General features: G+C 39.8%; 1 protein-coding gene and 1 long non-coding RNA gene across 4 annotated transcripts, besides 1 other annotated feature; one reads left to right on the top strand and one right to left on the bottom strand.

Moving 5' to 3' along the window:
* Positions 14,246–39,060, bottom strand: ICOS (inducible T cell costimulator). Of its 3 annotated transcripts, XR_007073112.1 has the most exons (6): positions 38,951–39,060; positions 19,852–20,187; positions 19,058–19,164; positions 17,940–18,024; positions 17,740–17,852; positions 14,246–16,237 (listed from the first exon to the last, which is right to left on the bottom strand). XR_007073112.1 is itself a non-coding variant. In NM_012092.4 (5 exons), exons 1-5 carry the CDS (start codon positions 39,006–39,008, stop codon positions 16,224–16,226), a joined length of 600 nt encoding a protein of 199 aa, NP_036224.1. In that variant the 5' UTR covers positions 39,009–39,060; the 3' UTR covers positions 14,246–16,223. The 3 variants fall into 3 exon arrangements, 2 of the variants coding, with proteins under 2 accessions (NP_036224.1, XP_047299978.1); NM_012092.4 differs by lacking the exon at positions 17,740–17,852; XM_047444022.1 differs by lacking the exons at positions 17,740–17,852; positions 38,951–39,060 and adding an exon at positions 35,328–38,922.
* Positions 31,301–32,500: an enhancer, noted in NCBI's record as "MED14-independent group 3 enhancer chr2:204808046-204809245 (GRCh37/hg19 assembly coordinates)". NCBI's record gives its function as "activates an origin of replication core promoter dependent on BRD2, BRD4, P300/CBP and CDK7 cofactors, and independent of MED14, by STARR-seq in HCT116 cells {active_cell/tissue: HCT116}" and the evidence as "EXISTENCE:reporter gene assay evidence [ECO:0000049][PMID:35650434]".
* Positions 35,065–43,506, top strand: LOC101927840 (uncharacterized). The gene is made up of 4 exons (XR_427213.4): positions 35,065–35,306; positions 38,435–38,506; positions 39,622–39,715; positions 43,326–43,506. It is a non-coding gene; the product is annotated as an uncharacterized LOC101927840 (long non-coding RNA).

Genomic DNA, 72,089 nt, shown 5'->3' with positions numbered 1-72,089 from the left:
TAACTGTTCTGACAGAGTTGAAGAGCTCCCCTGGCCCAAGGTATTAAAACTTCCCAATCAAGGGTCTCAACCTTCGTGTATTGTTTTGCTATAGAAATGGCCCAATGGCTGTCGCCTGCCATTCTGTCAAAGAAGAGTAAGTAATAATGGGTCAAAGACTGGGAACCTTACTCTAATAGAGTGCCGTACTCATAAAATATGAGGAAAGTGAGATAATTCTTCTTTTTTTTTTTTTTTTTGAGATGGAGTTTCGCTCTTTTTGCCCAGGCTGGAGTGCAATGGTGTGATCTCGGCTCACTGCAACCTCCGCCTCCTGGGTTCAAGCGATTCTCCTGCCTCAGCCTCCCATGTAGCTGGGATTACAGACCACCTGCTACAATGCCCGGCTAATTTTTTGTATTTTTAGTAGAGACAGGGTTTCACCATGTTGGCCAGGGTGGTCTCTATCTCCTGACCTTGTGATCCACCCACCTCAGCCTCCCAAAGAGGAATGTACTGGTCAATCTCAGCTCACTGTAACCTCCACCTCCTGGGTTCAAGCAATTCTCCCGCTTCAGCCTCCAGAAGAGCTGGGATTACAGGAGCCTGCCACCATATCTGACTAATTTTTGTATTTTTAGTAGAGACGGGGTTTCACCATGTTGGCCAGGCTGTTCTCAAACTCCTGACCTCAAGTGATCCACCATCCTCAGCCTCCCACAGTGCTAGGATTACAGGCATGAGCCACTGTGCCCAGCCAATTACCCTTTCTTACTCTCCTCCACCTGGAATATCCCTCCAACATTTGTACATCCTGATAGTGCCCTAGTTCCATCTGTCAAAGTCTTATTCACCCTTTAAGTTTCAATTCACATATAGCTTATTAATTAAAGATTTCTACCTCTCTTGTATCTCCTAGCCTGTCAATACAATATAACAATTTTCACTTGGCTTAGGTTCTTACTATGTTCAATATTGTCTCTTTTATCTCTATGAAATTATAGTTCCTTGAAGGCATTAATCAGGATTTGCACTGATTTTGCCAGACAAAGCAAAAAAAAATATTTATTTCACAGTGATAGGGACCCATTGACACCAAGGGCAGGGCAGGCTTCTGGCTAAGCAAGGCAATTGGGTCTTTTCTTAACATGGGTTTAAACTGTACTGATGCTTTTATTCCCTGTGGCATCTAGTAGAGTGCCTTGCACACAGTAGACTTATTTTTTCCCTAATAAATAAGGAAATGCTAGGTAAAAGTAAGGAAGAAAAGTTTATCATATGGAGGAAAGTTTATTTTGTGTTACTCTACAATGAGAAGTAGAACCAAAGAGCAATATCACAAGGAAAAGAGCTCCAGCTCAACGTAATGAAGAGCTTTCCAACATTTGGAGTTGTTCTAAAGCAGAATGAGTCCCCACGTTAGAGTGAGCTCTGACACTAACTGCACTCAAGCAAAAGATGAAGGGCCCTTTTCCAGGATTTCTACAGAGACAATTCAGAGATTGACTAGGAGGTTATAGACTCAATGACATATACCTTTCCTTGCTCTCTGAATATTTATTAACAGTCACCTGTTGACCACCTAGACTCTTGATTGTCCTAGATTTATGTTGTCCATTTGTGTTTTATATATTTATTGCCTCAAGCCTGGTCTGCCCCGAACTGTGCATTGAAACTGGTCCCTAACTTTCTTCTTCCCGTATATTTTTCAGTTACTCAGACTGCCAAGAATATTTCATCAACAGGTGAACTATAAGCAATCAGACATGAAGCAACAGCCATCAAGAAATAGTAAAACAGAAGTAATTATGCCATGAGAAAACCTCTTATGCATTTTCACCTGGACGAGGAGCCCATCCTAAGCAGGGGCAGGCTCAGAGCTCAAGATGGGCCATACCACAATTGGTGGTTAGGTAAGCAGATTTTACCTGCTGGAGTTGCAGTGTCTGAGTAAAATATAGAGTCTGATAAGATTGAAGTAGGGCTCTGAAACTTTACTGACTAACAAAAAACGCTTCTCTTACTCAGAATGCTAGGTGAAGTTTGGTATAGGCACATTCTTTCTTGAGTGGTGATGATGATAATTGTACAACTCTCAGGTCTTAGCCAAAACCGTGAGTAGTAGAGCTGCAAATAAACTAAAAGGATGTAGCAGGAGTGAAAGGATAGGGTCTGGGTCCCAGAACTCAGGGATCTAGTCCTCATTCCCATGAACGCATTCATTGAAGCAACAGCTGTTGGCCAGAGCTTCTCAGGTATGACAAGAACTTGGAGCATGAAGGGCATTACAGAAGTGTCTCTTGTGTCAGGGGAAGAGTGGGGAGTTGGGAGAACATTGGTCTTGGAGAGCAGACAAGCCTGGAGGTGAAGCAGGTCTTGGAGAAGAGGGAGAAGATTCTTCCACCATTGCCTCTCATCTACTTGCTAACCACCCAGAATCTTTCGCCTGCTTCCCCTTTATCCTCTTCGCAGCCTTCCCCAGTGTGTAGAGGAAGATGGGAGATAAGAGAGGAGAATGAATATTTAGGGATTGAACAAAAGGCATGTGAAGTCAGATTGGGTAGAATAAAGCAAGTGGAGAAAGAGATAAGCAAGAGTTTCTGTTCTGCTTCTGACACTGACTAGGAGTGTACCCCCAGGTAAATCATTGCCCTTCTAGAAACTATCTATGATGTTGGACTGAGGATCCCTGGAGAGTCTGTGGTTGAGGGGTCTCTGTTCTGCTGAGCCTTATACTTTTCCTTGTGATCAGATTTAATGTCTCAACCCTCGGCTTATTCACATACTGATTATTCCAGACAGTTGAAAATCTGGACAGTTGAATTTCTGTAACATTTTGCTTGAAATCCAGGATTCAACATCATTGTTTCTTTAGGGTGAGAGAGTGGAGTTGGAGAAGAGTGGGAAGGTATTTTGATTATTTTAAATTACTCCTTCAATCCTCATATACTAATAGGATTGACTCTCAAAACCCTGTTTGGGAACTGTTAGGTGGACCCAAGCTTCGACTGGAAGGCAGGCAATGGTTCCCATATTTCTCATGTTCATTCACTTGGGTTTCTTTATGTGAAAAGAGGAGTGCTTCCCAGAAATAGCCATTTTTGTTGACTGTTGCTAGGAAATAAATTCAGACACCACAGCATTTAACATATACCATGGGATGGAAGAAATTAGAAGATAGTCACCCTGATTTCCATTAGAGGGGAAAGTCCGACTCAAAATAATTTAATTTAGGCTAGCCCACTTCACATATAAATAAAGTGAAAAAGCATTAAATGTTAATGCCAACTTCTTTTAGGGTTTTGGAAAGCTTGCCAGATAAAGCAAAAAAAAAAAAAAAAACCCCACAAAACTTCATTTCACAGTGATGGGGACCCAGTCACACCAGGGGTAGGGCAGGCTCCTGGCTGAGTGAGGCAATTGAGTCTTTTCTCAACATGGGTTTAGACTGTACTGATGCTCAAGTATAGTTTGTTCTTCAGGGCCAGAGTGCTTACTTTGATTGACTCACTAGCAAAGAAAGCAATGGGGCTGCAGCTCCTTTTGGTGCAAGTAATGAAAAGGAAACTAGAATTGAAGGAGTTGAGTTAACTATTACCCCCAGGACTAATGCCCACACTCCCTGTTTTCCTCCACCCCAGCACCTGCATTACTAAGAATAATAAGCTTCAGCTGCCCAGTGGGCTGGAGTCTAAAGCTCTGCTCATGACTGTCAGACTCAGACTTGGCATATGGCCCACTAGCCTAATAAAGAACCTAAAAAATCTAGAAATGGGAACTTTCTCAAGAAGGGGTATGGAGTTTCAGAACAGGAGGCTTAGAGAAGAAGGTGGGGAAACCTAAATATAGAAACCCAGGTTGGGAGTGGAAGGAAGGGTGCATAGGGGATTCTCCATCCACACCCCACCCAAAGCCTCCATTTCAATGTGACTTTCTCGTGAAACTCAAGGTGTAATGTAGTAGATAATATTATTTGCTAGAAATCAAATTCAGGGTGAGAAGTGTAATACTTCCCAGGATGGTCTGGTAAAATGATCGTGCACATTGGAAGCGTGAACGTGTGAGGAAGGTGGCAAGAAGACATTTAGAGGACGTCTTGTGGTTAGGAGACTGTGGTAGGCTGAATAAAGCCCCCCAAAATATATGCAGGTCCTGCAAATAATCGTATATGGCCAAAGGGGCTTTGCAGATGTGATTAGTTAAGGATCTTGAAATGGAATGATCTTGGATTCGTTGAAAATGTAATCACAAATGCGCTTAGAAGAGGATAGCAGAGGGAGATTCGACTACAGAAAAGAAGAAAGCAATGTGACCATGGCAGCAAGGATAAGAGCAATGTGGCCAAAACTAAGAAATGTTGGCAGTCACACCAATGTGGAAAAGACGAGAAAATGGATTCTTCCCTGGAGCCTCCAGAAGGACTGGCCCTGCCAACATTCTGACTTTAGCCCAGTGGAACTAATTTTAGACTTCTGGCCTTCGGAACTGTAAGTAAATAAATTTGTACTGTTTTAAGCCACCAACTTTTGGTAATTTGTTATAACAACCCTAGATAAACAATACAGGGATGATGTAAATGAGGAAGGGAGAGAGTATACCGTTTTATCAGCTGCTTCAATTAGGAAAATGTGGAGAAGAGATAAAAGAGATGTTCAGACTGCTAAGATAAAGGCTTTAGGAGAAGTCAAATAAGGAGGCGCTGTTTCAAGGGCTACCTCCAGGTATGTAGAGGTATTGATAATGAGAAGAAAGGTTTTTTAAATGAAAATTTGCAGCTGGGCATAGTGACTTATGCCTGTAATCCCAGCACTCTGGGAGGCTGAGATGGGAGGATCACTTAAGGCCAGGAGTTCAAGACCAGCCTGTGCAACATAGCGAGACTCCATCTCTACAAAAAGATTTCAAAAATTAACCAAGTATGGTGGCATGTGTCTGTGGTCCTAGCTACTCTGGACGCTGAGGTGGGAGGATCACTTGAGCTCAGGAGTTCAAGACTGCAAGTGAGCTATGATCATGCCACTGCACTCCATCCTGTGCAACAGAGCAAGATCCTGTCTCTATTTCAAAAATAAAAGAAAGAAAGAAAAAATTTTTGTTTTTCCGTGCTTCTAAAATGAAACTCATACCCATTCTGGCATGTGCTCAAAAGACTAGGAAAAGATAGGCTTCTCAGTTAAAATGTATTTCTGACGGACCATCATTTCTTTGAATGGAACTCTAAGTAAACTCAGAGGTACCTGGATTTTATACCACGGATTTTGTGCTAATTTATGTGCCATTTTGGAATTCAGCCTCAAGAGGGCATTTTCATCATGACTCCAAATAATTGGAAAAATGATGGAAAAGAATGTCACATTCATTAAGCGTCAACTGTAATTGTTTTGGATTATCACCACAAAACCATAAAGACAGAACAGAAATAGACCATATTAAGGAGAAATCACATTTTAGAACTCAGTATTTTTGTCAAAAAAAAAGCATACTTATATGCTATTATACTATTTATGAACACTGAAGATTAAAACTTCTCCCATATGAAGCTAGAACTTAGTTGTTAACCTGTCTCAATGAAGACTCTTTCTTAAGGAGAAAAGAGGTCAGTGGCACACATCCATGGTTTAGCTGAAGGCTTTGGCCAACTCCATCCCCAGAGACTAGGTTCCCAGTGAACCTGCCTGACCATAACTTCTAGCTTCTTGAAAATGAAAAAATGTATAGCAAGCACTATGAAGGAGCCTAAGGGAGAAACGATGACTTTTAGTCACGATTAGGGCATGTTCCTGAAATGAGACGTAAGAATGGGTAGATTTGGAAAGACTAAAATAGTGAGAGGATTGGTATTAAGAGTTATTGACAGATTTGATGACAGCCTGTCTCACTGCCTTAGAAATATGGCAAGGCAGTAAAGAGTTTAGATTCATACATTGAATTCCTAAGCCCTAATCATCAAGGTGGACGGAAATAAAAAATGGCATAAAGTGAAAAACACCAAAGCATAGCTTGCCTTTTTGTGGTAAAGACTTGGAGAATTCACCATCTTTCTCATTTTACTGAGAACACAGACTCTGGAGGAGGGGATTAAATGTTGATAGTAATACATTCATCCTCATAGAAAATTCCAGATTCCTCAGTTCCTCATTTTCATCAAAGGTTGATTAACAGCTAGGCTGAGTACAGTCTGTCTTCTGTGGCGCCAATAGAAATCTTATCCACCAAGCAAAAAGGAAAACAATGGAGTGAGTTGGAAGTCAGAAGAGGACCTAGAGACACAAAGAAAACATGGTCCTCTCTTGTGACGAATGTGGACTTCATGAAGAAAAAGACATAACAAGGCAGAGAACATTAGTTGTCAGAATTCAAGCTAAGACTCCTACAGAAGGAGGTGAGAACATGGGAAGACTTCAGGTCCCAGGGTCCTGATGTAGAATGGGGATGGAGCAGAAGGAGCCAGCCATATTTTGGTGCAATTCGGTCAGATTCTCCACAGAAATACGTAGTAGTTTAAAAAATTAAGTGAAGAGGGCTAATGAAGGGATTGTTTCAAAACTGTGGAAGGAGTCAAGAGATAAACAAGGAAGGATGAAGCACCAGGGAACTGTGGAAAACCCTTCATTCCCCCAAGGTTTGGAGGGGCAAAGGAGGTGTCTTAGTTTGAGCTCTTCTAGAAATAAGCACTGAGACAAGAATTCCAGGGTGAAAAGTTTACATGGCAGGTGAAGAAAACACCAGCAACATGCATCTAGCCAGTGATCATGGTAGGCAATGGAACTTATCACCAAAGCACACTGTGGGAGGTGGTGCAAAGCATAAGCCATAGGATCATCCACCCTAGCCCAAAGATCTACTGTGGCCCTGAGCAGGCCCAGGCACGGTATGGAGAGCATCCTCAAGGAGGAATGACCCAGCCTGGAGTGTTGGAGCCCAAACAGGGTGAAAAGGGAATCCATGGTATGGGAGAGCCCAGCAAGGGGAGACACAGTGCCACCTGGGCAAAGTGGGTAACAGGAACAGGCAGCCTGGAATGAGAAGTCAGAGCAGAGGCAGAGAGAGGAGGGAACCACGTGGGGAAGGAGTGAGGAAGAAGATGGGAGGTGAGTTTCATACTAGGGGATTGATCAAATAATGAATGTAGTAAGGATCTAAAAGTGAGGTTTCTCACTGTCAGAAGAAGGATAAATAAAAGAAAGGGATAAGACTAGAATGAATCACCATGTAGTGTTGTATCAGAATTAATGGCTTGGGTGTGAACTCATGGATTTCTAGGTAGGATAGACAAATATAGAGGCAGACTAATGTGTATGTGGATGCATATATACACACATTTACATCTGCTTATACATATTATATAAGTATATATTTGTATTCACACATACACATATATGCACACACATTTACATCTACATTTATATTTATACACATATTTATCTATTTATCTGGATAGATATCTATCCCTAGCTCTGTCCACTGATAGGACCTAGGAGCAGTGAGATTCCAATAGCAATGAGCAGAACTAATGCCTAGGTCTTAGCTTCTACAACCATCTCTCAAAGAAACCAGGGCTCTTGGAGAAGCAGCTGATTCCAGCACTGGGACAGTGAAAGCTCAAACTGAGGATGGACTAGCTCATTCTTCCAGGAAGCAAGAGTGCTGAAAGAACATTGAGGACATGGTGGAAGAACACAAGACCCAGTTGGAATGGGCTCCTGCTGGCCAAGGAAGGGGCAATTTCAGTATCAAAACAGAATAATGATAGTAACAAATTTTTATCTATTGAATAAAGTAGGATGCCATGATGCCATACAGATATAAACGAACAAATAAATAAAATTTTTCACAAGGAACAGAAGATTTACAAAGTTTCAAAGTACTTTCCCATAAAATCTTTATTAAAATATAAAGGGGACAAGAATTACTTTGTGGTGGAGAAGGTTGACACACACCACCTTAGTCAAGTGATGACAATGAACATTATCAGTAATGTAACAAATCGAAACTGTGAGCTGCCTGATAGGATGCAATTAAAAGAGTGCAATGTCACTTCTGTGTTATTTCTGCCAAAGATGAAGAACCTGATTTTAATCATGAAGAAACATCAGACTGACCCAAACAAGGGATGTTCTACAAAACACCTGCTTCTAATCTTCAAAAGTGTCAAGGCCGTGAAGTCTAGACTGAGAAACTGTCCAGACTGGACACTACAGAAACATATTGTCAGGCCTCTGAGCCTAAGCTAAGCCATCATATCCCCTGTGACCTGCACATACACATCCAGATGGCCAATTCCTGCCTTAACTGATGACATTGTCTTGTGAAGTTCCTTCTCCTGGCTCATCCTGGCTCAAAAGCTCCCCTACTGAGCACCTTGTGACCCCCACTCTGCCTGCCAGAGAACAACCCCCCTTTGACTGTAATTTTCCTTTACATACCCAAATCCTATAAAACGGCCCCACCCCATCTCCCTTCGCTGACTCTTTTCGGACTCAACCCACCTGCACCCAGGTGAAATAAACAGCTTTATTGCTCACACAAAGCCTGTTTGGTGGTCTCTTCACACAGACGCACATGAAATTTGGTGCTGTGACTCGGATCGGGGGACCTCCCTTGGGAGATCAATCCCCGGTCCTCCTGTTCTTTGCTCCATGAGAAAGATCCACCTGTGACCTCAGGTCCTCAGACCGACCAGCCCAAGAAACATCTCACCAATTTCAAATCCAGTAAGCGGCCTCTTTTTACTCTCTTCTCCAACCTCCCTCACTATCCCTCAACCTCTTTCTCCTTTCAGCCTTGGCACCACACTTCAATCTCTCCCTTCTTTTAATTTCAATTCCTTTCATTTTCTGGTAGAGACAAAGGAGACACATTTTATCCGTGGACCCAAAACTCCGGCACCGGTCACGGACTGGGAAGGCAGCCTTCCCTTGGTGTTTAATCATTGCAGGGACACCTCTCTGATTATTCACCCATGTTTCAGAGGTGTCAGACCACGCAGGGATGCCTGCCTTGGTCCTTCATGCTTAGCGGCAAGTCCCACTTTTCTGGGGGAGGGGCAAGTACCCCAACCCCTTCTGTGTCTCTACCCCTTCTCCGCCTTTCTGGGGGGCAAGAAACCCCCGACCACTTCTCCTTCACCCTTAGCGGCAAGTCCCACTTTTCTAGGGGAGGAGCAAGTACCCCAACCTCGTATCTCTGCGCCCCGATCTCTTATTTCCGCACCCTGACCCCTTATATCTCTGCACCCTGATCCCTTATTTCCATGCCCCAACCTCTTATATCTCTGCACCCGATCCCTTATTTCCACACCCCAACCTCTATATCTCTGTGCCCCAATCCCTTATTTCCACGCCCTGACCTCGTATCTCTGTGCCCCGACCCCTTTCCCGCTTTTCTGGAGGGTAAGAACCCCCAAACCCCTTCCCTCCATGTCTCTACTCTCTTTTCTCTGGGCTTGCCTCCTTCACTATGGGCAAACTTCCACCCTCCATTCCTACTTCTTCTCCCTTAGCCTGTGTTCTTAAGAACTTAAAACCTCTTCAACTCTCACCTGACCTAAAATCTAAGCATCTTATTTTCTTCTGCAATGCCGCTTGACCCCAATACAAACTCGACAGTAGTTCCAAATAGCCAGAAAATGGCACTTTCAATTTTTCCATCCTGCAAGATCTAAATAATTCTTGTCATAAAATAGGCAAACGGTCTGAGGTGGCTGACGTCCAGGCATTCTTTTACACATCAGTCCCTTTCTAGTCTCTGTGCCCAGTGCAACTCGTCCCAAATCCTTCTTTCCCTCCCACTTGTCCCCTCAGTCCCAACCCCAAGCGTCACTGAGTCTTTCTAATCTTCCTTTTCTACAGATCTATCTGACCTCTCCCCTCCTGGCCAGGCTGAGGTAGGTCCCAATTCTTCCTCAGCCTCCGCTCCTCCACCCTATAATCCTTTTATCACCTCCCCTCCTCACACCCAGTCCGGCTTACAGTTTCGTTCCGTGTCTAGTCCTCCCCCACCTGCCCAGCAATTCACTGTTAAAAAGGTGGCTGAAGCTAAAGGCATAGTCAAGGTTAATGCTCCTTTTTATTTATCAGACCTCTCCCAAATCAGTGAGCATTTAGACTCTTTCATCAAATATGAAAAACCCAGCCCAGTTCATGACTCGTTTGGCAGCAACCCTGAGACACTTTACAGCCCTAGACCCTAAAAGGTCAAAAGGCCGTCTTATTCTCAAAATACATTTTATTACCCAATCTGCTCTTGACATTAAATAAAACTCCAAAAATTAAATTCCAGCCCTCAAACCACACAACAGGATTTAATTAACCTAGCCTTCAAGGTGTACAATAATAGAAAAAAGTTGCAATTCCTTGCCTCCACTGTGAGACAAACCCCAGACACATCTCCAGCACACAAGAACTTCCAAACGCTTGAACCGCAGCCACCAGGCGTTCCTCCAGAAGCTCCTCCCCCAGGAGCTTGCTACAAGTGCCAGAAATCTGGCCACCAGGCCAAGGAATGCCTGCAGCCCAGGATTCCTCCTAAGCCGCGTCCCATCTGTGCGGGACCCCACTGGAAATCGGACTGTCCCACTCACCTTGGCAGCCACTCCCAGAGCCCCTGGAACTCTGGCCCAAGGCTCTCTGACTCCTTCCCAGACCTTCTTGGCTTAGCAGCTGAAGACTGAAGCTGCCCGATCGCCTCAGAATCCCCCTAGACCATCACGGACGCCAAGCTTCGGGTAACTCTCACAGTGGAAGGTAAGTCCGTCCCCTTCTTAATCAATACGGAGGCTACCCACTCCACATTACCTTATTTTCAAGGGCCTGTTTCCCTTGCCTCCATAACTGTTGTGGGTATTGATGGCCAGGCTTCTAAACCTCTTAAAACTCCCCAACTCTGGTGCCAACTTAGACAATACTCTTTTAAGCGCTCCTTTTAGTTATCCCCACCTGCCCAGTTCCCTTATTAGGCCGAGACACTTTAACTAAATTATCTGCTTCCCTGACTATTCCTGGACTACAGCTACATCTCATTGCTGCCCTCTTCCCAATCCAAAGCCTCCTTTGCATCCTCCTCTTGTATTCCCCCACCTTAACCCACAAGTATAAGATACCTCTACTCCCTCCTTGGCGACCGATCATGCACCCCTTACCATCCCATTAAAACCTAATCACCCTTACCCGGCTCAATGCCAATATCCCATCCCACAGCATGCTTTGAAAGGATTAAAGCCTGCTATCACTCACCTGCTACAGCATGGCCTTTTAAAGCCTATAAACTCTCCTTATAATTTCCCCATTTTACCGGTCCTAAAACCAGACAAGCCTTACAAGTTAGTTCAGGATCTGCGCCTTATCAACCAAATTGTTTTGCCTATCCACCCCGTGGTGCCAAACCCATATACTCTCCTATCCTCAATACCTCCCTCCACAATCCATTATTCTGTTCTGGATCTCAAACATGCTTTCTTTACTATTCCTTTGCACCCTTAATCCCAGCCTCTCTTCGCTTTCACTTGGACTGACCCTGACACCCATCAAGCTCAGCAAATTACCTAGGCTGTACTGCCGCAAAGCTTCACAGACAGCCCCCATTACTTCAGTCAAGCCCAAATTTCTTCCTTATCTGTTACCTATCTCAGCATAATTCTCATAAAAACACACGCGCTGTCCCTGCTGATCGTGTCCGATTAATCTCCCAAACCTCAATCCCTTACAAAACAACAACTCCTTTCCGTCCTAGGCATGGTTAGTGCGGTCAGAGATCTTACACAAGAGCCAGGAAGGCACCCTGTAGCCTTTCTGTCCAAACAACTTGACCCTACTGTTTTAGGCTGGCCACCATGTCTCCTTGCAGCGGCTGCTGCCGCCCTAATACTTTTAGAGGCCCTCAAAATCACAAACTATGCTCAACTTACTCTCTACATTTCTCATAACTTCCAAAATCTATTTTCTTCCTCATACCTGATGCATATACTTTCTGTACCCCGGCTCCTTCAGCTGTACTTACTCTTTGTTAAGTCCCGCAATTACCATTGTTCCTGGCCCGGACTTCAATCCGGCCTCCCACATTATTCCTGATACCACACCTGACCCTCATGACTGCATCTCTCTGATCCACCTGCGTTCACCCCATTTCCCCACATTTCCTCCTTCCCTGTCTCTCACCCTGATCACACTTAGTTTATTGATGGCGGTTCCACCAGGCCTAATCTCCACACACCAGCAAAGGCAGGCTATGCTACAGTACCAGCCACTAGCCCGCCTCTTAGAACCTCTCATTTCCTTTCCATCGTGGAAATCTATCCTCAAGGAAATAACTTCTCAGTGTTCCATCTGCTATTCTACTACTCCTCAGGGATTATTCAGGCCCCCTCCCTTCCCTACACATCAAGCTCGAGGATTTGCCCCCACCCAGGACTGGCAAATTAGCTTTACTCAACATGCCCCGAGTCAGATAACTAAAATATCTCTTAGTCTAGGTAGACACTTTCACTATATAGGTAGAGTCCTTTCCTACAGGGTCTGAGAAGGCCACCGCAGTCATTTCTTCCCTTCTGTCAGACATAATTCCTCAGTTTAGCCTTCCCACCTCTATACAGTCTGATAACAGACCAGCCTTTATTAGTCAAATCAGCCAAGCAGTTTTTCAAGCTCTTAGTATTCAGTGAAACCTTTATATCCCTTACGGTCCTCAGTCTTCAGGAAAAGTAGAACAGACTAATGGTCTTTTAAAAACACACCTCACCAAGCTCAGCCACCAACTTAAAAAGGACTAGACAATACTTTTACCACTTTCCCTTCTCAGAAGTCAGACCTGTCCTCAGAATGCTACAGCGTACAGCCCATTTGAGCTCCTGTATGGATGCTCCTCTTTATTAGGCCCCAGTCTCATTCCAGACACCAGACTAACTTAGACTGTGCCCCAGAAAAACTTGTCATCCCTACCATCTTCTGTCTAGTCACACTCCTATTCACCGTTCTCAGCTACTCATACATGCCCTGCTCTTGTTTACACTGCCGGTTTACACTGTTTCTCCAAGTCATCACAGCTGATATCCCCTGGTGCTATCCCCAAACTGCCACTCTTAGCTCTTGAAGTAAATAAATAATCTTTACTGGCAAGGCTATGCTGAACCTCCTTAGGCACTCTCTAATTAGATGTCCCGGGTCCTCCCAATTCTTAGACCTTTAATACCTGTTTTTCTCCTTCTCTTATTCCGTTTAGTTTTTCAATTCATACAAAACCGTATCCAGGCCATCACCAATAATTCTAAATGAAAAATGTTTCTTCTAACAACCCCACAATATCACCCCTTACCACAAAATCTTCCTTCAGCTTAATCTCTCCCACTGTAGGTTCCCACGCCGCCCCTAATCCCGCTCAAAGCAGCCCTGAGAAACATCACCCATTATCTCTCCATATCACCCCCAAAAATTTTCGACATCCCAACACTTTACCACTATTTCGTTTTATTTTTCTTATTAATATAAGAAGACAGGAATGTCAGGCCTCTGAGCCCAAGCTAAGCCATCATATCCCCTGTGACCTGCACGTGCACATCCAGATGGCCGGTTCCTGCCTTAACTGATGACATTCCACCATAAAAGAAGTGAAAATGGCCTGTTCCTGCCTTAACTGATGACATCGTCTTGTGAAATTCCTTCTTCTGGCTCATCCTGGCTCAAAAGCTCCCCTACTGAGCACCTTGTGACCCCCACTCTGCCCGCCAGAGAACAACCCCCCTTTGAATGTAATTTTCCTTTACGTACCCAAATTCTATAAAACGGCCCCACCCCATCTCCCTTCGCTGACTCTCTTTTCGGACTCAACTCACCTGCACCCAGGTGAAATAAACAGCTTTATTGCTCACACAAAGCCTGTTTGGTGGTCTCTTCACACAGACGCGCATGAAACATATCAACTAAATGCACAGGGCTAATGTTGAAGGCGCTCTGAGGATTGGATGGTAGCAATGTATCAATGTTAATTTTCTGAAGGCTATACTATGGTTAGGAAGGACAGTGTTCTTGTTTGTAAAAAATACCATTCAAAGGTGATAGGACATTAGATCAGAAACTTACTCAGGAAAAGAACAGTCCTTTTGCTGTGCTTCCAACTGTTTTATAAGTTTGTGGCTATTTCAAAATTTAAAAAAAAAAAAGAAAGAAAGCAACTGTTCCAAGCAATGTAACTATCTTCAAGTACAATGTCAAATTTGTACATGCTAGCTAAGGTAATCAATTCCCTGCTCCCCCCAAGAAAACACAGTGAGGTATTTTCAGTTGCTGAATATCAAATGTTTATTCTTTGCCTTCTTACTACTGTTAAAATCTCTTTGATAAGTGGCTCCTCTTAAAACTGGATTTGATTTCACAGAAATTTTGTGAATTATTATTCATCTTGAGGTGTCCCATGCTGGGGATGAGGATGTGTCGAGGCACAGCTTGGACAACCAGGCCAGGTGGGCCACCATGAAGGTTCTCCTCCCCATACCCCACCCCACACACAGAAACCTGCAAACAACTCAGGGAACACCTGTGCAAAGCCAGTCAGGTTGTCCAAGTCAGCTGAAAACAGAACACCATACTAGATTCAAATTACAAGTTCAGTACTGTACTGTACACATCCAGCATTACACATGCTTAAGATAATATAAGTATGCATAATGACATATCGGGTCTCACTTGTAAACTATAAGCACACAGTTACAAAATGTTAAACTACAACATAATCCCAGTTTACCTAAAGTTACAAATGTTGTTGCATCGACATTGGCTGCTTCAGAAGCCTTGGGCATGCAGACAGGAAGTAGAGAAAATATTCCAGCTAAGAATAATCATATTCCACATATTTAAGAATCTTTCTAGCCAAATCATATTCTAAAGAAGGCTATCTTGAAGGGCCAGGGCCAATTTCCAGGCTGTGTGGTTTTTATGAGAGGGAATTGTGCCCTGACACATATGTGCTCTTCACAGATCCTGGAATTATGAATGCAGGTAGACCACTGTGATTCCCAGGGTGACTTCAGCCTCTGGGAGCAAGAATACCTAGTGGCCTCTGGCTCAGGGGAGTCTCTCAACCCTGGAATTCCACCCAGGTCTGGAGGGCTGCTCCAGGCTGATGGGGACCATTTTGACCTGTCAAGCCCAGAGGCACCATGGGTATAGTCTGACAGCAACCTATAGTAACTGCAGCTTTCAGGCTAAATGAATATTCTGCTCTACCCCATGAGAATGCTGGCCCATTAAAGATGATTTTGTTTGCAATTTTAATATGATCTACAAAAAGAACTAAACTTGTAATTAATAGCACCATGAAAACATAGATAATGGTAGAAAATAGGATAATAAAATAAATTTGCTTTCAATTCCGGGCAATGTTTCCTACCACTAACTTGAACAAAGTAAACCATTTTAACTGAATTTGAGAAAAGAACATGTCTTTCTGGAGCAAAAATATTCTTGTAGGGAGAATATAGGCAAATATATTCATTATGAATTTTATATACATATGTGTGTATATATGTATGCATAGATATATAAAACTATTGAGCAGCAGAGGAAAGAATGTAAGACATAGCTCTCTATTGAGAGTGGCTGTTGGGCTGTCAAGCAGTCATGTAGAAGTATTTTTAAAAAGAAAATTGAGGGCACAAGAAAGCATCTAAAGTCTTGGTAAAATGGTCAACTGGGGTTCAGCAATTGAAGGAGAGTACTGAGTATGTACTAATGTACAGTTCACATCAACATCTCAGAAATAAAATAGCTCCAGCTTTGAAGCATCTCCCTTGACTGATTAAAAGAGGAATTCTCATCCCTACAGAAAGAAGAGGTAGTATGATAGTGAAATGCGGACAGATGCTGGTCCTTGGCTGCTCATTTGCTTTGCAGATTCAGTACCCCTGGCATCTTTAAAACATTTTTCTTGTAAATGTGTTTGTTTTACTGGCTGATGCACTGCTAGGAGCAGATGTGGAGACAGGGATTCCACTCCCAGTGAGCACACAGGAGCTGGGCTTTCTCCAAAGCTGGTTGCAAGAGGGTGTTTGTTTTGAGAGGACTCGGCAGTACCAAGGCAGTCTGTTAAAATCCCCATTGACTGATACAGTCATTCTTCCAGATTGAACAAAACACCAGCAGAAGATGTATGTAGTTAAGTCAGACTCTCCGTGGTCCCGGAAATAAGAGAATCTTGCACTTCAAGTTGAGGAAAACTGGCCAACGTGCTTCATGCCTGGGTGCCAGAGTTCCATATTATAGGGTCACATCTGTAACAAAAATTCAGCATAAATTATCTAAATGCTCTCCATGTGCCAGTTCCCTACAAGAAGCTTTCCCCTCTCCATTGCCTTTCATACACACAAACACACACGTGCACACACACACACACACACACACTCACACACACACCATGCAAACTCATCTTTATGCTTCAACACCCAGCACCAGTTCCCCATTTCCAGAGAAGTTTAGCTCTCGACTCCTATAACAGACATTATCTAAACTCATCACTTTGAAACTGTCCACCTCTGATTGCAGCTGCTGCTGGGGCAGAAAGCGCTGCATGGGCTGACTGTTCTAGCACAACAGCCCCACTGCATTTCACTGCTTTTCTGCCTCCAGACTTTCTCTGAAGACTCATCCCAAGTAGGCTCATCCCAAGTAGAGGCACAGCTCAGAGATGAGGGAAAGCTAATGCCCTCCGCAGGCAACCCCAAATCAGTGAGGATGGAGCCAGTGGTTGCCATCCTTCAAGAGAATGATTCTGGGAGGCATCTGTACACTTCTCAGAGGTCCAATGAAGTCAGGCCTCTGTGGCCTGGAGCTGAGACCTTGATAATAATGCGCCCTTCATTTGCTTCTCCTTGTTGGCTGTCTCACTCTCCCTGCCCCCTCACCCCTTCTTCCTGGGATCACCTCCCAAATAAACTACTTGCACCCAAGTCCTTATGTCAGGTTCTGCTTGTGGGGATCCAAACAGCCAGAACACATTAAGCAAAGAGATTGAGAGATCATATATTTTTTAAACAGCAAAGTAATGAAACATAAGCTCTTTGCAAGTGTCAAAGCTAGGTATTAACTGTCTAGGGAACCAAAAGAGTCACTGAACACTTTGAGCATCAATTTCTGTCATCTAAAACATGAAATGTGAACTCAAGGATCCTTTTTAGCTCCCATCCCATGCTATAATTCCATGACAACGCAAGCTATGTGTGTCCCCTTTAGATAATCTGTAGCCACTGAGGGGTGGAAAAATGCAGTGGCTTCTGTCTCATTACACATCGCACATCATTCGAACCTCAAGGGCATAAGACATGAATTTTCCACAATGGAAGCTTCAAACTTTCTGGGTGCTCCTCAAACTTGGCAACTTTCAGTTTTCTGACTCTTAACAGAAAAGGTCAAATTTCCATGTTACTGAGACTTCTAAAGCCATCCAAGTTCTCTAAACTTGCACACTCTTTACCTCAAAATAACCAGATATCTTCATCAATTTCTCCTTCTTCCCTCTAGCAGTACCAGCACAGATCTCTCTTCCTAATCTCAGTCCAAAATTAGCATATATCTGTCCAAATTCCCCAGAGTGCCTCACTCAGTAACTCACACTTAACTGATGCTCAATAAACGCTCATTGAATGACTGAATGAACCCTTCAACAAAAAACACTTAGAATCATCCCAACTTTTGAAACATCAATGGGAAAATTGCCTTGATACTATGGTGGTTTATGAGCTGTTTGTGTGTTTAGTTTCAATAGTGGCTTACAAACCTATTGCTTGTTTGTTTTCAATATACTGCAGAAAATATAAATCTAGTTAAAAGTGAGAAATCCAGATTTTCACAGAAAATTCTAGAATTAGGCCTTGGAGATGTTTTCCTTTCCTTTAAAATTAAAAAAAAAAAAATTAACATTCCAGGCTTACTGTGAAGAAACCTCTTCCCTTCCCAAACCCCCAAATGGAGTCATACCTGTGAGTCTAGATTTTTTGGCTGTGTTCACTGCTCTCATGAACATGTATTCACCGTTAGGGTCGTGCACACTGGATGAATACTTCTGAAAGAAAAAGCCAGAAACATGCTTGGTCATCTTTTCTTCTCCATCTCTTTGTTTTTTGACTGTTTTCTATTCTTTGTTGAAGTGGTATGTGACAAAAACATGATAATGTGACTTAGGTTCCTGGCTTTAGGCTAAGTAGAAAAACAATATGAAAAGGGCTTTACATAAAAAGAGCTTTCTACTGAACTTTCTTCCTCGTTTTTGCCTTTATTGTTTCTTTCCCAGCAGACTTAGACCATGGGCGCTATCTCATTCTCTTCCTTCTTTATGTCTCTTTCCAAATTCCACTCTCCCACAGATATACACTGGCCAATGACCACACTGTGGATATACTTGAGTACTAGCATACTCGCGTAATATGCAGAGTGGTGTCAGTTCTTTGATTGAGAACCTGTAATGCAAGAGACCAAAAAGAATATCCCCCAGCACAGGGAGATTTTTGTTGTTGTCATTGTTGTTTATCTTTCTAAATAGCTCCTCAGTGGTTTTCTTTAAAAGCAAGGAGTCTAATAACCTACCATGTAAAAAAGTTGTCAATTTCCTTCTCAGCTACAATTGACACCTTAGAAGGCTTTCTTGCTGACTGTTTTTAACTTACCAGCTAAGCAAAACTTATAACTAATTGTTTCATCTCTGCCCTGCCTCTCAGGAACCTTGGATTCAAATTCGCAGCCCATGCATAATAATTTTTTAAAAATCAGAGTCATCTATTTTGATGTTTTAACCTTCCTCCTGACCTTTAGTCTTCTCTTGACCTCAATTTCCTCATCTAGTTTGAACAATAATAATAATAATGTAACTCTCTGTAAGCCATCAAGTCAAGTCCTCTTTGGAATGTGTGGGCTATAAAACAAATACATAAATTTCTGTTCCAAGTGATTAGTTTAATTAGTAGGTATGTCTTGGGGGGAAGGAATTGTCTCCCTGTTGGTCAAATTACTCTGACAAGAGCCATGTGTACTTTTGATGAGGAAATAATCACTGATGTGCATCTGTAAAGCAGATACAAGGAAAGATAGAAATCGCTTACCTTTTTTGTAAGCCAACAAATAAGTATGCATCCCAAAATGCAGACTACAACAAAGGCTGCACATCCTATGGGTAACCAGAACTTCAGCTGGCAACAAAGTTGTGATTCTGGATTGGAAAAAAAGGTATGTTAATGAAAAATTCTGCTGAACCACAAGTTCTCTTACCAAATTTAAAAGAGCTATTTAATCAAATGAAGCTTTTCTTTATTATAGTCATGAAATCCAGTAAGTGGGCAAGTTATTAGACTAACATCATCTCAGTATTATGGCAAGGATCCAGGAACTAAAACTTAAAAGATTATGCATATAATGTATTTACAAATGTGGTTAATAGAAAGGGCTTTTCTGCCTATATTTTTATAAAAGAGGTAATAGTAAAAGTAATGTTATAAAACTATGATTTTCAATCATCATACTTCATTCCACAAACACAGTGCAAAACCAAACCTTAAATCTTAGGTGAATAGAGATAATACCCATTATTAAGCCATAAGTTTAAGTATTTGTCTTAATGTTTTTCCTGATTTTTAATAGCATATGTGTTTAAAAGGCAATATGATCTATTTCTGACTTAGCAGTCTATGGGATTACATTGCATATTGCTGAATAATACTAATTATGATTAATAGTAAATCATCACCTGTATATCTTCATTATAAATGATTACCATCAACTGCATCTAAGTGAACTCCAACACAAAAGATATTTATTTGTCTAATTGATTTTATTAGTGAGAAAAGTTGTCAAAACATATATATACTCTTAAGTTTGGAAGATGAAAGCAATGTCTTACCATAAATATGCAAATATCCTCCTGTAAGAGTTACTTTAAAAGGAGGAGGATCAAAAATTGATAGGTTGCAGAAGTAATAGTTGGCATGAGAATGGTCCAAGTTGTATAGAAAAAAAGAGACACTGTTGTTGGATAACTGAGAATGGCAGAATTTCAGACTCTTAATGGACACTGTGTTTCCACTTCCTTTTGTCTTAGTGAGATCGCAGAGTATTTGCCCCCCTTTCAGCAACTGCATTTTAAATTGCTGGACAATGTCAGGATATTTGCATAAAATTTGTACACCTCCGTTGTGAAATATAAACATCTCATAATTGGCAGAACCATTGATTTCTCCTGCATAAAAAGAAAGAAAACAAAGCAAAAGTGACATTTTATAATGTTGCCCTAATAATTATATTTTAACATAAAAGCAATTTATTCAATGCATAAAGTCATCTCTGTTGCACCAAAATGAAACAGCTTCACATTCTCCCTCCACCCCTCAAGGAAGAACATAAGATAAAACTATGTCCTAGAGAAAAAAAAATCCTAACCAGAAACTTGCTTGTCATATGTGAATATAGAATATACTAAATATTAAATAATATATTTACATAGTGTGTATGAATCAAACTGGTATGGCCTCTGTCCTTTGGTAGCTTTCATATTGGAGGCAGATGGTAAAGGAATAAATATGTAGTAATGCAACATAATTTGTGATAGGAATGGAGTACTATTTAAATGAAGGTGGTAGAGTCAGGTGGGTTATAATTTTGATTATAGAATCAGAAAATGCCGCCTTGAGGAAGTGAGTTTTAAAATTGGAATTAAAGGATTAGTAGCACTTAGCTAAACAGAGAGATATGGGAAAAGTTGAAGTTTAGGAAAAACTTCATTTATTAGTAGGTATATCTTGGGGAGAAGGAATTGTCTACCTGTTGATCAAACTACTCTGACAAGAACCATGTGTACTTCTGATGAGTAAATAATCACTGATGTACATCAGTAAAGCAGATAAAAGGAAAGATAGAAATTGCTCACTTTGTAAAAGTACGAAGTAGTTTAAAAATGAATAATTGTATATATATTTTATATATGTATGTATATTACATATTATATATTAAAATATATGTATTATATGTATATGTATATTACAATATATAGAGACTATGTGTGTGTATATATACAAATAATTGTATACATATACATACATATATACACACATACATTATGTCCTCCTGCTAAAGAGTAAAAGAACAGACTAATCATTTTCAAATGACAGAAATGTATTTTCTCCAAACCTCATCCACTGAGAACTGAATCAAGGCCTGATAATAAAGATAAAGCCCCAGATTTTTGTTTACTTTTTCTCTCTCTTTCTTTTCTTTTCTTTTCTTTTCAGAGAAAAGGGTTTACTCTGTTCCCCAGGCTACAGTGCAGTGGCATGATCCTAGCTCGTTGTAGCCTCCACTTCCTTGACTCAAGGGTCCCTCCTGCCTCAGCCTCCCAAGAAGCTGGGAATACAGGCACACACCACCATATCTGGCTAACTTTGAAAAAGAAATTTTGTAGAGACAGGTCTTGCTATGTTGCCCAGGCTGGTCTTGAACTCCTGGCCTCAAGCAATCCTCCTGCCTCAGCCTCTTAAAGTGCTAGGATTACAGACGTGAACCACCATGCCCAGCCCCACTTTTTCATTTTCTGAAATAAATTTATGCTTATAGGAAGCCAAGGTTGTTTTTGCAAGCTACATGGGAATCACAGAAGGAAAAAACTGAAATCACCTTGGCCTGGTGGTTGCAGATTCTGAGTTATTAGACTATAAATTCAAACTGCTCATTGCCTTCTCTTTCTTTTTGTTTTATTTTCCTTTTTAATATGACAAATTTTCATGCTGAAATTGTTTGGGAAAATTATTAGTATGCTGGTTTTTTCCTAAGTTTTGAAATCTTGGTCTTTGTTTTTGAGAAAACTATGTAAGTGTAAAAAAATTTTAAGGAAAAAAATTACCTAGTTCTACAGTGAAATAGAAATACTATTTGTATATTTTTGCTCTTTATCTTGCAAAAACATACTTATTATTTATAGCAAACATGTTATTTTGTGTTCTGCTATTGTTATTTTATGTCATAAACATTTCATTTTTAGTCATCATAATTATCCTTTTTAATGACTATATTATTGGCCAAAATGTTAATCTATCATAATTTGTTAAAACTAAAATACTAACGTTGGATATTGGGATTATTTTCAGCATTTTGCTTTTATGTAAATATTATGACATTTGGTCAAAATGTTTAAAAGTTATAATACTATGTATTGCCATTTTGCTTTCTGAAATTTGTAACAGGATTAGCATTATGCAGGAGGGGCTATTTGTCACACCTCTACTTACACTAGTTGCCTTAATTTTATTTAAGATACACAATTACTTATTTTCTTAATGACCCTGGGCTTCAATTTATATTTTCCCTATATATCTTCAATTTGGGTGATTTGATTGTGAAAATAAGCACAAGTGTTCTAGTCTTCAGTTATAGCAGTCCCTATTATTCAAACTAATTCTCACGCCAAAACAACCAAAAATGTTGAACAAATGTCCAAAAATATTATTAAAAGCATTAAAGAATGACACAAAGGAGGAGAAATTACCAGGCTAAATTTGAAGAGAGAACCAGAACCCCGAGAGACAGGCAAAGCTTGGAAGCTGCTTTTACTCGGAAAGCATTGCTGTTCTTTCAAATTCAAACTTTTGTTTTTATGTCTCAACTCCCAGAATCTGCAGAGTGAGTGATCTAGCAGAAAACCCTCTCCCCAATAAATTGGGACCCCAAAGAGTTACATTCTTGGAGCACAGGTAAAGAAATAAACCAGACCTCATTCAGATTAGATGGTCCAGAAAAATCTTCTGGACTTCAATGGTTAGAAAACCTCAATCCTTGAATTTTCTTTAAGGAGATTTGCATTATTATTACCCTTCAGCTTTTGAAAGTAAAAATGCAAACTATTACAAGAAGAAAAGGTTTACATCCTAGGCCTCAAAAAATTTCATACAAATAATATTCACATTCAATGGCAAACACATCACAAAAATAATGAGACATACAAGAAAACAAGGGAACAACAGAAACAACAAACTACAAAAACAAACTCATGATTTATATACCTGAATTATCAGGTCCCCAAAATAAAGTAATTAAGCTTATTATGTTTAAGCAAATAAGAGAAAAACTTGTAATAATATCTGTAGTACACAGGAAAATTTAAGTCAACTAATTTGAAAAAGAACCTACAAGAATCGGCCAAAAAAATGCACTGAGATTTAAAACTCAATAGATAAGTTTAATATATATTAGACAGAGTTAAAGAGAAAATTGGTGAACCAGCAGATAGGTTGGAAAAATTAGTTAGAACCCAGTCACACTCCACAGATTCAAGAATCCCAACAATTCACAAGCATATTTTTTAAAAGTATGCACACCTAGATGTATCTTAGTGAAAATCCTAAAAGCAGCCAGAGAAAAGAGACTGATTACCTTCCAAGGAGCAACTATTAGACTGTTTCAACATCAACAATAAAAGCCCTGATACAGTGGAATTATAACATATACCTCCAATGTGCTAAAAGAAACATCTGTCAATATAGAGCACATTGTCTAGAAAGATAGTGAAGGTATATGTAATTTGAAACTTTTCTAAGTGAAGTATACATGTTTTGATTTCTTCCATAATTACTAAAAAATAGAAATAGTTAATATAATCTGAATTAGTATCACAAAATTCAGCCTAATGGTTTTGTCTAAAGAGGGAGAAAGAGTTGGAATCAGAAGGAAATAGGGGTGCTGACAGTCTTGTATTTCTTGACCTGTGGTGATTATGAGGGTAAGATAGTATGCTTTAGCATTATTCATTAAATTATACATTTTTTTCACTTTTCTATATGTATGTTTTGTTTTATAATAACAAGTATGTTTAAAAGCATACAGAAGGAAAATAATACTTGCTTCGTTTTAAAAACTGGAAGGAACAATATTATCCAGAGGCAAAGAAAAAAAAACTGTTGGCATGAGAACAGGTGCAGTCTACATTAGATTAAAACGTAGGGTATTTTGCTTGGGGCTTTATTTGTCTGACAGTAAAATATGTTGCCCCACTGTTGCTTTGATGCGTATGTCTCTACCGTCTGCTGCAGAAGATAAAATCAGTGGACGGGTTCTCAGTTCCTTTAGAAATGTTCACAAAAAATTTCCCAGAGACTTTAGAATGGCAGCAAGTAAACCACAATGATCTTGGAGCCAAAGCGTCTGTGGTCACCATGTATACACAGACATAGACGCATTGTCTTCTACTTCCGAAGATGATTTTCTCAGCAGATTTTTCCCCCATTGTGCCCGCACTGTGGCAAACACAAGAGGACATGAATGGTTGGCGGTGCAGTGTGGTGGAAGTGCATTGCAGTGGATCCCAAGGAAACCAGAGGCAAATTCTGGCTCTGCCACTAGCAAGGCTCTGTGGCTAGGGTACCCCTGTGGAATTCAGCCTCCTCATCCGTGAAATGAAGAAGTGAAACAAAAACATCTTAATGTTATTTCTAACACCTGCTTTCTCTGGATTCAGCATCAGAATATATCCAGATAAGACTGCAAACAACTGAGAGAGCTAATTCTTTGCTGTTGGGTAAGTCTTCCAAAGGGAAAACAATGTTCCTGTTAACCACTTTCTGTCTCAATATCATAATGGGCTATTCCAGAAAGTCAGAATAAATTAAAATAAAGGAGACTGTCTTTCTTGCCCACAAAAGTATTTAGGTAGGACCAGGAATGCCGTGCCTCAATTTTTCTTGAATGGCATGTTGAGAGTGTGTGCCACTGACATCAGCTGAAGATTTCAGAGTGTCATTTCTATTGGACACTCTTTTTTTTTTTTTTGAGATGGAGTCTTGTTCTGTCACCAGCAGGCTAGAGTGCAGTGGTGCAATCTCAGCTCACTGCAACCTCTGCCTCCTAGGTTCAAGCGATTCTGCTGCCTCAGCTTCCCAAGTAGCTGGGACTACAGTCACATGCCACCATGCTCAGCTAATTTTTGTATTTTTAGTAGAGACAGGGTTTCACCGTGTTGGCCAGGATGGTCTCCATCTCTTTACCTCACGATCCGCCCACCTTGGCCTCCCAAAGTGCTGGGATTATAAGCGTGAGCCACCGCACCTGGCCTGGACGCTCTTAATTACTCATTTTTTTATCTTTAACTTAAAAACTACCTGGATCGCCTATTTATTATGAAATGTAGTGATCAGAAGGCTGACTTAGGTTTCCACATATCCAGTGTTTAAACTTTCCATCTGGAAAACCGCTTGACAGCTCTAAGTCTGCAGTTCGAATGTTTTTAACTATAGCATTTAATTAATTATTTCATAACTATTTTGGCAGATATAGAACAGATATGCTTGCTATAGCTTGAATGTTTGTCCCCCTCTGACTGACACTCATATTGAAAATTAATCCCCAGTGTAATAGAATTGGGAGGTGGGGCCTTTAAGAGATGATTGGCAGAACCCCCATGAATAGCTTAATCCAATTCATGGGTTAATGGGTTAACAGATTAATAGGTTATCACAGGAGTGGGTTAATTATCATGAGAGTTAGTATGTTATAAACAGCCAGATTGGCTGTCTCTCAAGAACCTCCTCATCATGTAATCCTCTGTACTGCCTTGGGCCTCTGATGAGTGTCCCCACCAGAAAGAAGGCCCTCACCAGATTTCGCCCCTAGGCCTCAGCCTAGACCTAGGCCCCTAGACCCCTAGACTTAGGCCCCAGCCTCCAGAACTGTAAGAAATACATTTCTTTTCTTTATAAATTACCCAGTCTCCGGTATTCAGTGATAGCAACAGAAAATGGACTAAGACAATGCTCAAATGACAAATTACAAATTCTTCTTAGCCTTTGGTAACATTTGAAAATAGTATTAAAGGAGACTGCCCCTTATAACCATGACTAAAGCATTTAATGGATAGACAATTTAAGGAAGATCTGAATACGTTAGTTTCTTATAACTGCAAAAGCATCTAGGATCTTTTCTCCATCCTTCTTGGATGTTCTTATCTCCAAGTCTAATACTCAGCCTGGAATGCTGGTATGATAGATAGCACCACTTTTATAGATAGTGTCTGCTCTGATTGGTAAGGTGTCAAATCTATTTGGTCAATTCTGTTGCCATACCAGTAGTTAAAAATTGTCAGTGTTCCCCTTACCAATCTCTCTCTTCTTGTTCTTTCTTCCTTTTTCTCATGTTTGCCTTTTCTTCCCATACCACCTTTAATATAAAATCTTCTCCAAAACATCCTCTCTCATACTATCTTTGATATGCTCCTCATGCTTCCTAACATACCATTTCCATTGCTAATAAATTTCATCAACACTTCATGTTTCAGGCATCCTATAAATACCCTCAGCTTTACACTTTTTGTTTCCTGTAACATGATTCAACCTCTTCTCAGCATCATACACAGTCAGATCTGGTGACCTCTTTTGTGTACATACAGACAACTGAAGGCCCAGACAGATTAAATTATTTGCCCGAGGTCACACAGCTTCCTGGGTGCATGAAAGATTTTTGGTTCAATCCACAGTCAAAGTGTCACTAGCAACAATCAACAGAAGTATAATAGAAGCAGGCAACCACAGGAAGCTAGACAGTGGTCACTAACAACTGAGTGTTACAGGACCAGTGCTAAAAATCTGTGAGCAGGAAGAACGCCTAATTTCCAGCACCTCTGTTTTATGTCCAACAGAATCTATCCACTTCTCCTCCATCTCAGCTTCAACTGGTCCAAACCATTGTCATCTCTCTCTGGGACTACAAGAGCTTCTGCTTTTACTCCTGCCCATTTACAATCCATTCTCCACAGAGAAACCAGAATGACCTTCTTACATGCATAATCCAATAGAGTCATTGTTCTGCTTATAAAACCTCCAGGTGCTTCTCATTCCACTTACAGTAAAATCTAAGTTCTTACCCTGGTTTCCCATGACTTGCATGACCTCTCCTACCTCTCCCCATTTTATACCAGTCACACACTACACCACAGTCACACTGCCCTTCTTTCTGTTCCTCAAACACACAAAGCAGGTTCCCAGGGCTTTTAATTTCTCATTTCTCCACCTAGAACATTCTCTCTGATTTTCACATGGCTGCTTCTTTGTCATCGTTCAAGAGTAATGACACTTCTTCAGTGACCACTGGCCACCCAATCTAAAGAATATATCCAGGTCATTATCTAGTACATTAACTGACATAAAGCATTTATCACTGTCTGAAATTATCTGGTTTATCTGATTGTTTTCTTCTTTATTGTCTGGCTACTCCACTCTAAGCTTTAAAACCAGGGACCTTGTTGGTCTTATTCACAAATCCATCCCAAGTATCTACAATAATACCTGGTGTGTTGTAAGCTGCAATCAGTATTTATTGGATGGATGAAAGCATGGTTGGATGGGCGAACAAATGAATATATAGACGGTGACATTTTAAATCTGAGGAGATGAAGCACAGGATTTATAATATAAGAGCCAAAAGGGCTTCTAGAAATGACAAGTTAAACCTTTCATTTTGCATTTTCCATTTGCATTTATCAAATTAAACTAGAGCCAGAAAAGGTGACTATCTTGCCCAGGATTACATAGCTCATAGCTGGGGCATGATCCCAGAGTTAGCTATGCCATATTATTGCTTTTCTTCTGGAAACAAGTGTATGAAGATACACAATCATGCATACAAGACACTACCCCAACTGAGATGTCATGTTCTAATGGAAATTATCTGTCTGAGCTTTAAAGAAAAACTTTCTTTACCTTCAAATATCCACTGGGTTCATAAATACTTATTTAGACAGTTGATAATTCTCTTGGCTCTTATATGTCTGTGGAGGGCAGGACAACTTTGTTCCATCCAAGTGAGCAACAAACCTGGTTGCTCACTTGGATGTCCCAAAGCGCAGCCATTACATTTGCCCAATATATGACCAGGACAAGAACCCCTGGACCAATGGTTGTTCTAATATACCAAGATGTTTTATAAACACAGCATGTTAGTGGTTTGTGATATAAACATCATCTTATATCTTTTAGCACTTAATATGTTACTAAAATCACAAAAAGGAATATGTGGTCTTGGATCCTGGTGATGAGTCTTAAAATCTGAATATTAAACATGAGGTTTTGTTTTGCTACCATATCTGTTTACTTTTTATTGGAAACCCTAGATTATAATCAGTCTGGAGAACAGGTACTATATTTTCTTCATCACATAGAATACTGTGTCTAACAGGGCATATTCTTCCCAGTAGAGGCTCAAGACTGTTAACTGCTGCTAACAATAATTTTTATAGGCCGGGCGCAGTGACTCGCCCTGTAATCCCAGCACTTTGGGAGGCCGAGGCAGGAGGATCACGAGGTCAAGAGATTGAGACCATCCTGGCCAACATGGTGAAACTCCGTCTCTACTAATAATATAAAAATTAGCTGGGCGTGGTGGTGTGTGCCTGTAATCCCAGCTACTCAGGAGGCTGAGGCAGGAGAATCGCTTGAACCAGGGAGTCAGAGGTTGCAGTGAGCCGAGATTGCACCACTGCACTCCAGCCTGGCAACAGAGCAAGACTCCGTCTCAAAAAATAATAATAATAATAATTTTTATAATATTACTGTTGATATCAATAGACTAATGTTTTCAAGAGTAAAATAAAAATCTTTATATTAAGTGATCTCTTTAGGTTTTCAAAATTTATAAAGCACAAGAACATTTTCTTCTTCTTTTGGGGGACTATTAAGAAAATTTCTGAAGAAAAGGTCATTCACCTGAGAATTGCACTATAGTGCAGATGAGTTCATTTGCAAGTTGATGCTTTTAATATCTGGACTACTTCATTTCACCAGTATAAGATGCTCATGCCCAGACCCATCCTGCTGGGACTCTTTGCAAGCAGTTGTATTGTTCCTGGTTGAAAATCCTCTGGAGGAAACATTTAAAGAACCCACTCAGTGCAGAGCGTGCAAGATATCAGAAATGTAATTTTATTTTCTTTAACTCAGACTTCTAACCACAAACCTCCACAAAGGTCTCAGAGTGATGGAAAGATAAGATGTCCTGAGTTTGTAATCATTGATAGTGCTTATTAAACACATTTTCTGTAATCAAACAATGATAAGTGTTAGCTTAGCACAGCACATGAATGTGACACAAGAGGCAAAAGTCTAAAAATTGCAATGTTTATATTAGGTTTTAGTTATATTTGATGTTTTACTAAGAAATTCTGGCATTAAAAAAAAAAGTACTTCCTACCACTTTTCTCACCTTTCATAAAAGCAATGTCATGTCTTATGAGTCTACCAGCTAAAACCTTTAGATCCCTGGTTAGTAGATTTTTATATATGCATCATTTCTAAACTTACATTGCTATTCAAAGGCACCCATAATCTAAAGAAGTAATTGAGGCAAGGAAGGGAGGGAGGATAGACAAGATAAACCCAATCTAACCTAAATGCCTAACATTTGGAGAAAAAAAAAAGAAAGCAAAAAAAAAAAAATGGGAAGAAGAAAAGTGAGGAGAAAAAGCCAAAAGAGTGCTCATGAACACACACACAATGTGTGCATTGTTTTACTCTCCAAGGAACTCCATAGGGGGTACAAAACAACCCTTTGGTTCTCTAAGTGTGTATAATAAGAAAAATGAAAGATTGATTTTCTCCTAGTTAAAACTGATTTCTTCATGAAAAATGAAAAAATCCCAGTGGTATTATAAAACTTTGTATCAATATTCACAAAGCAATTAATTTACAAACAAGTTATTTTGTTAGTTACTTCATTGCCTTTGATTTGAAACTATTGTACTAGGGAAATCATATGAGATTAAATGAACCCAACTCTCTTCCACAGAGTGGGAGGGAGAGAGGATTTTATCCACACCTCTGAATACCCACATTGCTTGCCATTGCTCAGCTACTGTGCAAAACTCCTTGGGCACATGGACAGGGTGTTCACTGCCTGAACTCATTTGCACCTATGGCTCCAGCTCTCATGTCTACCCCCAGGAGCCCACATTTTCTCTCCAGCCCAAACTTCTAGTTCCTTGTTTCCAAATTCCTTTCAACATCACTATCTGGTTTTACCCTAACACATCATGTATAGCCTTTCCAAACTGAGCTCAGTACAGTCATGCGCTGCATAAATGACATGTTGGTCAACGATGGACTGTATATATGGTGGCGGTCCCATAAGATTATAATACAGAAATTTTTAATGTCCCTTTTATGTGTTTAGTTACACAAATATTTACCATTGTGCTACCATGGCCTGCAGTATTCAGTACAGTAACATGCTGTACAGGTTTGTAGCCTAGAAGCAATAGGCTACTCCACATAGCCTAGGTAGTGCAGTAGGCTCTGCCATCTAGTAGACATCATTGCGTCAGTACGCTCGATGATGTTCACACAACAAAATCACTAAGGACACATTTCTCAGAATGTATTCCCATCGTCAAGTGGCACGTGACTGTATTCATTCACCAAATCCAAACCCTGTCTTTTCAGGGAGTCACTAGTCTGACCCTAGGAACCTCAGAGTCTTCCTCATTTCTTCCTCTCTCTGATTTTCATCATCCAATTGGTCACCAAGTCCAGTTGACTCCAGCTCATGAATATCTCTTAAATTCAATTCTTTTTCTCCATTCCCATTGCCAATCCACACCTTTTTCATGTCTTCCCTTATCTGTGGAAGCATCCTCTTGACTGGCCTTCTCAATACTGATCTCTCTCCTCCCCATCCCTCCTCCATGCTGCTCCCAAAATTATGTTTCAGAAAAGCATTTCACTCCCCAGTTTAAAAGTCTCTATTAGTGTTCTATTGCTTATAAGGTGTTTTAAAATATATATATCTGGCTTGACACAAAATGCTTTCACAATCTCATAGGCCATCTATTGAAGCCACACTGAACTTTTTGGCCATTTCTTTCACACTTCTGTTCTTTACTACTAGAATATGCTTCACATTTCATTATTTCTGTTACCATGAACTAAAATATTTGATTACCCCTTAATCTGAGAAGAAATTCTCATTCACTCTTCAAGAACCATTTTAAATGTCAACTTCTCTCTTGAGATATTTATTTCCAAGACCACCAGACAAAGACTCTTATTTCTATGCTCCCAATAATACTTTGTTTAGGCCAGTATATTTTAGCACATAGCATCTTGGATCATAATTATTTTTGTCTGTCTTCCTCATTTAACCATGAGCTCCACAAAGATAAGGACTGCATTACAGTTGCCTAAAAAATCCCAGGACCTTGAACATAGTGGAAGCTCAATCATATTAAATAAAAGAATTAATATTAACAGAAGAATATAAAGGCTAAGCATGTTTGGTAAATATCTTTGTAATGGGCCAAGAAGAGGAGTGGGAAAAGGAGAGCAAAGATCCTATTTACTGAAGATTGGGAGATACTTATTTCCCAGTCAAAAAGAAAAGACTCACGGGAAAGGGAGACCCTCCTCTCCCAAACACACACTCTGACCGGAGAAGCTGAGCGTCTGTTTGTGGAGAAGTTTCCGACTTTATCTGGAGGTGAGTCAAGTTAGAGAGCCAAACGGAGCAAAATACAGGGGTAGAGGAAGCTGCAGAAAGGCTCTGGGAGCTCAATGGGTCCCCAAGCAGCCCATTCTTGCCAGGCACCACAGGGATCCATCTGGAGGGTGGCCAGAGGAGCAGGGTATAAAACTCCACAGGGAGAAGGAATTCTCTAGCTGAACTTTGTAACTATTTGAACAGGGCAAGAAGTCTCCTGGCCTGAACTGGGGGGAGGCCGTGAATCCAGCATGCAGATTTCACATGCAGGGGAAAAACTAAAGCCCTTTTCTTTCACAGCTGGGAGGCAGAAAGCCTCAGGCAAGTTTTCAAGCCAGTCTTGCCCTTTGCCTGGAAACAGACTTGGGGCGGTTAGAGGAGGCATGATTAGAGTGAGACCAGCCCTTCCGTTTGCATGGGATCTGGATGAGACCTGTGACTGCCGGTTTTCCCCCACTTCCCTGACAACCTGCATGACTCAGCAGAGGCAGCCATAATCCTCCTAGGTACACAACTCCAGTGACCTGGGAATCTCACCCACATCCCCCACAGCAGCCACAGCAAGACCTGCCCAAGGAGAGTCTGAGCTCAGACATGCCTAGCCCTGCCCTTCCCTACCCACCCTGGTTAGCAGAACACAAAGGGCATATAATCCTGGGAGTTCTAGGGCCCCACCCACCACCAGACCCTCTCTATACTATTACAGCTGATGCTTTCTGGAAAGCGCCACCTCCTGGCAGGAGGCCAACCAGCACAAAAATAGAGCATTAAACCACCAAAGCTAAAGGCCCTCATGGAGTCCATTGCACCCTTCGCCACCTCCACCAGAACAGCACTGGTATCCATGGCTGAGAGACCCATAGATGGTTCACATCACAGGAATCTGTGCAGACAACCCCCAATACCAGCCCAGAGCCGGGTAGATTTGCTGGGTGGCTAGACCCAGAAGAGAGACAACAATCACTGCAGTTTGGCTCACTGGAAGCCACATACATAGGAAAAGGGGAAAGTATGATATCAAGGGAACACTCCATGGGACAAAAAAAAAATCTGAAGAACAGCCTTCAGCCCTAGACCTCCCCTCTGACAGCACCTACCCAAATGAGAAGGAACCAGAAAACCAACTCTGGTAATATGACAAAACAAGGCTCTTCAACACCCCCAAAAAATCACACTAGTTCACCAGCAATGGATCCAAACCAAGAAGAAATTCTTCATCTACCTGAAAAAGAATTCAGGAGGTTAGTTATTAAGCTAATCGGGGAGGGACCAGAGAAAGGTGAAGCCCAATGCAAGGAAATGCAAAAAATGATACAAGAAGTGAAGGCAGAAATATTCAAGGAAATAGATAGCTTAAAGAAAAAACAATAAAAATTTCAGGAAACTTTGGACACAATTTTAGAAAGGTGAAATGCTCTGGAAAGTCTCAGCAATAGAATTGAACAACTAGAAGAAAGAAATTCAGAGCTTGAAGACAAGGTCTTCGAATTAACCCAGTCCAACAAAAACAAAGAAAAAAGAATAAGATAATTTGACACCAGGGTACACACACTTACTTAATCTCTTCACCTAATAATCTAGTCCAATCCTCTCATTGTACAGAAACTAAAGCATCAGAGCTAAAGAGATTTGCTACGAAATAAAAAAACAAAAAGAAGCTTTTAACATTAAGCTAGATATGAAAATGAATTTCAGGTATTTATTTTCCTTCTAGGTATATTGGATATATTATCACCTTAATACTTAAAGTAGTATTCACATTGGTGCCACATATGTGTTCTGTGATTGAAAGGGTTATTATATATCAAAAAATTATTTTAAAGTGACTTAGATATGAAATTACATTGTACATAACACACTCATTTCCCTAGACATTTTCATTCATCAGCCATCATGTATTAAGCTGGGCTGTCATTGTACCTGGGTTCTTCTCTGATGAAGTCTAAATTCTTAATGATTTTCCCATCACTTATCTGCCTGTAGAAATGTACAGAAATGGATTCACATATAGAAGTAAATTTCATCATAATTAAATAAGTGCAAATAGGCACATCTATGAGATTTTTGCATTAGTCCTAGATAGTGCAAAGTAAACAGAACTTTAACTGTGAGTGCAGTAGACAGCTTGTTGTTGTTATTGTTGTTTTTGCATGTACAGATTCTTTGTTGCAAAGTCCTAGAAGAACACAAATACAGGCTGTAAAAAAAATCTATTTATCAAATTCAAAAAAGTTACCTTTAAATGATCATTAATTGCTTATTGAAAGTGCTGTGTCTGTGTCAACATGACTCAAATAAACAGATCCTAACAACACTCGTGGTCAACTGGATGGAAACTCCTGGTCTATCACCCTATTTGGGGACAACGTGTTTCTTTTTTTTCCTCAAGCAAAGTAGATACAAGCATCATTATGTTATACATGAACCAGAAGGAAGTTCATATCCCCAGTTTCTGACTCTCTAAACTTGCAAATCTTTACCTGTTTTGGTCAACCTTACAGGCCAAACTATTGAAAAAAAAAATCATTTCTTGACTAACACTTTCAATTTGTGTGACATATCCCCTACATACTTAAGTTCCACTTTCCAAAATATAATTGTGAATTTTTATAAGGTTTCAAATGCCATGTTTTTTTCACTTTGAATGACCAAAAAGTGCCATTTGACAGACCTAGTTTATTAGAACAGCAGTAGTACTGAGATGCCATTTACAGAGAAATTGTGATCTTTTCTTCAGTTATTGCAAGCTACAAATGATTTTAAAACTCATTTTTAAAAATTTGCAAAGCCCAGTAAGTCATTTTGCATATAAAACTCAATATTCTTAGAGTAGGGAAGCAGTATATGTTGTAGATTTTGCTGTTTACAACTGTGAATACTGGGATGAATTTTTTTAAGCCAAATAATGCTATGAATCTTACAGTGAGTAAATATAAGAATTTCAGTCCCCCCTACATGCCTGCATTTTGTTTCTACCAAGAAATGGGAATATGCTACTAGTAACTTAAAACTGAAATATCCATTTCATCTGAAGGAGTTGTGGTTAACAAGCAACAGCAAGTTGTGAAAGCCATTTTGTTCACAAATGATGAAAAAATAAGGGACTCAAGATCTTACATAAGAATAAGAGACATTTCTAGAAAGAGTGGGGAAAAACAGCATAAGGTATGATTAAACAAATACTAGGAAAAAAATGACTGAAATGAAGAATAAAGCTTGAGTCTAGAGATTGAAAACTTTCACCCAGTCTTAAAAAAAATAATAATAAATTAATAGAACAGCGGGGCGCGGTGGCTCACGCCTGTAATCCCAGCACTTTGGGAGGCGGAGGCGGAGGCGGAGGTGGGCGGATCACGAGGTCAGGAAATTGAGACCATCCTGGCTAACACGGTGAAACCCCGTCTCTACGAAAAATACAAAAAAATTAGCCAGGCGTGGTGGCGGGTGCCTGTAGTCTCACCTACTTGGGAGGCTGAGGCAGGAGAATCGCTTCAACCCGGGAGGTGGAGGTTGCAGTAAGCCGAGATTGCGCCACTGCACTCCAGCCTGGGCGACAGAGTGAGACTCCGCCTCAAAAAAAAAATTAATAGAAACACACAGAAAGAGAAACAGAGGGAGAGAGTTACACATATCCTGGAGGAATTCCTGAATTCCAATACTGAAGTAAATAGCTTTCAAGATTATGAAATTCTAGAGTTTTTTTTTTTTTTACAAAGGAATGAGAGTTAGACTACCATCAAACTCTTCACCCACAACCCTAGAAGCCAGCAGACAGTGGAGGAATATCTGCAACCACTAAGAAGAAAGGCTGCCATCCAGGACTCCTATTCCCAGGAAAGATATCAGTCACTCATCAAGGTAAAAGGAAGACACCCTTACCTGTACTGGAATTCAGAGAGTTGGGGGTATTTAACGAAAATAAGAGAAGTCTTCTGATCATTAGATTAGAACAGAGATCACAAGACAGGAGCAGATGTCCAGAATGATGTTGTCATTGAACGTATGTGATGTAAGTGTTAAGAAAGGATTCTTGAAACAGAAGAGAAATACTGTAAGAGGAAACCTAGCAATGATCTGCAACTGTAAGTTTTAAATTATTTCCACAAAACCCACGTATGGAGCAGGGTGCACTGTCTGGGGGAAGTGTGAGAGTGGGAAAGGAAGAACATTCTTAAGTTCTCATATCAGTGCAGGGGATGGGGACTAGGCACATCAGACAAAGGCATTTTCATTATTTTCATACAATGATAAACAAGTAGACATTCAATTAAGATTCTTTGAACATGTCAATTACTTAGTAAATTAAGAACTGTAGTCGACCTTCCAAATTAACCGGAGGCAAAGAGGAGAGTCAAAAGAAATTTCATCACACCAACAAAAATAAAAGAGAAAAAGAGGATACAACAAAGAAAAATAAGTAGTAAATAAACATAGAAATAAAATCAAGTAGAGGCTTATGCTGACTGGGAATGGCCTGAATTCATCTATCAAAAGAAAAAATTGACAACTGGGATTTTTGTTAAATCTAACAAGAACACTCTGGAAGGGGGTGCTGTCAGGAGATGACATTTACTCAGTCGTGGAGAGGCTAAGAGGGGCTCCAAGGTCAGTCATCTTCACAGACTTCTCTCAGACGCTGGAGACACTGAGGGGCTCTTTTCCCAAGTGGAATTCAGGAGTCACTAATGGAATGCCTCAGTGACAAAGGAAGGCTCAAAGTGGCCTTGAGGGCTATCCTCCCAGCTTCCTCACAGAACACATCATAATACATGCACGTTTATTAGACACCCTCTGCCATCAGCCCTTCCCAATCTGGTGTATTATCCACACTGCTTTTAAAGTAGTCTTTCTAAAACCAGAATTTGTCCCATCACTCATATGGTCCCTGTTGCCTATAAGGTCTACAAAGAGGGTCTTCAAAATGTAGTTAGACATTCACATTTTTCGTAGATATTTTTATAATTAAAAGTGTCCTATTGCTCCAAGTTCATTAAAAAAAAACAAGACTTTGTTAAATTCTACATTGAGATCCATCAAAGACTAGAAATCAGCAAGATTCCCATCCTTCTTAATTCACAACCAAATAACAAAGGTGATCAGAATCATTGAGATTTACGTTCCTTTAGATTTATGTTACACCTCCACTACTTCAACACAGTTTAGAAAGAATGTAGATGTTGGAGTCACATTAGAGTTCTAACTTTGGTTCTGCCACCAACTACTGTGTAACAAATCACTTAACCTTTCCTGGTTGGAAATTCTTCAAACACTGACTAAAGGTAAGAATGCCTACATCTTCATGGCATGAGAAAGCCTATGTAAATTGGGAGGATTGAAAATACAACAGAGGACAAGCAAGTACTTAGTTTACTTGAGTTTGGCTCTTTTTCTTTAGAGCTTTTACATGGCAGTTTCTGGATACATGCATTGTGGAGATATTTTAAATAGGATCATTGCTAGCAGATTTATTGTTACCATTTAGCCACTCGTGCCTCAGGTTTGCCACATGCCAAACAGCATGCCACATCTCATGGCTTTCTTTATAATGAGAGTGAACATTGGTTGTATTCATTTAGAATCTACGATGAATATTGTTCCAGAATACAAATTATTCGTCAGCTTAATCTGGAAACTTAAAACAATCCTACCTAAGGCTGGATCTCACCTTCCACAGAATTGACACCGATGCTACTTTAATTCTCCTGAGCATAATACCACAACCAGAACTGCCCAAATTGGTTTGGCCTAGTTGAATGATTTTTATCAATACAAACAAACCCTTCCACGAATGGTACCAACGTTCTTGGAAGAATATCCAAAATCTGGAACATAGACTATATGGTCTGAATGGTCTGGCCTCTACTTTCCTTTCCAGCCTCACCTTGGACCAACTTGGACCAGTTGGTCATCTTGGACCAAGCTCAGCCTCTTCCCTCTTTGTGCTCAGGCACATCTGTCTGCTTTCTTCTAGTTCCCTAACCTTACCTCATTCCTTCCTGCCACAGGCTCTTTGCACTTGTTCCTTCCATGGTATGGAACGTTCTTCCCTACCTTCATACCGTTCTCCCCATTGATTGCTACCTTGTCCTTGAAATCTCCGCTCAAGTGCCACTTGCACAGGAAAGACTTCAATGAACCCTGCTCCTCAGCTACACCTCCACACCCACCCAGTCTAGTCAAGCTCCTTGTTACATTCCCTCATATAATTGAGTTTTGCCTGTAATTATCATTAATCAATGGGATTATTTGATTAATATATCTCTCTCTACCATGCAGTTACCTTCCAAAGAACAGGGGTTGACCTGGTTTTGCTCATCCTTGTACATACACCATCTGGCACAGTACCTGCTACCAGGCAGGTGCTCAATGCTACATGAGTAAATGGATGAATGAAGAATGAATATAAATTCCAAAGCTGCTCATGTCATTCATGCCGCTAAAGGACTTCATGAGATTCTAGAAAAGGCATAAACCAGCAAGTAGCCCAAAACTGTCCTTGTGCTCATTCTACATTCCTCAATCCTCTTAACTGCACTTAACTCACTTTGAGCCAGCACAAGATGAAACATTTGATCAATTTGATTTCATTTTTTTTTCATTTTTTGTAAGAACAGTAAGGTCTATTTTTTTGCCACTGAAAAAATGTATCCCTAGATAGGATCATACCTACTAAAAGTTCTGCCTTCACTTTTAGTTTATTTGATTATTTAAGTTATTTAATATTACTTAACTTTCCTTTTTTCAACCTCAAGAATAGGGCTCAGTGTGAAAGAGAAAACAAAAGTAGTACAAATTATATACAGTAAAAAGCAGCAGAAACACGTGTATTAACTTACATTGTATGTAGCATTATTTAAATTGTCCATATAGAGTCTGCTATATGCCATTCAAGAGAAGGAATCAGGGACTCCAGAATGATCTTTTTTGTAAGGTCTACAGGGGCTAGGAAGTATTTTTACATTATCCTTTCCTCCTTGGCTTTTTAGGGTGAACTCTGATACTTAGTGTCAATAAAAACTCTATGGTGCCCTGGACATTTCAGATAACAGATCATCCAGGTAAGATTAAAATCAAAATCCTTCTTTTCAAAGACTTCCCATTTTATTTTCTACCACAGAAAGAATTCCCAGTCCAAATGCCAGAGCTATTTAATTTTCATTCTGTTGACACAAGTCATTTTGCCTTTCATCTTTCTCTAAGAACAGTAAGCCACTCTGCTAGTTTATCCACTGACAGGTAACTCCAAGCAGGTAATTTAAAAATTTAATGGTCTGATGAAACATGTTTTTCATCTCAAGACACAGTATCAAAGGCAGCAATGCAAACTCAATGCCATCCACAGTGACATGAGTGACATGGTGCCCTTGGCCATATCCTGAAACTATTCCTACTTTCAAAAACCAAAACCACTGTCTTTTGGGTGCGTAATTTTTCTACCTTTGCTTTTTCTTAATGTTTACTTGAATTATAACTTAATAAGAAATATTCAATACACCACTTACCTGTTAAAACTTTAATGCGCAAGCAGAAGAGAAAGAAATACCAGAGGCCTGACTTCATGTTTGCCAGAAACAGTTAACAGTCCTCGCGTTCAGTGTTCAAAGCTGACAGTGAATTCAGGCTCTCGGTTGTTTTCTATTTGCTGGAAAGGAAGTGGGTTTTCTGGGAGTTTATGTAGTGTCACGCTTACCATCAAATCAAGGGGGTGTTTCTTCTTTGATGCCAATGGCTATATGAAAGGCATTATTGCTTATGACATGAGTTAAACAATGCATGGATTATTGATGATTTTGAAGACAGAGGAAAACATTACCCTTATTCTGGTTCCTATAAAACAAGTTAAAGAGATTATGCCTGTATTTTTCAGAACCACCCTACTTCTCTGAATCAATAGTTATGGGGGTTAACAGGACCTAAAAATACTCACATGATGAATAAAACATATATTTTGACACATTTCTATCTTATGCTAGGTGCTCCAGAGATAAGAAAGCCTTTGAAATAGGACAAGAAACAAACAAAATTATTATAGAAATTGAAGTGAAAAGATCTGAAAGAAGAGCATCATAGGAATCTGAGAAATGATATTTATGTGGCATTCATTGTAGATTGCAATGTTTCAAATGATGGGGTCAGTTTTAAACTAACTTAAACCCTGCTCCTCATATTACAGCAGAGTCTGTAGGAACCAGGGATTCCTCACCTACGGCTCAGTGAGACCAAGAATGTTTAAAAGCCTGCCGTGGTCTCCCCATCCCTGCAGGGAGGTAAAGTAGACAATAACAACAATAACAATAATAATTACATAGATAATTATATGTATATGTACTTAAATGTTTTATATGAAATAATATATCTTAATGCAAAATGTAAAAAATTAAATGTAATATATTTTATATATAAAATATACCTATTTTTATATATGAATATAGCTAATATTACATTTATATTATGTTTTATATGCATGTAAATGGTTACTGTTTGTATATATATTTACATTATAACTATAGTTTATACATACATTAACTCATTTAATCTTCTTAATCATCCCAATGGTGACCACTAATCTCCCATTTTACAGATGAGGAAAACTGAGGCACAGACAGGTAACGAACCTGGCCCAAGTCATATAGTAAGTGTCAGTGCTATGATTTAGAGAGTCTGGCTCCAGAGTCCTCACTCTTAACCGAAGCAGGTAGAACCACCAATACCAAGGCCTGCTGATCCCTCCATCCAGAAGTCTGAACGCGCTTCCAAGATGCTAGATCCAGGCTGGACTTCCCTTAGCCTGCAGAAATGACATTTAGATGAGAAGCTGAAATCAGCTGGCCAGGGAAACCAAGGTGTGAGTCCAAAAGGTCCAGGCTCTGAAACAGATTCCAGGTTTGGGGCTTTAGGCCAGCCACTAGGAATGCCAGACCACAGCCAAGGGGTCTGCAAGGTAAGGAGGAGGCTGATCCTGCAGGGATCCCCCTAGCTGCTGAAGCTTCCCCTAGCTACCTTCTGTAGGGCTCCTGGGTCTCAGCAGTGGGTGTGAAGGAAGCTGTTTGAGGGACTGAGCTAGCCTGAGAAGTAGAGCCTGGGCTGCCAGGACCCCTGGGACCTTGCTACCCCAATCTCCTCCCTTTTCACTGTACTCCCCGTAGCATCATGAGGAAAGGCTTCCAGCCCCACCGGCACTGTGCTAGAGTCCTTTCCCAGCACACAGGCAGGCAGTGGAGAACAATTGACTTCTTCCAACCTAGGTGAGGCCTAGCTCTGGAACTGAGTATGGGGAACTTTAACTTCACTTGAGAAAAGCTGTCATAAGTTCTAGAGCTCAGGGCTGTTGCACAGAGAAAAATACAAAGCAGAAACCTAATAATAAATATGCAATGAGGACATAGTGTGTGCCAGACACGGGGCTCCACGTGCATTGTCTGATCCCGTTCTCAAACAACTCAGCGAGGGAGAGTCTGTTACTTATTCTCATTTCATAGATGAGAAAACTGAGAGTTAGAGAGATTCAGTCATTTGCCCGGAGTCACAGAGCTGATGAGCAACGGAGCCTGTTCAAATCCAGACAGTGAAACTCTGGATTCCAAACTCTTAACTACCCCACCACACTCACACACTTATCCTCATTTATTTGGCTAGAAATTACTGGAAGCATTACTTTTTTTGGTCTCCTATTTTCATGGTGGAAGGATACTTAGGTCCTAGAGGAAATTCCAAGATAATTTGAATGCAAAAAAAGATGTCCTGGTCAATTGGAGGTGTAATGTTTCTACCTCAAGGGGAGAAAAGTTGCACAAGTTATGGTTAAATTCAGCTTTAGTTCAACTGGATATGTGTGGTTTTGTTTGATATGTATCTCTTTGCTTTTTCCCAACCCTCTCGCTTCTCAGTTTGTCAGACACTGGGTGGTAAATTGATCCGATAGTGGAGAAGAGCTCACTTCTATGTAAACAATGTTTTATGTCAAAGTCCTGTTTCAATGATCCTTCCCATGCCTCGCCTTCTCAAAAATCTTGGTCAAGAATACAAGTACTTGTGGTTTAAAATATTCAGAACTGCTTTCACGTGCCTGGAAAATTAACTGGGCAAAAATTTCCATTCACCTCACAGGAAGTGCTTTTAGTTTGCTTTTAATTTTTTTTCATTCCATGACTTAAGATGGTTTTGATTTGTGTATGCAGACGCCTGGGGTGAGGGTGGGGCATGGAAAGTTGGTTACATTAAAAGTGTTTTTTATTTCTTGCCTCCTGGGCACCAGAGTTCATCATGCAGCATGCTTGCTTTTCTGAAGGGCCGTAGGTGAATGTCTTTCTTTTGCTTTGCTTGCAACTTACTGAAAGCAACATTTGTCTGAGTAGAGGAGCTCAGACACCAGCATGGTTGAGTCCAAGCAATAGGGTTAGAAAGTAACCCCCAAATATCTAGGCTTCACCTAAGCTTGGTTTGCCATTCTGAAAGGGACAAGCATCAAAAGTGAGAGGTCCTTCCTAATCACAATTGCTTCAACTCCTACCTTGCCTATACTGTTGAGTGGTACCACCAACCAGCCTTCTCCCTTTTCCTGCTGATTCACCGATAAACCCCAATTACTCTACTTCCTAACTGTCTCTCAAGTATTTTTTCCTCCTCGCTTGCCAAGGTCACTGACTTAGATCAGGCCTCTGTCATTTCTATTCCCACCCTTGTCCCATTTTGGTCTGTCTTCATGCTACAACCAGAGTAATCTTTGTAAAATGTAAATAGAATTCATCTGTGTCCCCGCCCCACCCAGGATCCTCCACTGGCTTCCTCTCTTAGGTAAGGCCCACACCCCTTCAAGATTCCTTATGAAGGGCAACTCCTTCCCCAGTTCGGCCTCATCTCTTGCCACATTTGTTCTTTCTTCCTTCTGTACCAAATGTTTCCATCACGTTGAATGACATGAAGTTCTCCAAATTCCCCAAACTAACTCTTCCTTCTACTGCCAGGAGCCATCATTTTGTCTGTGCTTCCCCTCCTCACCACTCTAGCCTACCTTCTTTGGCAGATATTCCACCATTCTTCAGGCCTTTGCTTCCATACCCATCGATTCATCAAAGACATCAAACCAATGTCATTCACTCCCAACCACCCCCATAACTAGTGTCCATTTAGTGGCTTTTCTGCAACCTCCCAATGCTCCTCTGTGTCCCCCATCCTAGAAATCATTATGTTATCGGTGGAAGGTATCTTAGTTACCAGCAGAAAATCTGTACAGGTCTGCAGCAACCTCATTTCTTGCCTCTTCAGAACAAAGAATTTGACTGAGAAGCATAAGGCAGAAATACAGACCGAGGCAAGTTTCAGAGCAGGAATAGAAGTTTATTTTAAAAAGCTTTAGAACAGAAAAAAGGAGCATGTGCTTGGAAGAGGCCCAAGGTCAAGTGTGGTGTTTAACCTTGATTTTAGGACTTTATAGGCTGGCCTCTTTCACAGGATTCTTCCCTTAGGGTGGGCTGCCCGCATGTGCAGTGCCCTCCTTACCCTTAGGAGGTGAGCACATGCAGTGTGTTTAGGAAACTGTACGTGTGCTCATCTGAGGCTTTCTTCCCTTTTCTGGTGGTGTGCCTCCAGAGGCCATTTTGTCTCTTAATGCGCAGGCCCAGGAAGTTGCTTCTACCTGGTACCCGCATTCAATTAACACTTTAGTGCAACAGGTGTGGACCATCAGGAAATGACCTCTCCCTGGCACCAGCTGCCAATTTATCACTTTTAGAGAGGCAATGTGATAATTGCCAAACCATCACCCAGCATTCCTATGAGTGGGGGAAGAGCCCTCTCCTGCCCAGCTCATGCTTGTCTAGCTACCTGTAACAATTGTAACAATTATACCACTGTAATGGCCTGTTTGCTTTCCAACAGCTTCTACTAAACTGTGAGAAACATCAGAACAAGAACTGAAGATGTCTTCGGGTTTTTTTGTTACTGTTTGTTTGAGACGGAGTCTCACTCTGTCACCACGCTGGACTGCGGTGGCAACCTCTCAGCTCGCTGCAACCTCCACCTCCCGAGTTCAAGCGATTCTCCTGCCTCAGCCTCCCGAGTAGCTGGGGCTACAGGTGCATGCCATCATGCCCAGCTAATTTCTGTATTTTTAGTAGAGACGGGGTTTCACCATGTTGGCCAGGATAGTCTCGATCTCTTGACCTTGTGATCTGCCCGCCTCAGCCTAAAGATGCCTTCTTTGCAAGTATGTTTGCAATGCTCCACAACTATTTATTGAATGAACAAGTGTTTGAAGAATCCTTGACTTTTGGAGGAACCATATGACCTTGGGAATGCTCACCAATGACAATTTTTCACTCTGAATCATAATGTGAGAGCAGAAAATTATCAAAACATGTTTGTATTTCACATTGAAATTAATTGAATAAATATATAATTCATCATCCTGATTCATCTCTCATCACTTGCCCATCTCTAATCATAAAACAAAAGTATATTCCATTTTGACAGCCAAATATTTTCTCATTTAAAGTTATTAATTAATCCATAAAGCCCAGAAAACTGATTATATATTTCCATGAGGGGTGAAAAAAATCAGCATGAGATGTGACTGCCAAATGGTATGATTGATATTTTTAACAAATATACTGCCACTTATTCATGTTGGCCTTCATTCCAATGATAGTATATTCCTCAAAACATAAGTAAGGCACCTCTCTGGATCCCATTCCTTCCAGCCTCTGCAGAGTTCAGGCTCCCTTAGTTCTGTCTTTGGCTCCTGAGTTACCATTCTACAGTTCTGTATTCATCTGTTCTCACACTGCTATGAAGAAATACCTGAGACTGAGTAATTTACAAAGATAAGACATTTACTTGACACACAGTTCCGCATGGCTTGGGAGGTCTAAGGAAACTTACACTCATGGCAGAAGGCACCTCTTCATAGGGCAGCAGCAGAGAGAATGAGTGCCAGCAAGGGAAATGCCAGATGCTTATAAAACCATCAGATCTCATGAGAACTCACTCACTATCATGAGAACAACGTGGGGGAAACCACCCTCATGATTCAATTACCTCCCATCACGTCTTTCCCATGACACATGGGGATTCTGGGGATTACAATTCAAGATGAGATTTGGGTGGGGATACAGCCAAACCATACAGCCAAACCTGCCCCTGGCCCCTCCCAAATCTCATGTCCTTACATTTCAAAACACCATCATGTCTTCCCAACAGTCCCCCAAAGTCTTAGCTCATTCCAGCATTAACCCAAAAGTCCAAGTCCAAAGTCGCATCTGAAACAAGGCAAGTCCCTTCCACCTATGAGCCTGTAAAGTCAAAAGCAAGTTACTTACTTCCTACATACAATGGGAGTGGTATGGTTTGGCTGTGTACCCACCCAAATCTCACCTTGAATTGTAATAATTCCCATGTGTCAAGGGCAGGGCCAGGTGGAGATAACTGAATTGTGGGGGTGGTTTCCCCCATACTGTTCTCATGGTAGTGAATAAGTCTCATGAGATCTGATGGTTTTATAAATAGGAGTTCCCCTGCACAAGCCCTCCTGCCACCATGTAAGACATGCCTTCACTTCTCCTTTGCCTTCCGCCACGATTGTGAGGCCTTCCCAGCCATGTGGAACTGTGAGTCCATTAAACCTCTTTCCTTTATAAATTACGCAGTCTCAGGAATGTCTTTAGTAGCAATGTGAGAACAGACGAATACAGGAGGTACATGCATTGGGTAAATACACGCATTCCAAATGGGAGAAATTGGCCAAAATGAAGGGGCTACAGGCCCCATGCAAGTCCGAAATCCAATAGGGCAGTCACTAAACCTTAAAGTTCTGAAATGATCTCCTTTGATTCCATGTCTCATATCCATGAGGTGGGCTTATAAGACCATCAGATCTCATGAGAATTCACTCACTATCGTGAGAACAGCATAAGGGAAACTGCCCCCACGATTCAATTATCTCCCACTTGGTCCCTCCTATGACCCATGGGATTAAGGAGATTACAGTTCAAGATGAGATTTGCGTGGGGCACAGCCAAACCATGCCACGTTGCTTCTCTACAGTTTATAACCAGCTAGAATCACACACATACACACACACACACACACACACACACACACAGCTTCAGCTGTACATTGCCGCTAGGGAATATGAATCCAGTGTAACCATCTCTTCTGATTTTTTCCAAAGACACATGAAATTCTAGTCTTTGTGGGAAACATCCCCATTTTTAAATTTTGGAGCTTATTCAAAAAGTTTAAAATACACCATGAGCCAACATTATAGGAAGCAAACAAAACATATCTAAAGATCCAGTTTGGCCCATGGACTATTCATTTTTAACTTCTGCTTTAAAGGATGACACTCAATTGGCAGTACATACATACATATATATATATATGCACATAAAATTCAAAGACCTTTGTTTTAGACCTGACTCTGTCACTTACCAACTGTGTGGTCTTGAGAAAGATGCCTAACCTCTCTGAGCGAAAGTTCACTCATTTGTAATCACAGAGGATCCTTGTGAGGACCAAAAGGTAATGTATATGAAAGCTCTTAAAAACTATTACATAGGCCGGGCGCGGTGGCTCACGCCTGCAATCCCAACACTTTGGGAGGCCAAGGCAGGCGGATCACGAGGTCAGGAGATCGAGATCATCCTGGCTAACACGGTGAAACCCCGTCTCTACTAAAAATACAAAAAATTAGCCGGGTGTGATGGTGGGCGCCTGTAGTCCCAGCTACTTGGGAGGCTGAAGCAGGAGAATGGCATGAACCCGGGAGGCGGAGCTTGCAGTGAGCCGAGATCGTGCCACTGCACTCCAGCCTGGGTGACAGAGCGAGACTCCATCTCAAAAAAAAAAAAAAAAAAAAAGTACATAATGCCAAAAATATAGTTATTATTATTTTAAATTTTCATGACTCTTTAATCATCATTGATATTTTTGAAATATTGTATTATGTTTGGACTCATCCCAAATTTTTGTACTCAGGATTAAGACTGGTTACCCTCTTTCAGAAAAATCATGAAAATAGTAACATTGGTCTTCTTTGAGTGGCTGTTCAGAGTAAGATTTTAAGATTTTAATAACCTCTTCCCAGTAATTGATGTATTTTTAGGATATAAAATGATAACTTCAAACTATGCAATGCATTCCATTTCAAAACTGCTGTCTTTTTTCTTTTCTTTGGAAGCACCTTAAATGGCAAAAATAACCTCTTCTCCAAATCCAACTGAAAGCCTAAATGGCCTTCACCCAAGGAGCTTAGATAGGCTGGAACACTACACTGGAATTTGGTAGAAATTATAGAGATTAAGTCAAATTATATTAGGTTTCTTGGGTTATGCTTTGTGTGAATGGATGACACCTACTGGTATAAACTGAAAATTGGCTTTCTCTTTTCAAAAAGAAAAATAACTGCTCATCTCTCAGACCAAGAAGGGAAAAAAATCACCTCCAGCAGAGTCCAACACTGTTAAAAGTGTAATCACCAGATGTACAAGCCAAGGATTTTGTGAAATCATGAAAAAATGTTCATGATACAGTAAATGAAAAAAGCAAGCTATATGTACAACATATATATAAGCTTAATGTTTAAAAATTTTATATAAAAATCTATAAAGAAAAATATACAAAAACAATATATAGAAAAAGGGAAAGGATAGGCACCAGAATGTTAATTTGCTAATTAATATGCTAAGTATAACTAATGATTATTTTTCCTTTATGTTTTCTGCACTTTCAAAACCTTCTCCTATGCCCATGTAGCAATTCAGCAAACAAAATTCAGATGTAATTTTGTTTCCACCAATCAGATGTGCCAATACCTCACTTGCTTTTGGAACTGCATTAATGGCAGACAAGTGGTAGACATCTATTTTGCTAGCACAAATGGTCACAGCAGGATAGTCTTATAGCCAGTTGATTTGAGACATGGCAGCCTCTAACAATGGTCATGGCAGCCTCTAACAATGGTCATGGCAGCTTTTATTTTTATGATAAAAACCATGTAAGTCTGGGGGCTGGGAGTTATTTCTAGAAGCTAAGCCCAATAATCTGCTTCTCCAGCCCTTCCAAATATTTTGTAATATCTGGCAACAAATCTTTTTCTGGTTAAACTAGAGAGAATGGTTTTAGGTTTCTTGGGTTTTTTATTAATTTATTATAACAGCAATAAACAAATATTCTATGTGTGAGTGTGTGTCATTGTTTTTTCTTCCATAAAGTTTTACAAAATTACCTTAAGTATGAGGAAGCAGAATACCTAAAGCACAAAGAATGAAAGTGTTAAAATAACTCAATAAATTATGGCCAGGCAATGCCCTTGTTGGTGGTGTTTTTTTAAAAATATCCATTGTCACCTAATTTTTTTTGCCAAATGAACCTGAAAATCATGTTTAAATTTTCACAAGTTCTCCCTGCCCAATCTTTCTGCTCTCCATATTCCACTGGAATTTTGATTCCATACAGTGCTGAGTGCCTAGACTTCCACATTACTACTTGAGATCCCAAAAGCATCCCACAGCTTAGTAATTCATAGCTTTTACAAGCCATTTTATTTTAAAAGTTAGATGAAGATTTAACAGATGCCATTATGAGTGCTATAAGAATGTGCATATGTGAAACTTCATACTTTTTATCAATGTACACCTTTATTTCTTAATCACTATATCATATATTGAATAGACTTTGGTGGTTTTAAGAAATTAACATATAACAAGAATTGTCCCAGCTGGGCGTGGTGGCTCATGCCTGTAATTACAGCACTTTGGGAGACCAAGGCAGGTGGATCACTTGAGGTCAGGAGTTTGAGACCAGCCTGGACAACATGGGGAAACCTGTCTCTACTAAAAATACAAAAATTATCCAGGCACGGTGGCGAGTGCCTGTAATCCCAGTTACTCGGGAGGCTGAGGCAGGAGAATCTCTTGAATCTGGGAGGCAGAGGTTGCAGTGAACCAAGATTGCATCACTGCACTCCAGCCTGAGCGACAGAGCGAGAGACTCCATCTCAAAAAAATAAAAATAAAAATAAAAATAAAAATAAAATTGTCCCCATTCTTAAGTGTTGAACCACTTGAGAAGAGGGGCAAGGATCTCACAGACATTTAGGGTTAGACAGGGAATTATAAGAAATGATGACTGAGATAAGTAATTGTCCAAAAAAAATAGAAATGGTTGAAGAGTTTAATGGAGAAGATGGAGTGACAGATCACAATGTCTTGGTGATTAAGGCAGGTAAAAGAGATAATAAAGACAGAAAATACATTAACTCACATTTGTATGGGATGGTACAGTGTGTGTAACACCTACACACGTTATACGGTAAAAACCAATGACCTTGCACAAAATGGATATTATCACCTACACCTTGTTAGAATGGAAACCTAAGTCTCAAAGAAGTTAAACGGTTTGCCCAAATTAGCTAAGCCAGGACCAGAACTCATATGTACTCACTTCTAGATTAGTGCTGTTACAAGTGTCTAGAAAGAAAAAGAGAAACAAAGGGGTTAGGCTTGCTGAAGTTTATCCTGGAGGCTTGGTTCTATCTTAGACTCTCTGAGTTTACATTTTCCTGTGCCTAATGAATACAATTGTAAAAACTACTAGACACAGTCTCCCCTCTGTTGACCATTGATCATTTCCCAAATTAGAGATGCACTGAAGTGTCCAGACCTTTCTTATTTTACCTCTTAATAAGTCATTTGATATAAAAAATAAAAACAGTTTTGGTAGATGTGGTTATAAAGCCATGAAAATTAATATCACACTCTATTATCCCAACCCCCATCTTAAGTCTTTAGAATTATTTTATGACAGGTACACTAGATTTACTATCAAGACACTGTAAACCCAAACTGGACCTCCAGCCCAGGGGATGAGCAGTTTCTTCATATAGCATACTGAATCAAAATCTCCAAGGAGCACAGGTCGAGTGAGAATTGTCAGAGTGAAATTAAAGTTCATCCAAAAGAAAACTTTTTTTAGTAAAAAAGAGTAAAGACAATTACTAGGACTGCCACACATTAAACCATATTATAAAGTTATAATAATTCAATCATGTTAGACTGGAATAAAGATAGACAATTCAACAGAATAGACTATATATCCAGAACTAGGTATTTGTGTATATAAAAATTTAATGTTTGATACCATCATTACACTGGATGGGGTTCAGTTGCAGATAACAGAAACCATTCTCTCTAGTTTAACCAGAAAAGGATTTGTTACCAGATATTACAAAATATTTGGAAGGGCTGGAGAAGCAGATTCTTGGGCTTAGCTTCTAGAAATAACTCCCAGCCCCCAGACTTACATGGTTTTTATCATAATAATAAAAGCTGCCATGACCATTGTTAGAGGCTGCCATGTCTCAAATCGACTGGCTATAAGACTATCCTGCTGTGACCATTTGTGCTAGAAAAATAGATGTCTATCACTTGTCTGCCATTAATGCAGTTTCAAAAGCAAGTGAGGTATCGGCACATCTGATTGGTGGAAACAAAATTACATCTGAAACATAGCTGCAAGGAACCCCAGGAAAGCTCATTTTCAAATTTTCAGCCACTATAATATAGGAAGGCTCACTTGGATGTTAGAGTGGAATTTGAGCAAGTGAATTCTAGTATCTACCAAAAATAGCATTTCACATCAGCTAGAAAAGAAGAGTTATTTAATAAATGATGACAAAGCATTTGGGTAGCTAGTTTAAAAAAGATGTATTTAGATCTATACCTTACACTCTACATCAAAATTAACTGCATATAAATTAAAAAGTTAAATTATAAAATTCACATTAATAAATGAAAGAACATAAAGAAATATTTTCTACATACACAAGAAACCTCGTAGAGAAATGTTAATAGATTGGATCCAAAAGGAATTTTGTACACAACATACAATGATTATAATTCAAGAGAATACTTACAGGAAAGAGGCAAAGGATTAATATTTGTCATATTTTAAATCCTCATGCAAATTTACTGAAAAACATTAAGACCCCATAGATAGATATGCAAAGCACTTGAATGTGAAATTGACAAAAAAGGGAAAATGTAAGATGTGCATGAGTATGATAAATAGTTAAAAATAGAAAGAAAAATGGGTCAAAAGATAATATCAAAGAAAAATTCGAGAAAAAACTATTTTATATTCATAAAAAGTATAATTCACAATGAAGCTTTAGTAGTAATAAATCTTTATATTTGTATAATATGTCATTGAAATCTATGAAGTAAAACTACCAGAAATATATGTAAAATTGGTGGAAACAATCATTATGAGAGATTGCATTAAGTCTGATAATTTGCATAAGCAAAATGTATGGAGAATTTGAATAAAAATGCAAAAATTTGATTTATTAGATACATATTAAACTTCTAGTTTATTAGAAAACATATCTGCTTTTCCAACACATGGAACATTTATGAAAAGCAACTATGTATTAGAACTCAAAGAAATCCTCAATATAAATTCAAAGGCAGGAAATTTATATCTTTATTGATCACTATGCAATAAACCTAAAAATTAGTAAGAAACATTTAAAGTGTTAAAACATAGCTACTTGACAATTTCAAATATCCCTCTCTAACACTATGGTCAAAAGTAAATAGGCAGGGCGTGGTGGTGCACACCTGTAATCCCAGCACTTTGGGAGGCCAAGGCAGGCATATCACTTGAGGTCAGGAGTTCGAGACCAGCCTGGCCAACATGGTGAAACCTCGTCTCTACTAAAAATACAAAAATTAGCTGGGATTGCTGGGGCATGCTTGTAATCCAAGCTACTCAGGAGGCTGAGGCAGGAGAATCATTTGAACCTGGGAGGCGGCGGTTGCAGTGAGCCAAGATACGGCCACCACACTCCAGCCTAGAAAACAGAGTGAGACTCCACCTCAAAAAAAAAAAGTAGTAAATTGCAATTACAGACTACTTGGAGAAAGTAGGGTAATAAAACATAACTTACCAAAACAAATTAGATGTGGCCAGCCCAAGTTATAATTGAGAAAAAATGTATTCATACACCTTTGGTTCTTTATATTATTTAACAAGAATGAAATGACACTAATGAGCCAATCATTTAAATCAAGAGATACAAAAAGAAAAACTAAATAAGCCTTTAAAAAGTAGAAACATAGAATTAATATATATTTACAAATGGAAAAAATACTGAATTAGGAAATAGAAAAAATTGTAAATAATAAAACAAAATTCCTGTTTTCACTTTTAAAAATATTAATTTGAGCAAGACTCTCTTAGCATGAGGAAAAGGAAAATATATATGCACAATATTAAAAGAGAAGAAAATAATACAGATACTGATCGATTTTTTAAATTTTAAAGAAAATACAACACAAAATACCATGTAACTTTTAAAAATATGGTTGAAATGGCCAATGTTCTGGGACACAGAAAACTGACACAGAAATAAAAAACTGAACAGACTCACAAGCTTGAAAGAAAATAGGAATAGAACTAAGAAACTAACCCATACAAAAGGGCTGAACCCTGACTATTCTACAAATGAGTTATTTAATGACTCAAAAAGTAGAAAATTCCCGTGCTATTTAGACTAGTCGGGAGCACTAGAGGTAAAAATGGAAAATTTTCAGGTTATTTTGTGAATGACAAAATCTAACAAGCTTAACTCAAAAAAAGATTAACAAACCAATCTCACTTATGAATATAATACATTCTAAATTAAATACTAAAAAATCTAGTCCAGTGGTTTCTTAAGGAAATAATTCACCAGATAGGATTTACTCCCAACATGCAAAGATTGCTTAATAATAAAATGTCTGTATCTCAGTAACTTTGCATGATTTTTAAAAAGAAAAATCTGTGAATACATCAGAACTAGAAGGATATTTCCTAGCCTGATGAAAAGTCATACCACATATTACCAGACATTGTTATGTTTACTTATGAAACACTGAAGGGATCCCCTGAGGTTAGAAGGAAGGCACTACCCCTATTGTTTTTCAATATCCAGAAAGAAATTTACAAGAAATAATTATTATACCTTTTTAAAAAGAGAAGAAACAATTATCAGATGTTTGCTCTGATGTCACTGATTACCAAGAAAATCCAAGAGAATGAATAAGAAAGTTTAGTAAGGCAGCCAAGGACAAAGTAAATATAAGAAAAGCCAAATGTCAGGGGGAAAATGAATGGTTAGAAAATTATAAGGGGGAAAATAACAATAAACAGGTATAGTTTATATCAGGAAAACTAAGAAGCTTTCAGAGGGACATTAACAGAAGATTTGAATAAATGTAAGGCATACAATGCTTCTCAATGAGAAGACGCAATGTTATAAAAATATTAATTCTCTCCAAATTATTTTATAAATATAATATTTTTACAACCAAAATACCAATTGTATTTATCACATCTGGGAGTCTGACAAAATGATCCAGGAATTCTTTGGAAGAATGAAGTTAAGAATAACCAAGACAATTAATGGGCTAGAAGAAGAAGTGATGAGTGGTTGAGCCTACGAATAGGCATAAGAATTAAACTGAACACAAAATCCAAAACCAAATCCTAATAATACAGGTATTCAGTAAAATGACAGATGCATAGAACTTCAAGTCTGTGGGAAAAATACGTATTTCTCACTAAACAACGTGTTAGGAATAATTAGCCAAACTTTTGGGGAAAAAAATGGAATTAGAACTCTACCTCGTATAATACGGCAAAATAAATTCATGAATCAAGATGTACAAAAATGAAATCATAAATAAATTGGAAGAAAATTTAGATTAGAAAAGTATTCCCTAGCTGCTTGGAAGGATGAACTCCTTCCTCGTTATTTCTCAGACATTCTCCTTATCTGTATTGATAGCCTTTTTTTTTTTTAAGCCATAATCATGTGCCAAAAAAAGGGCATATTTAAGAAAATATATAGATCTTCATCTATATATTTAGAAAGGTATTTTGAAACCTAAAAACAAAGGAAATTTAAAAGAAAAACCTTGATATGCTTACTTCCTAAAAACTCACACATATTCCTGCATCAAAAAATTTAAAATTAAAAGTAAAATCGTGAAGGGAGAAAAAATATTTGCAACTTATATGACAGCCAAAGGCCAATGAGATCAATACATAAAACTTCTTACAAATTATTAATAAGATGAAAAAAATTTTTAATTAAAGTCTAAATAGGCAATTCACCCACACGCATAAAAAGCCTAAGTAGGCAATTCCCAAAAGAAGAAAGGCTGAAGTCCAAAATATACATTAAGACAAAAAAAGTTCAAGCTCACTAGTTAGCAAATATGAATGAGATATATGAAACCACAAGATTCATTTTTTTCTATCAATTTTGGAAAAAATTAAAGACATTGAAATGATATTTAAAAGATATTCAATGATGTTCCAAGAATATTAAGTAAAATCTAATGTTCAGTTTTAGTAAGGAAATAAGTAATGGACATTTTTATCCACAGCTAGTGGGAGTGAACATTGATACAACCTTCTAAACAGCAATTTGGTAGCAAATATCAGGAGTCTTAAACCATATCACATGATCTCCTGACCAAGCAGCACCCTGCCAGGGGGCCTGATCCATCAGTTTATCAGACATTTCCAAGCAGGTCAGGGTCCCCATTAAAGTTCAAGTTAGGACTCCAAACCCATATACATAAATGCTTCTATATCTACAGTATAAATTACCTTTACAGACGTTCCCGATTTACAATGAGGTTACATCCAAATAAACCCATTGTAAGTTGAAAATATCCCAAGTTGAAAATTCATTTAATACACCTAACCTACCAGGCATTGTAGCTTAGCCTAGTCTACCTTAAACATGCTCAGAACACTTTTATTAAGCCTACATTTGGGCAAAGGCGTCCAACACAAAGCGTCCAACACAACACTTTATAATAAAGTGTTGACTATCTCATTAAATTTATTGAATACTGCACTGAAAGTGAAAAACAGAATGTTTGTATATGGGTATGCACCATTAACATACACAGCTGAAGGCACACTGGGACCTGAAGGAGATGTGAGGCATTGAACTAGTTAATTGCTGGATAATAAGGATACTACAGGGATAGGTCACCAATTCCTCTCTCTTCTGCTGAGCGTCTGTAGAAGGCAGTGGGGCATTGACACTTGTTGATGGCTTAGCAGGCACAGTGTTTTTCAGAAAGGTATCAAGAATCGGCTGCTTATCCTTGAGACAGCGTGGCTGACTGGGAGCTGAGAACTGCAGCTTCTGCCCAGCATAACAAAAGAGTATTGTACCACATATGGCTGGCTCCAGAAAAGATCAAAATTAAAAATTTGAAGTTAAGTTTCTACTAAATGAGTATGGGTTTTGCACCATCATAAAGTCAAAAAATCCTAAGTCAAACCATCCTGAGTCAGGGATCATCTGTACAAACATCAGACATCCATATGTTGTCTTACCTCCCTCACAGCCATGTGGAAGTTACCTTCCAAACGGTTGAATTTTTTTTTTTTTTTTTTTTGAGACAGAGTCTTGCTCTATCCCCCAGGCTGGAGTGCAGTGGCATGATCTCGGCTCACTGCAACCTCTACCTCCCAGGTTCAGGTGATTCTCATGACTCAGCCTCCCAAGTAGCCGAGATTACAGGTGCGTACCACCACGCCTGGCTAATTTTTGTATTTTTAGTAGAGACAGGGTTTCGCCATGTTGGCCTGGCTGGTCTCGAACTCCTGACTTCAAGTGATTCACCAGCCTCAGCCTCCCAAAGTGCTCAGATTACAGGCATGAGCCACTGCACCTGGCTAAATTTTATTTTTTTAAGTGTTTAGTGTCAGATGGACAAAGCCTGAACAGTATGTGCCAGAGTACATACCTATTCCAGCTTTGAAAATTTGTCTGGGAAATACCCTTAGAAACATACTGATAGCCTGAAAGATAATAACAGCAAAACAAATAGAAAATGTAATTGGAACTATTCTACTTATCCTTCTTAGACTGAGGGAAAGAGACTCTGAAATATATTTAAGATAAAGATGTATAAGAAACAATAGCAACTTCTAAATGTGCTATATTTTTCATTGCTCTAGTAGCCTTGTTGCTATTATATAAAAAACTAAAAAATTAATGCTGTGTGTTCCTATGGATGGGGATGGCCTGTGTCTGCATGTTGCATTATTTTATCAAACAAGTGATTTTTTTTTTTTTTTGAGACAAGCTTTCACTCTGTTGACCAAGGTGGAGTAAAGTGGCACAATCTTGGCTCACTGCAACCTCTGCCCCCGGGGCTCAGGCAATCCTCCCACCTCAGTCTTCCAAGTAGCTGGGACTACAAGCATGTGCCACCACATTTGGCTAATTTTTTTTTTTTTTTTTTTTTTTTTGGCAGAGACAGGGTTTGGCCATGTTGCCCAGGCTGGTCTTGAACTCCTGGGCTCAAGCGATTTGCCCACCTCGGCCTCCCACAATACTGGGATTACAGGCATGAGCCACTGCACCTGGCCAACAAGTCGTATTCTTTACAATTTATAGATGGCTTCAATTTCCCCCTAAAAGATGCCAGTTGACAGCCTATAAAGCATTTTATTTTTCTGCTAACAAATGTATTTTCAACAATGCTAATTCTTATCATGCAACACAAAAGCACCTACTGAACCAAGGCTACATAATGATAAACAAGATGTGTATAACCCAACATAAAGCAATACTGACTTTAAGATCACAGAGAATATATTAGTGACAGATTTCCATTGTAAGTGACCAAAACCCAAATGGCTTAAGAAAATGAATTATTGACTCATGAAACTTAAACTCAGGAAAATCTAGCTTCAGGTACAGCTAGATCCAGAAATCTATCTTTCCTTGTATCTCTTTTTTGCTGTTTTTTGTGTTGACTTCATTCTGAAGCAGGTTCTTCCAAGAATCTCTATGCTTCTCTCCTCCCAGCTGTGCAAGCTCAACAGCTTATAAACAGTATAGCATGCCAGGCGCGGTGGCTCATGCGTGTAATCCCAGCACGTTGGGAGGCCAAGGCGGGCGGATCAACTGAGGTCAGGAGTTCAAGACCAACCTGGCCAACATGGCAAAATCCTGTCTCTACTAAAAATGCAAAAATTAGCCCGGCACGGTAACAGGTGCCTGTAATCCCAGCTACTCAGGAGGCTGAGGCAGGGGAATCGCTCGAACCCAGGAGGCGCAGTTTGCAATAAGCCAAGATCGTGCCACTGCACTCCAGCCTGGGTGACAGAGTGAGTCTTAGTCTCAAAAAAAAAAAAAAAAAGTGTAGCATTGGCAAAAGGCCTAGGTGTGATGCTCTGGACAGACACAGGTCACATGCCTGTTTTTGAAATAATTCCAGTAGCAAAAGAGATGCAGAACTCTGTTCAGCTAGGCCTGCCCACGTGCCCATCCCTGGAGACCAGGAGTGAGATCTGCTCTACGCCAACCACATGAACTATGAGACAGGGGAATAGTGGCCCCTAAAGGAAAATCTAGGTGCTATTACCAGAAAAGAAGGAAAGAAATGTTGAGCAGACAAAAACAGCAGAGGTCTGCACAGATGGGAAGATGCTTTCTTTATGCTGACACTGGGGATAAAATAAATGCTCAAAGAAGGCACAGTACAAAAACTTACTCAGGTAGGATATATAGTGAAGCTTTTAGACTAAGTCGTTGCCAGTGATTAACGGAAGCTTTTTCTTAGTCATTTCATCTTTCAAAATAGAGGGGAAACTGGGAGTCTGGAATTAGCACTCATTGTTTGACTGTTCAAAGGCCTGGTATAGTTTGATGCTCAGGTACCTCATATTCAACAAGAAATGAAAACCTTGGAGTGAGAAGGACCCTCTTTCACCCTCCTCTGTGCTGTGGGATGCCAAGGCTTACAGAGCACCACAACTCCCCCAGCCTCTGGCTTCCGCTTGCTCTCAGCTGCTGGAGTTCTGGCTGGAGACGGAAGGGCGGGAGGAAAGTGAGGCTGGAGTGTTTGTTCCCAAGGCGACCTTCCTGCAAAACCACAGCTCCTTTCAGGGAGCCTTCTCGCACAGCTACGGCGACCCTTGCAGCTCTGCCTGGGTTCTGGTAAGCATTCTCTCCCTGACCTTCAGATCTGGAGGTGGGAACAGCTTCCTGCTGTTGCTTGCCCTGGGATGCTTCTGTACCTTCTTTAGCCCTGCTCACACCTTGGCTAATCATCATTGATTTGATTATACTCTTCTCAGTCACTCGAACTTGAGTTTATTGCCTGCTTCCTTGGAGCGGGAGAGTGGCCCAATTGAGTCAAGAACAAATTTTGTAAAGAGATAAATATAGTAAGTGCCTGGCTATCTATTGTTATTTCAGGGATGAGGCAATACAAAGGCCTTTAGCTCACTGGCCTTCTCACCTATTGATCTACTCACTAATACGTGAATTTCCTTTAAGTGGAAACAAAGCCTTTCATTACACTGCATTTACATAGCGTATAAACTTCCCTGACCTCAAATTGCTCCACTATAGAAATGACTGATATCAGATTCTTTCTTGAGGAATAGCACTGACCATAAAGGGAGATAGAACAGTGAAGTTCAGAATCTGATTATGACAAATAAGATGGTGATGACCAGGCACGGTGGCTTATGCCTGTAATCCTAGCATTTTGGGAGGCCGAGGCAGGAGAATCACTTGCGCCCAGGAGTTCGAGACAAGTCTGGGCAACATAGGGAGACTCTGTCTTTACCAAAAATCTAAAAATTAGCTGGGTATGGTGGGGTGCTCCTGTGGTTCTGGCTACTTGGGAGGCTGAAGGGGGAGGATTGCTTGAGCCTGAGAGCCATGCTTGCACCACTGCACCCAGCCTAGGTGAGAAAGCAAGAGCCTGTCTCAAAAAAAAAAAAAAAAGATAGTGACAACATAATGAAGAAAGGACCCAGAAAAAACCTACAAGACTATGCATACCAAAGAAAGACTATGTGTACCAAAGACGGACTTTTTCAACTCCTAATTTTGAAGGCTGACTCTAAAGCTAAGCATCTCTTCTTTACCAACCTAGAACAAATTAGATTACCCACAATATGGGCTGAATCCTGTCCCCCTCAAAATTCCTATGTTGAAATTACAAGTCCCAGTACCTCAGAATGTGACTGTATTTGGAGATAAGGGCTTTAAAGAGATAATGAAGGTAAAATGCGATCATATGGGTGGGATCTAATCTAATATGACAGGTGTCCTTATAAGAAAAAATTAGTACACACACACACACACAGAGAGATCATGTGAACAACACAGAGAGAAGATGACCATGTACAGCCAAGAAGAGAGGCATAGAATAAATCTTTCCCTCCTGACCCTCAGAAAATCCAACCCTGACAGCACCTTGATCTTCCACTTCTAGGCTCCAGCATTATGAGAAGTTTCTGTTGTTTAAGCCACCCAGTCTATAATACTTTGTTGTGGCAGCCTAACAAATTAATACACCCACTCCCAGAGTTCCCAAGGTAAAGACTTACTCAAAGAGAAAGAAAAAGCTGAATTTCTCTGCCAGACCAAAAAAACCAAATCAATCCACTGTGTCAGCATCCTGAAGCTGCAACTTGTGTATATCAACCTAAGGCAAAGTCATGGCCACTTTCTTACCTACCAATCCATCAATAGCTGCCATCAGATGCATCTTTTGGGACAACAAAATAATTAGCACATTTATTTGCCAGCCATTTGGGGGAATTGATGTAGGGCTGAACCACTGACTCTTCTACCAACTAGTGGGACAAAGCTTCATTTATAAGCAAGGACTTGGCATTTTAGAACTCAATGTGTCATCTCTTCCTGCACAATGATACTGTATTAAGGTCTACTTACTGGGTAAAGAGGTATGGAAAGTCACTAATAAACTCAACTGATGGTAAAAGAACAAGAACTCAAATTACAAAATGAGGTAAGATAAGATCCCTGAATCATAGAAGTCAGTTCCTTACCTGACTACCAGGTATTCTTACTCCAACAAAGGTTATTGATAGATCCTTATTGGAGACAGCTGGATCTCTTTGAAGCCGTAGCCTGACCTAACCCAACCACCTTAATTTGCAGGATCTGCTCACTAAGGTTTAGTCTATTCAGTTTGTTGTTGGTCGCTGCCCTATATGAACAGGGGAAGTTTAAACAGCAGTGGAGAGCAAAGCAAAGAAAGAGCCTCAAACAATCATATACTTTTTTTCTCTCCATAGGAATAAATACTACCCAGATATCCCCTGTTTCCATTGCAATTACTAAAAGGTAGTGGAATCTTTTGTGAAATTTGTGCCTGGGAACCCACTGCCTTAGAATAAAAGCATCAAGTAGGCTTGGGAGTGAATCTAAAAAATAAACTTAAGAAAGAAAATCAGGCTGGGTGCGGTGGCTCACGCCCATAATTCCAAAACTTTGGGAGGCCGAGGCGGGCGGATCACCTGAGGTCAGGAGTTGGAGACCAACCTGGCCAACATGGTGAAACCCCGTCTCTACTAAAAATATAAAAATTAGCCAGGCGTGGTGGCCGGCGCCTGTATCCCAGCTACTCGGGAGGCTGAGGCAGGAGAATTGCTTGAACCTGAGAGGCGGAGGTTGCGGTGGCCAGGATCGTGCCACCGCACTCCAGCCTGCGCAGCAGAGCGAGACTCCGTCTCAAAAAAAAAAAAAAAAAAATCAAAACCAAATTGCTAAAGTTTTAGAGATCTCAGACTCAATGATTAAAAAGTCCTGGGTAATAAAAGTCATTTGTTTTATATTGTCCTATTTTAGTTTCAGTTTCCAAAGATGTTCATTTTTACTTGACTCACTGAGGAACTGTGTTGCTAACGATCATGGATACAAATGAGTTTTTCCTTCAAATATATAAAATGAGAAGTTTTCCTGCATCCTTACATGTGATTTTTATTAGACCCAGTGCCCAGGAATTCTTCCAGTGAAATCCAACTTGATTTCAAAATAGAAAAACTGGATTCCCTTCACAGACTCTTTGCTTGGCTACAAACTGTTGAAGCAACCGTGCTTCCTTCAGAGAGGCGGGTTGTCCAGTGCAGAGATGAAGAGCTGGCTGCAGAGACAGGCCTTTCGGGTTTGAATCAGGCTTCGCAGTCTCTCGAGCTGCAGGTTCGTGGGCAAGCAAGGGAACCACTCAAGGTTCAACTTTCTCATCTGTAAAATGAAGATCATGACAGTACCTATCTCCTGTTAGTTTGTTGTGGGATCGTGTTAAATAAGTTAACATAGTAAAGCATTTCGACTAATGTGCTAACATAAACCTAGTATGACATAAAACCTAACGTTTTATTTTCTCAATAAGTACTAGCTGCTGCTGCTTGTTGCTGTAACAAAAAAAAAAAATAACATCTAACTTCTCACCTCTTATCCATCAAAGTTGTCTCAGCTCTGTTGCCTACGCCATTCAAACAAACAATGGACTTGTAATGCCCATGTGAATCAAAGGGTGGCCTGTCTGGTAAACAGCTCCAGCTGTCTGTCAGGGTCCCTGAGCTGGCGCTGTGGTGGTAGTGAGGTTTTGTGGCACAAGTTTTCTGAGTGGGTTTTGCTCTGAAGATGCAGAGGTTGTTTACTTTTAAAAAAAAAATCTTTTTCTTGCTCTACTTGTAAGATTTAGTAAAAACATGAAGCTATTCGTTACTTTGTGTGCTCCAAAAGCTAAATATAGAAAGAAGACAACTAATATTATGAAATGTGAGAACGGAGAAGAGGTGTGATGCAGCTAAATGCAGAACTTGACATTATTTTTAGGTTTGAGGTCAAAAAGTTTGCTTATGTTACCTCCTAGTGAGAAAAACTCCGTTAAAGCTTTCCTTCCTGTCAAACTCCATCCATAACGATGGTGGGAGAGAAGGAAACCGAGTAATTACTTTCCCTCAAATCATTTTCAAATTGCTGTGTTGGATATATTTATTTAGAGTTTCAGTGGCAGTGTTTTTCCTAAATGCCCTCAGAATTTAATGCAATAATATCAGCCTTTCAAAGGCATAAATTACGCAAACCAGATTTTGGAAGTTTCATTTACTGCCTCATCAGTGCATAAAATAGCGAGAACCGTATGCACCTGGAAACTCCACCTGTCTGGTCCAAGGGAGTCAAGGGTAGAATGACATGGGAAAGTTTCCTTCAACAGAGAATAGTACCCTCCAATTGCCCAGAAATTGACACCAACATTGTCAAAGAAACCGTGAAGGGATTCCAAAATATCCAGGGAAATGTCCTGTGTGTACACAGGTCCTGTGAAAACGTCAGTCGCAAGCACAAGGTGGCAGATGCTGCACTCTGATTGGTCAGACGTACTACGCCCAAAGTTAGAGGCCGGCAGTGTGATTGGTGGGTGAGGAGAGCCGAACTTTGGCCAGAGGGAGGGAGGTTAAAACGGAAATAGTGAAAGGGAGCAGAGAAAGGACAAGAGGGACAAAAATAAAGTAAAAGGAGAAGAGAGAGAAAGCAGCAGCAGAAGAAGAGGACTGTGAGAAGAAATGCAATCTTACTAGGGAAAGATTTAATGAGGGGGAATTGGTTTATTGAAAACACCCAGGCTTGTTTTCCTAGGGGCTTCTATGAGAGGACATTTCTGAAACTGAGAATTGATCTCCCCAAGTTGTAAACACTGTCATAGTCCCTGAATGATTTTTGTTTCTTTGTTTTTGGTGTTAATTATTTGTTTTTGCTATTTTCCAGTGCCGCTTGGACTATGATTATCTTAATAATTGTATTTTTAATAAATGTGCCCTTATGTTTTATTTTAAATAAATTGTAAAACTTTCATATCAGTAATTGAATGGAAAGCCAATATTATTTGCCATGAATAAAAGGTAATGACAAAAATAAATAAAACAGAAACAATACCTTAAATTCTATCCAGATCCTAATAACAGAGAAGAGACAGATATAGATCTACATATAGATATATATCCTAGTGTGTTAGGGAGACATTAAATGAGTCTAGGTCTTTAATATAATCTAAAGGAAAAAAAGAGAATCGAAATGAGAAAAAATATTTTCACTTGGTAAGTGAATGTTATTTAATGCCATATCCAAGTAACACCTGAAGTCATTTTTCCTTAGACCTCCAAAAACAGGTGTTACCCATCTCACATTTTAGAAACTGCTGGGTCTATGAGCATTTTATTTCATAGAAAACACCATGCTCTTAATAAATTAAGACATTATTTTCTTAGACCAGCCACCAGTGTTACCAGAATTTAATCTGAGCACCCCTCCAAGAGGCTAATCTCCTCTGGGAGTACTAAGGCTTTATGGGGGCAGGACGAGAACCAGAGTCAGGAAAGGAGCCAACCCGGAAAAATGCTGTCAAGGAGTCACTGGGTCCCTGGATGAGGTCCTCACCACTGCATCTGCCCCTGGCACACACATGGCTTCTGAGCACTTGGAAGTGGCTAGTTTAAACTGAGATGCACAATGTAAAATATGCACCAGATTTTTGAAGACAGTACAAAATTTTTAAATCTCTTATTAATAACTTTATGCTGATTACATATTAAAGCAATTTTTAGATATATTGCATTAAATAAAATATTTAAATTCACTTATTTCTTTTTAACTTTTCAATTATTTTATTTTGAACTAATTTTCAACTTAAAGGAAAAATTGTGTAAGTTCCCACAGTCTTCACCTAGCTTTCCCTTAAGTTAATATCTTACATAACCATAGTACAATGATCAAAACCAATAAATTAACATTGATACATTAGTATAAACTACAAAGTGTACTCAAATTTCACCAATTTTTCCACTGGTGTCCTTTTTTCCCCAGGATCCAACCCAAGATACCACGTTGTATGTAGTTGTCATGTCCCCTTAGTTTCTTCCAATCTATGATGGTTCCTCGGTCTTTGCTTGCATTCATGACCTTGACACTTTTGAAGAGCACTGATCTGTTATCTTGTACCATGTCCCTCAATTTAGGTTTGTGTAGTGTTTTCTCATGATTGGAATGAGTGTGTGCATTTTTGGCAAGAGAAATCACAGACGGAAGTGTCCTTCTCAGATCATTCTATCAAAGGGCTCATGATGTCAATATGTCTTGTTACTAGTGATTTTTACTTTTATTTAATGTGGCTACTACAAAAATTTTAATTACATGTGTGCCTCACATTATAATTCAGTTGGACAGCGCTGGCTGACACCATACTACAGGTAAAATAATAAGCATGTGACTTAAAAGAACATGTTCATAACAAAATATATGGATTTAATCATCGATATTTTCCAGACCCTTTTTATTTCAAAACCTTTTAATACTAATGAACCAAATGTTTATCGAGAGCTTACTCTATGTCAGACTCTTTTCTAAACACTTTGCATGTGCTGAATCATTTAATCCTCACACAACCCGATAAAGTAGATGTTCCTATCATCCCTGCTTTGCAACTGGGGAACCTGAGATGGTAAAGAGGGTTTAAGTGGCGTAAGGCCCTCACACAGCTTGCTAAATGGAAGATCTAGAATTTAAACACAGGAGAATTCCAGAGCCCATGCTTATAACCACTACACTTTTTTTTTTTGAGACGGAGTCTCGCTCTGTCGCCCAGGCTGGAGTGCAGTGGCGCAATCTCGGCTCACTGCAAGCTCCGTCTCCCGGGTTCAAGCCATTCTCCTGCCTCAGCCTCCCTAGTAGCTGGGACTACGGGCGCCCGCCAACACGCCCGACTAATTTTTTGTATTTTTAGTAGAGACGGAGTTTCACCGTAGACAGGATGGTCTCGATTTCCTGACCTCGTGATCCGCCCGCCTCGGCCTCCCAAAGTGCTGGGATTACAGGCGTGAGCCACCGCGCCCGGCACCACTACACTTTTAAAAGTTACATTATCAGTTAATTCAGGGGACCCCAACCCCAGGTACCAGTCTGAGGCCTATTAGGAACCGGGCACACACCAGGAGGTGAGCTGCCTTGAGCTCCGCCTCCTGTCAGATCAGCAGCGGCATTAGATCCCATAGGAGCAGGAACCCTATTGTGAACTGCACGTGCGAGGAATCTAGGTTGTGCGCTCCTTATGAGAATCCAGTGCTTGATGATCTGAGGCAGAACAGTTTCTTCCTAAAACTATCCCTCCTCCAACCCCTTACATTCGTGGAAAATTTGTCTTCCATGAAACCGGTCCCTGGTGCCAAAAAGGTTGGGGACTGCTGAGTTAATTCAAATTCCACAACTCAAGCTTTATCAACTGTAAACTGTTTCAACTTTTCTCTCTTTTCCTGCATGACACAGAGTGGGAGAACTGATGTTTATTAAGTAAGCTTCTATACACTGTGCTAAGAATTTAACACACATTGTCTCATTTAATCCTCATAGCGGTTCCATTTTACAGATAAGAAATCTAAGGCTTGGCCGGGCACGGTGGCTCACGCCTGTAATCCCAGCACTTTGGGAGGCCAAGGCGGATGGATCACCTGAGGTCAAGAGTTCGAGACCAGCCTGGCCAACATGGTGGAACCCCCGTCTCTACTAAAAATACAAAAATTAGCCGGGTGTGGTGGTGAGTGCCTGTAATCCCAGCTACTCAGGAGGCTGAGGCAGGAGAATCGCTTGAATCCGGGAGGTGGAGGTTACAGTGAGCCAAGATCGGGCCACTGCATTCCAGCATGGGCGACAGAGTGAGACTCAGTCTCAAAAAAAAAAAAAAAAAGAAAAAGAAAAAAGAAATCTAAGGCTTAAAAAGTAGCACGTGGCAGAGGCTGGAATCCATTTATTTGACTCCCTATTTTTCCATCATATGCACGTGCTCTCCAATTGGCCCAACTGCTTAAGTGTTTTTATTTACTAATTTTGAAAAATCAGTGCTCTGCTCTGGGGATTCCATCAATCAGCAGCACTTCGGCCTATTTTAGCAAAACATTATCAGTTTTCCTTAAAAAACTGATAATGACCCTGATGTGCCTTTTCAGACACCAAAGGAAGAAAACAGTATCACCTTAGTGCAAATTACAAAATTGGTTAGGTTCCAGGTATGGGAAGCTCGGTCATTTATGTAAGGGATATAAGATAACACTTAATTATTCAGAATGTCTGATAGAGAAAACAGAGCATTTGATCTCCTTGAAGTTAGCCAGCTTAATTCCTTTTACACATAGTACAAATACTTGGTATCCACAGCATGGAAAAATGATTCAAAATGGAACTGCCTGTGGTTGAACACAGAACTTGTTCTGTTCATCGATACTCACTCCAGTCAATGAATGACAGAATCTTCTTCAATAAAAGAGCAGAACTGGGCACCACTTCTTGGAATTGTGCCACCTAAATGGATACAGGCAGAAGTGTGGCCCGGATGGAATATTCCAATGACTCCGGAGACCATGCACAGAAATGCGGTTATTTGTTCACTTGGGTTGCCAAAAAATTTTATAAAAAGTAACAGGATTATTACAATTTACTGAAATATGGAGAAATGTTTCATGAAACTAAACATCCTTGAATAAGGTGGGAGTGCGATATCTCATATTATTATGGATTACAAAGAAAAGAAACCAATTATTTCTACGGGTTTCCTCCTCTGAAATCCCAAGATTCCTTCACCTCAGAGCTTTCTACAGTTCCCAAAGAGGCCAGGAGAGGGTACTGCTGAATCATACTTAATTCCCCAAACCCACAGCTGTGCAAATGCTTTTGTTTCTTTTCTGAAAAAAAATAAAAATAAATCATGAACTGGCCCCATAGGCATGCGTGCAATGCAGTGTAAGGGACAAGGTTTTTTTTTAAATTTTTTAAACAGTTTTATGCACAGGCTTAGAGCAAACGTACTGAATTACCGTACTGCCAACAGTAGCAAGTAAGTCTCAGCAAGAAGAGATGGACAAATTGTCTGATGTGATGATGTCTGCCCCATGAATTGTTCTCTTGAGAGGATTTTGTGTTTGCATTGAAGGAGATGCCTGCCTGGAAAGCTGCATTTTTATTTTTATCGTGTGTGTGTGTGCGTGTGTGTGTGCGTGTGTGTGTGTGTGTGTGTGTATAGCTTTGCTTTAGAAGGAAGGAAGTGAGAGAGTTTCCATGCAGAGATTTGAAAAGGAAACTGATGTCCTTGGAGGATTGCAATAGCCTGCAGAGGGCAAGAAAGTCAGCTGAAATTCATATACATCGTCCTCATCTTGGTCCCATTCCCACTTCCTCTAACTGTAAACACACATCACAGTCATCCTACAAAGCCTACTGAACTAGCAATAGGTCCATGCCCCAGAGAGCAAGATGAGTAACTTTTAAATAAAATATGTATTCCCCTTTACAGGAAAGAAACAAAATGAAGTGGTAATGCCTGCTGAGAGCAAAGCATGACCCCAGCACCTGAAGAGAATGGACAGATGAGATGCAGGCATGTCCCAATTCACAGTGAACTTGGGTTCTAAACGTTCGTTGGCAGGCCTGTGTTTGGAATTGAGAGAATTATGAAGGCTGGGTACAGTCCTAGGACAGCCAAGCACATTCAGTCCATTGGCTGGACTATAACCCTGGCAGGGAAGCAGCCTGCTCTGAGCACCACCTTCATTCATAACCTTCATTTGCTCTCAAAGGAGTGCTTGAAAGTGGGGATTAGCCCCATTTCACAGATGAAGACTGGGATCTAGTCAGCTTGTGTGATGTCGGTGCAAAAGTAATTGTGGTTTTTGCAATTACTTTTGATGGCAATAATAACTTGCTCAAAGTCCAACAGCCAGAAAATGGTGGCGCTCGGCCAATTGATTTCAAATCTTGTGCCCTGTCACTTCACTCACTTATACTCATTGAGGGCTTTCAATGTATCAGGCACTGCTCCAAGTGTGTCACATGGATGATTTCATTACACCCACAATAGGAGTAACAGACAGGTACTCTTATTCCCATTTTACAAATGAGGAAGCGGAAGCACAGAGAGGTTTAGAAAGTTGTCCGTGCTAGGAAGTGATGATGCATGGTTTCAAAACCAGGTCATGGGGCTCCACCACTGTTGCTCTGAACCAAACCAACACCCAGGGATCCTTCCAGACCCTCCACAGGTGCTCAGGCATTGGCAGAGTTACAAATCTTCAGCCCAGAGGCCATAACTGCCAAATGGGAAAGGACAAAGGTTTGCCCTCCCTGTACTGGATATGAGATTGGGTAACACTTGCTTAGAGCCTACGATTTGCCAGGTTCCATGTTTAGTGCTTTATATATATGATATCATTTGGTTCTCACAGTAGTCCTGGGAGAAAGGAATAGTTGTCCTCTTAAGTAGAAAAACTTGTGCCAGAAAACTTACTTACCCTACTCAAGGACATACAGTTAATAAATAGCAGGGCAGGACCAAAATGTAACATCTGTTTAACTTGGAGATATTTCCACGAAATATTGTTAAAGGAGAAAAGCAAAATGCAAAAGTGTGCATACAATATACATATATAAAGAAATACGTTATTATCAGAAAAGTACAGAAGGATACATTTAAGGTTGTTAATCTGGGATATGGGAGAAGGTGGGATAAGGATGTAAAAAGTACATACATCACACATTTATGCATCTGCAAAAACTATGCACGTGTGTAAGTATATGTACATATAAAAAGTTATGAAATTTATGCAAAAGTTATAATAAATAGAAATGAATTAATTTTGACTAATTAATAGACATTTTATGAAATTCAATAGCCATTTCTAATAAAAGTTCTTAGTATACTTTATTGTTATGGGTGTGTCATTTAAATCCTGGATTATTAACAGAAATCAAAAGTAAGCATTACATTGAACATTAAAACTCTGGGCATGTTCACCTTAAAATCAGGAACAAGGCTAGGAATCCAACTATCATTCTCTGTTATTCAACATTACTCTAGAAGTTCTGGTTCATACAACACAAGAAAAGGAAGTATAAGGTGAAAACTTTAGAAAGGAAGACACAAAATTACGCATGCAGATAATAATGTTATTAAAAACATATCTATACACACACTTACATATATCAACACAGCACTGCCTTCATACCACATAGGACCAACCCTGGGTGTGTTAGTTAGGGATCCCTGGAGAAAAAAAACCAATAGGATATATGTAGATATACAAAAGGAGATTTATAATAGGAATTGGCTCACACAGTTATGAAGTCTGCAAAATCTCAGTATGCCATCTGTAAGCTGGACAACCAGGAGAGCTGATGGTATAGTACCAGTTCAAATCTGGAGGCCTGAGGACCAGGGGAACCAATGATATAAGTCCCAGTCTAAGTACAAAGGCCCAAGAACCAGGAGCACTGATGTCTAAGGGCAGAAGAACATAGATGCCCCAGCTCAGAGAGAGCAAATTTGCCTTTCCTTGTTCTCCTCAGGCCCTCAATGGATTGAATGACACCCATCTGCACTGGTGAGGGTGACCTTTCCTATTCAGTCTACCAACCCAAATGCTAATCTCTTCTAGAAACAACCTACAGAGACACCTAGAAATAATGTTTTACCAGCTATCTGGCCATCCCTTAACCCAGTCAAGTTGACACATAAAATTAACCAGTACACTTGGTTATCATTTTTAAATTGGCAAAAATTATTGGTACCGTTTTACCTTCCTTACAACCTACAACCTACTAGTTTCTACCTCCCCAAGTTTAGTGCTATTACATTCCTCCAAACACTAAAATTACCATATTCCTCTTTTTTCTACCCACAATCAAAGCTATTTTCCCCGTAGGTAGAGAAAAAATGACCCTCCCAAACTTTTGCACAAGAAAGTGTGAATAGCCGTTAAGATCCTCTTACTTTCCCAAATGTTTCTGTATATTTGTTTTTTTATTAATAAATTTTATTTTTAGAGCAGTTTTAGGTTCACAGTAAAATTGAGTGAAAAGTACAGACAGTTGCCAAATACCCCTGTCCCCACACATATACAACCTACCCTACTATCAAGATTCCCCACCAAAGTGGTACATTTGTTGCAATCAATGCACCTTTATTTGACACATCATTATCACTCAGAGTTCATGGTTTACATTAGGGTTCACTTGGTGTACATTCTATGGGTTGGGACAAATGTATAATGACATATCTCTACCACTGTAGTTTTATGCAGAATATTTTAACTGCCCTAAAAATTATCTGTGCTCTCCCTATTTATCTCTCCCTCGTCCAGCCCCTGGTGACTACTCATTTTTTTATTGTCTCTGCAGTTTCGCCTTTTCCAGAATGTCGTATCTTTGGAAGCACACAGTAGGTAGGCTTTTCAGATTATCTTCTTCCATTTAGTCTTATGCATTAACTTTTCCTCCATGTCTTTTCATAGCTTGATAGCTCATTTATTGTTAGCACTGAATAATATTCTATTGTCTGTTTCCCAACAAGAGTAAAAAAATAAAATAAAACATTTCATTGTCTGGATGTACTACAGTTTATTTATCCATTTGCCTAAAGAAAATCTGGTTGCTTCTGAGTTTTGGCAATTATGAGGGAAGCTGCTATAAACATTCATGTGCATGTTTTTGTGTGAATGTAAGTTTTCAATTGATTTGGTAAATACTAAGGAGCATGATTGCTGGATCTTATGGTGAAAGTATGTGTAGTTTTGTAAGAAACCTCCAAAATATCTTCCAAAGTGGCTGTATGCATTTTGCATTCCTACCAGCAATGAATGAGAATTCCTGGTGTTTTACATCCTCATAGCATTTGGTGTTGTCAATGTTTTGGATTTTGGCCATTCTAATAGGGATGTCATGGTACCTCATTTTGTTTTAACTTGCTGCTTCCTAACAACAGATAATGTTAACTATCTTTTCACATGCTTACTTACAATCCATGTATGGTCTTTTGTGAGATACTGTTCAAGTATTTCATACAATTTTAATTGGGTTGTTTATTTTCTCATTGTTGAATTTTAAGAGCTCTTTTGGATAACAGTCCTTTATCAGATGTGTCCTTTGTCATTATTTCTCCCAGTCTGTGGCTTGTCATCTCATGCTCGTAACATTTTTTTTTTTCACAGATAAGTTTTGAATTTTAATGAAGTTCAGCTTTTCAATTATTTCTTTCATAGATTGTGCCTTTGGTGTTATATCTAAAAAGCCATAGTCATACCCAAGGTCGTCTAGATTTTCTCCAATGTTATCTTCTAAGAGTTTTATAGTTTTGTGTTTAGCATTTAAGTCTATTATCCATTTGAAGTTAATTTTTGTGATGTGGGAGACCTGTGTCTGGCTTCAGTTTTTGGTTTTTGGTTCTTGGTTTTTGCATGTGGATGTCCAGTCTTTCCAGCATTATTTATTGAAAAGACCATCTTTGATTTGTTAGATTATCTTTGCTCCTGCTAAAAGAAAAACTTTGACAAATTAAACTTAACAGAGTTAATCAGGCAAAGGATGATTTGTGAACAAGAGAAAAAAAGAACACTTCAGGCTCTACAAAACTTTTACCGGCTTGCCTGAAGAATGTTTACCAGCTTTTATCATTATGAACAAGATAATCATGAAGTAAGTGAAGTCAACAGAGCATTGAAAATAAACACTTGTCCAAACCCATAGAATATATGACACCAAAAGTGAATTACCTTAATATAAACTATGAACTTTGGGAGTTAATGATGTATCAATGTAGGTTCATCAGTGGTAACAAATGTACCCCTCTGGTGGGGGATGTGGATTGTGGGTGGGAGATTGTATGCATAGGAACAAGGGGAATACGGAAACTCGTACTTCCCACTCCATTTTTCTGTGAACATAAAACTGCTCTAAAAAAATACAGTTTATTAGGAATAACTTTTTTTTTTTGAGATGGAGTCTCACACTGTCTCCCAGGCTGGAGTGCAGTGCATGATCTCGGCTCACTGCAACCTCTGCCTCCCAGGTTCAAGTGATTCTCCTGCCTCAGCCTCCCGAGTAGCTGGGACTACAGGCACCTGCCACCACACGCAGCTAATTTTTTGTATTTTTAGTAGAGATGGGGTTTCACCGTGTTAGCCAGGATGGTCTCGATCTCTTGACCTCGTGATCTGCCTACCTCGGCCTCCCAAAGTGCTGGGATTACAGGCATGAGCCACCACTCCTGGCCAGGAATAATATTTTAAAGTGGCACATAGAAGGAATGATAAAATAAAATAAAATAATTTTTTAAATGAAGTTGTTGAAACTGTGAGCACTGTTCTTTCTTGTCACATTTTTATTGGTTGAAGCACATTTTTCAGTCCCATGGGTCAGTATCGATTTATAGACCTTACTTGAATAACTTGGAACATTCAAGAGCACACACACAATGATGTAAAAATCACATGAGACTTGTGGGTAGGTCATCAAAATGTTTTGTAATCAGATAGCTGGAATGACTACACAAAGTTTACCAGGCCCAGCCTCAAAACTTGGGCATACGTGCGTTGACATGGCCAGCATTCTACGGGGGTGGAAACTCCAAGCTGGATCTGGGTAGACTGTTCCAAGGTTAATAACTGCTCCATTTTATGAATTTCTGAATTCTTTATTGTTGCTCAACCAAATATTCAGCAATTATAACCCAGTTCTTTCTATTTTGACCACTAAAAGTATTTATGGTCCATGCTCTTCACATTATAACCTCTCAATTTTTGAGGAATGATATTAAGGCTCCAAGTAAAGCAATCCAAATCCTGCAAACTTTTTTCTGGTTCTTCCCCACCACAACATTTTTCTAGTTCATAACAAAAGAGTTAAGGAGACAAGCTAAAAAGAAAAAGAGAAAAAGGAAGGTAAGACTAGGAAGTAGTAAAGATACAGGTAAGGTGACTCTG

Source organism: Homo sapiens, chromosome 2 (assembly GCF_000001405.40).
Source record: "Homo sapiens chromosome 2, GRCh38.p14 Primary Assembly".
Lineage (NCBI taxonomy): Eukaryota > Metazoa > Chordata > Mammalia > Primates > Hominidae > Homo > Homo sapiens.
The sequence above is the reverse complement of the archived record's forward strand: the minus strand, read 5'-3'. Positions and strand labels throughout refer to the sequence as shown.

Bases quoted from the DNA above. Each gene is read 5' to 3' on its own strand.
- ICOS (XM_047444022.1), bottom strand. From the start codon at position 35,388: ATGATCAGAAGACTTCTCTTATTTTCGTTAAATACCCCCAACTCTCTG. The intron at 19,165-19,851 runs GTAAGACATTGC...TTTCCAATCCAG, and splicing joins AGGATATTTGCATATTTATG to AATCACAACTTTGTTGCCAG. The intron at 18,025-19,057 runs GTAAGCGATTTC...TTTTTCTTTCAG, and splicing joins TTTGTTGGCTTACAAAAAAG to AAGTATTCATCCAGTGTGCA.